The sequence below is a fragment of the Ochotona curzoniae genome, unplaced genomic scaffold (assembly GCF_017591425.1).
Source record: "Ochotona curzoniae isolate NIBS_2020 unplaced genomic scaffold, NIBS_Ocur_1.0 scaffold_1852, whole genome shotgun sequence".
Classification (NCBI taxonomy): domain Eukaryota; kingdom Metazoa; phylum Chordata; class Mammalia; order Lagomorpha; family Ochotonidae; genus Ochotona; species Ochotona curzoniae.
Window position 1 is genome coordinate 55,634,884 of NW_024467087.1, and position 71,013 is coordinate 55,705,896.

General features: G+C 46.8%; 1 protein-coding gene, 3 long non-coding RNA genes and 1 pseudogene across 5 annotated transcripts; 1 reads left to right on the forward strand and 4 right to left on the reverse strand.

Moving 5' to 3' along the window:
* Positions 1-4,140: 4,140 nt before the first annotated feature.
* PBDC1 (polysaccharide biosynthesis domain containing 1) lies at positions 4,141-9,994 on the reverse strand. The gene is made up of 6 exons (XM_040999617.1): positions 9,778-9,994; positions 9,603-9,668; positions 7,215-7,274; positions 6,590-6,730; positions 5,073-5,184; positions 4,141-4,788 (listed from the first exon to the last, which is right to left on the reverse strand). Exons 1-6 carry the CDS (start codon positions 9,805-9,807, stop codon positions 4,397-4,399), a joined length of 801 nt encoding a protein of 266 aa, XP_040855551.1. The 5' UTR covers positions 9,808-9,994; the 3' UTR covers positions 4,141-4,396.
* A 545-nt stretch (positions 9,995-10,539) lies between these two features.
* On the reverse strand, positions 10,540-16,240 carry LOC121169149 (annotated as a pseudogene).
* Positions 16,241-18,842: 2,602 nt separating this feature from the next.
* On the reverse strand, positions 18,843-28,512 carry LOC121169186. Its single transcript, XR_005885824.1, has 3 exons — positions 28,145-28,512; positions 26,731-27,100; positions 18,843-19,326 (listed from the first exon to the last, which is right to left on the reverse strand). It is a non-coding gene; the product is annotated as an uncharacterized LOC121169186 (long non-coding RNA).
* A 2,307-nt stretch (positions 28,513-30,819) lies between these two features.
* Positions 30,820-32,599, reverse strand: LOC121169358. Its single transcript, XR_005885843.1, has 3 exons — positions 32,233-32,599; positions 31,314-31,476; positions 30,820-31,145 (listed from the first exon to the last, which is right to left on the reverse strand). It is a non-coding gene; the product is annotated as an uncharacterized LOC121169358 (long non-coding RNA).
* A 5,166-nt stretch (positions 32,600-37,765) lies between these two features.
* On the forward strand, positions 37,766-43,463 carry LOC121169256. 2 transcript variants are annotated; one of them, XR_005885834.1, is made up of 4 exons: positions 37,766-38,132; positions 38,853-39,015; positions 39,184-39,328; positions 42,488-43,463. It is a non-coding gene; the product is annotated as an uncharacterized LOC121169256 (long non-coding RNA). The 2 variants fall into 2 exon arrangements; XR_005885833.1 differs by lacking the exon at positions 42,488-43,463 and having other exon boundaries at positions 39,184-39,509.
* Positions 43,464-71,013: the final 27,550 nt, after the last annotated feature.

Here is a 71,013-nt window from a genome sequence, read left to right on the forward strand (position 1 = left end):
GATAAAGAACTTGGGAACTCCTCTGTCAGGGCACAGTCCCTGCAGGTGAGTGCAAGAACCAAGCCTAGGAGTAGCCAGATCAGGTTAGCTTACAGTACCCACCGGCATACAGTACCTACCGGGAAAACATGTGGGTCAGGTCTGGGGTGTGGGCTGAGCTGGGTCAATCCATAGTACCCACTGGTAGACGCGAGAACCAGGCCAGGGTGCAGAACAGGCCAGGTTGGGCAGCAACACCAGCCAGCTCACATTAGGTTCGGACTATGGGCTGGCTAACTGGGCTACGATGCAGCACCCGCCAGAATGAGTTGGAATTGTGGGTAGGCTGGGTGGAGCAGGTTGCAGCACCCGCCAACAAATGCCAAGGTGAGGTGGGCCATGCCAGACTGTGCTACAGTACCCACCAGCACATGTGAGACTCTGGTGGTGTGGGGAAGCCCGATAGGAGGCTGCAGGGCCTACTCTGCTGGGCTACTGCTCTTGCTGGTGAGCATGAGAGCTGGCACGGGGGGCAGACCAGGCTGGGCAGAGCTATAAAACACTTTGATCTGCTGCATGTGAGCTGGTTTAGGGGGAAGAGCCCAGGCTGGGTTAACTGACCATATCTGCTGATGCATGAATGAGCCAGAGTAAGTAGTAAAAAGATGTGATGGATGGAAGATCCCTGGCAGAATACGCTGCAGGTGAGGAATGACTTCTGTGGGACTTCCATTGACAATGACTGTACTTGCAGGTAAGTGGGGGTGCTTAGACCAAGCATTTTGGAGGGGGGGGTCGCTGGAGGACATTTATGGATCAGATCGATGCACCAACCCATGTGGGAGACCTGAGCTGGGCTAGTTAGCATGGATCACCATCAACCACCGCCTACCAGCACACACTAAAGCTAGGGCTAGGGACCTACCTGGCAGAACTAGACCACAGTACCCTAAGAGAAAGTCAGAACAGGGGATAGGGTAGTGTTAGGCTGGTTGGTCTTTGCTATAGCACCAGCTGGCAAGCGCCAGGATGTGGGGGGTAAGGGGGCAAGTCCTGACAGGCTAGACCACAAAGCCACCTGGAAAGTGTAAGATCTGGGGCTGGAAGTAGGTTTAGTAGGGAAACTGGGGTCACCCCTCTGAAGGACAGCAGCTCCCATCATTGAACGTGAGAACCGAGGCGGGCCTGACTGTACAAGTGTGAATGCAGAGTATGTGGTAGGCAAGGTTAGGCTAGGCCACAGCATCCACTGGTTTGCGTATGAGATGGGGCTAGGCACAAAACTGACCAGGCAACTACAACCACCAGTGTGTATGTAGGCTGATATAGGTGATGGACTGAGCTGGACCCCACACTGGCTGGCACACACAGGAGTGTTTTGTGGTCACCTCTGGCAAGGTTTCTTTGGGGACACACACACACCCAACTGGACTGCTGGATTCAAAATTCCAACCACAGGGAAAATTACAGAATCTGTGGTCTGATCGTAGAGTACATGTACCAGAGCTGGGTCTCCTCTGTTGCTGAAGCCTGTGCAGTAGATGGCATGCTCAGATGCACATGGGGACATGACAACCAGTTCATTGAGGCCTGTAGAGGATGTCCAGGACCATGGCAGGGGATGGCAGGCAGAACAAATTGGCCAACTACCCCAGCCAATTTTTTTTTTTTTTAAAGATTTATTTTTATTATTTTTTCATTGGAAAGGCGGATATACAGAGAGAGGAGAGACAGAGAGGAAGATCTTCCGTCCGATGATTCACTCCCCAAGTGAGCGCAACGGGCCGATACTATGCCGATCCGAAGCCAGGAGCCTCTTCCGGGTCTCCCACGCGGGTGCAGGGTCCCAAAGCTTTGGGCCGTCCTCGACCGCTTTCCCAGGCCACAGGCAGGGAGCTGGAAGGGAAGCGGGGCTGCCGGGATTAGAACCGGCGCCCATATGGGATCCCGGGCGTGCAAGGCGAGGACCTTTAACCACTTGCGCCACCGCGCCGGGCCCACCCCAGCCAATTTTTGACAACAATTATCCAAGCGAGCGGAGACTAAGGTGGACTATGTTAGCCAACGGACCTTGGAAGGATTTCCTCAACCTTAGAACAAGTATCAAAACCAGTTGAGCAGAACCCTCAGAACCTGATCCACATTGGGGACCCTGAAATGACATTAAGTGGGCATCTCACATACCTGGGTACTGATGTGGTTGAGCTACTGGGAGTAACCCTCTCCTATTGCCCCCTGATCAGGGACCCTTCCCATCCTGATTGGTGGTCTATGTGGCTATGCATCCTTCTCAACTGTATAAACACCTATAGGGCCCAGCACAGTGGCGCAGTGGTTAAGGTCCTCACCTTGCATGCCCGGGATCCCATATGGCCACCGGTTCTAATCCCGGAGGCCCCGCTTCCCATCCAGCTCCCTGCCTGTGGCCCGGGAAAGCAGTTGAGGACGGCCCAAAGCTTTGGGACCCTGCACCCGTGTGGGAGACCCGGAAGAGGCTCCTGGCTTCGGATCGGCATAGCACCGGCTGTTGCACTCACTTAGGGAGTGAATCATCAGACGGAAGATCTTCCTCTCTGTCTCTCCTCTCTGTATATCCGCCTTTTCAATAAAACAAAATAAATCTTCAAAAAAAAACTATAAAAAAATCTTAAAAATTTATTTTGCTCCTAAGTCCACTAGGCAGGGGAGTCTCATTTTTTCCCCATTATTACTCTGATAAATCCCTTCTTACAGAAGCATGTTGTGACTAGACTTCTAAGAATATCTACAGTGTGGCGCATTGTAGCACAGCATGTGAAAACATCACCTCTGACGCTTTCACATGTACCCATATGGGATGCCAATAGGAAAGCAGTGGACGAGATGGCTCATGTGTTTGGGCACCCACCACTCACAAGTTCCCTACTCTTGGATAAGGTCTGGTCCAGTCCTGGTTGCTGTGGGTTTGGGGGCTGGGGGGGGGGGGGACAGTAAACAAGCAGACAGAAGATCTCTATCACCCTGTCTTTCAAATAAATCTTGGGAAAAAAAAAAAACCCTGAGCTTAAAAAAATTACGTTATATACTATAAACATTGTGGTTTCCTCTAGTTTTCAGCAAAGCTCATTATATCTATGGGAAATACATCAATCTTTATACAAGGATACTCCCAAAAAGCTCATGCAAAATGGATTTTGTTGGAAAAATTAGAAAAAAAAATTTACATTTTCCATAAACTTTTTGTATACTACTCACATGCATGGATTTCAATCTTTTTTTTTTTTCTTGCACCAAAATAAACTTGCCTTCTAACCTCAATTTTCATAAACTTTTAAGGTTGTCTTGTATATATGTGAAGATAACTGAAGTGTGTGCTTTTAAAAATTCATTATCTACCCTTCCAACATAAACCAACTTAGATGCTTTGACAGGCTAACAAAATATCTAAAAATGTCTGGGGACTGAAATTGTGGTGCAGTGAGTGAAGCCAGCACTTGGGATTCTCACATCCTATCTCAGAATACTGCTTTAAGTCCCAGGTCCTCTGCTTCCAATCCGGCTTCCTATCAGTGCGTTTGGAAGGTAGTGAATAACATCAAACACTTGGATTCCTGACACCCACTGGGAAACTAAGAAGCAGATCCAGGCTCCTAGATCCAGTCTGGCCCGACTTCGGCTCTTGTAGCTATTTCGGGAGTGAAGCAGTTGATACAAGCTCTTATTGTCTCTCAAATAAACAAACCCTTTAAAATATTCATTTTGTTTTAAAATGTAAACATATGCTATTGAGCATAGTAGTTTGAAGGAAGGCATTCTAACATGTTTTGTATTTAAGAGTGTGGGGTTTTTTGTTTGTTTGCTTATTTTTGCTTAACCTGGCTACCAAGGGAGAAGCATGTATAATATAGTATGTTGCTCTCCTAACATGGGCTAGGCCATATTCGCTAATCTGACAAGTTCAGGCCATTGCTGTTACACTCCAGAATATTCATGAAACCTTCTGTCAGGTACAGAGAGTAAAATCAGATTTATAGTCACTCAAAGACGAACAGTCAATTCTTGGTTAAGGACATTCCAGCCCCAGGTTCAGCTTAACAGGCGAGAGAACTTCACTTCAGGAAACAGAATAATTAGGAAGTGCCAGACAATTTTAAACACCTTTTAGAAGTCACAGATAATCACTGTAAGAACGAAATTTATTTACAAAACTTTTTACTTGAGCAGCAGTAACAGCCAAGAAACAATAAACAGTCAACTAAATCCTAACAGAAGCCAGTTCATAAACAACAAGAGCAGCTCCTGACTCTTGGGCTAGAGAGACGTCAGCGTATCTTTCAGTTGCACAAGGACATACATTTATAACCAAAGAGGTTTGCGCAAACAGCAAGTAGCATTTGGCTCAGCTGCTGTACCCTCTAGAGCACTACTCCCAAAATAACTATTCATCCTCTTTGATTTCTTTGTTGACTTCTTTCTCTTTTTCTCTTTCCTTGGCAGTTTCCCTTTCTCCTCCTTCTTCGGCAGCTCCTTCCTCTTTTTCTCCATCTCTGGCAGGTTCACCCTTTTTTCCTCCTTCTCCAGAAGTTTCTCCTCCCTCCTTTCCTCCATCTCCAGCAGCTCCTCCCTTCTCTTTTTCTCCATCTCCAGCAACTGCTCCTTGCTCTTTTTCCCCTCCATCGTTGGCTTCCTCTTCCTTTTTCTCAGCTTTCTTTTGTTCTCCTCCACCGACACCTTGCTCTCCTTCTTTGGGCTGAACACCGACATAAACCGCTTTGTTACAGCCTTCCCGGTTCCGAGCAATCTCAATGGCCAAAAACTGTATTCTGGGGGCTAGAAGGTGAACAGAGTCAATTATTGTCCTATTCTCAGTTAATCGCCTAAGTCTACTAGAGATCTATTGGCAAAGCTGCATAAACCATTTATGCATAAGCTTCAGAGGTTTTATTCTAATCTCATTAATGACATGGAAAATATTGAATTACCTTACAATAACTGAAGAAACAGCAATATGGCCTTTTCTATTATAGATGTTACATAGAATGATCCCCAACCCAACTACATGTCATTGGTTCATCAAAATGCACTTGCCACAATTCCAGAAACAACAAACTCACCAAAGATGGTATTTTCCTCAGTGTAACCCTGAGAACAATCTAGTCGCAGCAAAGTACCATAGTTGAAATCTTCCACAACCCCTTCAAACTTCAAGCAGAATGGTCTCCACTTCTATAAAGGGAAAAGCAAAGCAACGGCAGATAAACAGAAGAGGGTCAATGCAGTCAAGTCAGGAAAAGGGCTTCTTCTTCCCAATTAAAGGAAATTAGCCATAGTGGAAGAGACTGGAGTGCAGGCAGTTGCAGGTTTCACAATAAAACTAGCATTAAGTTCCTATGCTACATAGCACTATATCTTTATAAACTGGCATAGTCTGAAAAAAGCTAAATCGGGTTCAGTTCACATCCCAGCTACCACACTTCCCATCCAGCTCCCTGCTTGTGGCCTGGGAAAGCAGCAGACGACGGCCCAAAGCCTTGGGACCCTGCACCCACGTGGGAGTGCTTCGATCGACTAGGTGCGTCGTTCTTGGCTTCGATCAACTAGGCCCTGTTTCTCCCTCTATTTCCTTCTCTATAAATCTGCCTTTCCAATAAAATAAACAAGTATTTTTTTAAAAGATGCTGCTGGTTGGGATGTTTTCCCCCACCCCCAATATCAGAGTGCTGGTTTGAGTCCCAGCTACTCGGTTTCCTGTCCAGACCCATGCTGATGTGCTTGGGAAGCAGCAGATCAAGGATCAGGTACTTGAGGTCCAGATACCCAATGTGGGAGATCCAGATGGAGTGCCTGTTTCATGGCTTTCGTTTCGCCCAACCACAGCTGTTGGCGGCCATATGGGGAATGACTCAGCAAATGAAGGATTTCCCCGCCTCTCATTCAAAACAAAAATCTAAATCATTTATTAGAGTTAAAATAGAATTTCCCAAATAAATTATCTGTTGTGTTTTAAGGCCATTAGCCAATTCAGTCCAACAAGATTATTCATCTTCACCAAAGCACAAATGGGACAAAGGCTAAAGTTTGGCCCAAACACATAAAATTAGATTTGAAGAAAGAAGTCCATTTGGCACTGGCAGTTTTCCAAAAGATCAGTAGCAGCCTGCTAGGAGTTGTAAGTACAGATTCTTCAATAGCCAAGAATATACTTTCAAGGAAAAATTTTTCTTAAGTTTAAAAGCTTTGTTAAATTTAAATTTCAAGATAATCATGTAGGTAATGGAAACATAAGTTTAGCAGTAATCCATGGCCTGTGCTCTCCTGAGTTTAAAACTAGAAAACGAAACACCTCCCTGTACTCTATTTGGCAGCCCCCTTCCAGCTGTACTAGTTAAGTAAGTTTATTTAACTTTCTTTGAAAGGAGGAAGCAGGTGGGAATTTGAAATGCACAAGTCAAACAGCAGAAAAAGTAAACTCCGTAAGCATGAAAAAGTCACAAGCCAGAAAAACATTCATATCATAACTTTGTTGATTGTAACAAAAAAGCCCCAATTTTTTATTAAACCTATAAAAACATACTTCCATAAAAAATTGTTGGTCAAATGCTAGGTCATATTTCAGAGACAGAATTCTTACCTCTTTTGCCAATTCTGATTTAAGTTCTTCTGGGTCCAAAACATCTATCTTGAGTTTGTCAAAAATTTCTCGGAACTCAGAGTAGATTTGGTCATCCACTTTGGTAAGTTTCAGGAATTGTGGGTCAACCGATGAAATCAACTGCCAGACAGGAATACATATGGATAAGTTAGTATCTAACTTACTATACTTCAATTCCTGGCTACTTCTATCAGAAAACCCATAGAGCACCGAGGACAAAGGATTTCATTAGGAAATACTGACAGCTTAAACCTTGGAGAAAATCATGACATTTTAAACAGACATATCATAGTTCCTTCCATCAGTTTTGCAATTGGTCTATTTAACCCCCGTACTGCCTGGCTATTGCCCTCTGTGGATTGTTCACTCATTCAACAAACATTTACTAAATGCCTATTATGTAGGGCCCAGGCATCCTTTTAAAGGCAACAGAATGTGGGATAAAGAATCAGAAATTGCCATTATTAAAATGAATATGCATTCACACTACTTCTGAATGTAAGACCTTTAGTGATAAAAACAAAACTGTTTACCTTGTGGAAGATACTGACCAGCAGAGCACCAAATGTTCAATTCTGTTTAATGATGAACACAGACAACTCACCTTGTAATAAACTTCAGCATGCTGCATTGCTCTCATGGCCCAAGCCATCTCAATATCTGGCTGCAAAGGAGTGAAGAGTGTCAGGTCAGCAACCTCCCAGTGCTGAAGCTGGAGAGCAAATGGGTAGCCTGTGCATGTCTATTTAATGCTCAGAAGGGCTGTCACATGTGCTGTCACCGTCCAATGACAAAGCTGAACTAAAAGGTTTCAATAATATCGCAACTTTTATCCTTGTGATAGGCAAAGGAAGCTACCTACACAGTAGAAAGAATACAATAATCCACTCCCCATCCTTTCCCAGCAGCTAGTGAAAAAAGCGTGGGAAACTGCATAGGACAACAGATTAAACATTTTCTAAAGACTCAAGCTAAATCAGTGCAAAACTGAAATAATACAAAGTAGTTTTCAAAAAGTTTATGGAAAACTGAATTAAAAGGTAAATTTACTTTGGTGCAAGAAACTTTGAGAACTACGCAGAGAGGCTTCAGAAAGTTCATGGAAATGTATACTATGAAAAAAAAATCATGTGAGGCTGCCATGGTGACATAGCAGGCTAACCATCAGCATCCCACACGGTTACTGGTGTGTGTCTTGGCTTCTGCACTTCCAATCCCATTCTCTGCTGTGGCCTGGCAAAGCCGCAGATGACAGTCCAAAGACTGGGTACTCTGCACCTGCATGGGAGATCTGGAAGAATTTCCTGGCTCCATCATTGCAATCCTATGGGGAGTGAACCAGCAGATGGAAGACCTTCCTTCTCTATCTCTTCTTCTCCCTGTAAAATTTGCTTTTCTTTTTTTTTTTTTAAGATTTACTTTTATTGGAAAGTCAGATATACAGAGAGGAGGAGAGAGAGAGAGATCTTCCGTCTGATGATTCACTCCCCAAGTGACCACGATGGCCAGTACTGCGGCAATCCCAAGCCAGGAGCAAGAAGTTCTTCCAGGTCTCCCATGCATGTACAGGGTCCCAAAGCTTTGGGCCATCTTTGACTACTTTCCCAGGCCACAAGCAGGGAGCTGAATGGGAAGCAGGGCTGTTGGGATTAGAACCAGCTAACAACCAGTGCCCATATGGGATCCTCGTGCATTCAAGGCCAGGACTTTAACTGCTAGGTCACCATACCAGGCCAAAAAAGTTGTTAAATATTTTTTAAACCCATGTATGAATTTTAAAAATTTTTGCAGCATAATAAACATTTTCATCTTTTTTTTTTTCATTGGAAAGGCGGATATACAGAGAGGAGAGACAGAGAGGAAGATCTTCCGTCCAATGATTCACTCCCCAAGTGAGCACAACGGCCGGTGCTATGCCTATCTGAAGCCAGGAGCCTCTTCCGGGTCTCCCACGCGGGTGCAGGTTCCCAAAGCTTTGGGCTGTCCTCCACTGCTTTACCGGGCCACAGGCAGGGAGCTGGAAGGGAAGTGGGGCTGCCGGGATTAGAACCGGTGCCCATATGGGATCCCGGGCGTGCAAGGCGAGGACCTTTAACCACTTGCGCCACCGCGCCGGGCCCAGCATAATAAACATTTTAATTTCATTTTACCCCATCTTCTTTAAGTACAGATAATGGCAATTAAATTACTTTTCACTTTCCAGAGTATGGCACATGACAATCCTCATCTGTGTTTTAACAGATAATCAATTCCCCCCTGTGTAACTCCTAGAACGCAATCAGTGTCATGAAACAGACCATGTTATAAATAAGACATAGTAAATGCCCACCTCCTGTTCCACTCTATTCTCACATACTAAGTAACCAAAGCATTCCATGAACTCCTGAAAAAAAAATGTATTTTACCTTTGCACATCCATGCCTTAGACAATTCACTTTCCCTACCTACTAACGCATGTGCTTTGTCCACCTATACTCTAAGAATGCAGTTCTAAGTATTTTACTGCTTTGGTCCTTAGGGGTCTCTCCTGGACAGAACTCTACATCTTCAGACCTGACCCACTTACACAGTATGCATCACATTCTTATTTGTTCTGACGTCCCTCGGTTTAGTCTCTCAAAATACATCATGTACTTTCTCGTTAAGGGTCTAAACCAGACACACCAAAAGCAAACGTAACTTTACTGCACAAGAAAAGTCACCCAGGGACGTTTAGAAAACACTGATATTTGATCCCCATCCCCCAATCATTGTGGTTGTTAGCACACGCTGCTAAGAATCTGGACACTGGGAGGTTTAAAAACCTCCCACGTGATTATAAAGTGCTGCAAACTTAGGGAACGACTCGCAGAAATATCAGCGTTTCTGAATTAAAATTAGAATGAAGTGAAGAAAACGTGGTTTCAGGGCAGGAGGTAATAACTTCTGGTGACAGACACTACAAAGACTGCAGGTACTGAGAGGATGGGAGCTGTGGGTGAGTCATACTCACATCGTTGCCATAGGACTCTGCTGGGAGAGAAAGAGCGTGTGCCACGGACACCAGCTCCCCGGAAATCTGGGAAGAGGGAAAAATGGGAGGGCGGATGGAAAAAAAGAGTTCAAGGTTCGATTCAGTTTGACTTCCCCAAATTTCCCCAGTCACCCGACCCCAAACACCGGCTCACCGGCACATCGGCTCCACTAGTACCCTCCATGTTGGAGCCGAGAAAACGTGGCTTCACTTCCCCGGAAGTAATTTTTTTTTTCGCGCTCCTGGCGCCGTTGGTTGGAAACAGAAGCCAAATCTGCCAGCACCTCCGGCTGCGCCTGCGCACAACCTGTTTTGCCCGGAGGTAGTCGCTGACTCCGCCTCCACGAGCTCTTCGCGGAGGCGGGGGCGTGTTGTGGCGCCGCTAGAGTTGCGGAGGGCTCCTGAGCTGGTTGACTGTCGGTTTTGTGATGATCTTGGGAAAAGCTTGAGCTCGAACCATATGTCCCTGGCAGAATTTCGAATGCATTCTACATTCGTGTGCCTACAAGACAGGCTCCAGAACCCAAATCCGAGAGTAAATCACAAGAAAGTGGTGGAGTGCAGGAATGAAGAATTTAGTCGCTGCCCTGACGTAATTAGATACAGTGAAAGAACAGATAAAGTCGCAGTCATAACATAGCACCTGCTATGGGCGCATGTATGAATGGGGCATGTCAAATCTGAATCAGGAAAGGCACTTCAACCGTGCAGAAAGGGAAAGACACTACAGCAGAGGGAACCACAAATGCAAAGGTATTGATGAATTCAACACTATGACATCTACTGAAAATTGCAATATATATATATATAGATCCAAAGTCAGAATGCCATCAGCTATAATCCTTTGAGGGAGCAGGTAGCCTTTGTATGCCGAATCCCCCCACTTTTTTTTTTTTTTTAATCATCCAGAGGTATATCATGTATTTTTACTCCTATACCATGCCATAAATTCTTAGAGAATGGGTTCCAGCAGCTCAAGCTCCTTTCCAAATTGCTTCTGACAGGGTGGGCTTCTCTAAACGCAACAGGCTGGCGGTTCATTTGAACCCAGGGAGCTTGTTTCATGTTCTGATCATTTTCCTTCACACGTTTCCAGAAGCTCTCTCAGCTGTGAGGAGGTTTAATATGCTCAACACACATAGGCATTTTCTTGGCAAGAATTTTGCCTTTAACTTGTTTGTTTATGACAATGCCAACAGCATACTGGGTAACACTGCAGACTCTTCCAGCGTTGCCATGGTAACATCCATGGGGCATTCCTTTTTGAACAGCACGCATTACCTTGATGTCTGCAGTGTCACCATTCTTGTAGCTGCCCATGTATGTGACCAAAGGAACAACTCCATGCTTCCTAAAAGGCCAGGAGAGCGTGTATTAGGTGTTTTTCTTCTTTCCCCTTGTTTGTGTTCATCCTCTTAGCAAATTACTGCAAATAGTGGTTCTGGCCAAAAGGCTGTACACTGAATGTTAAAGAATCTGAAGTTTTCCCTAAAAGAAGTGCAGACTACTGAAGGCCTTTAAGGAGACCAGCCATACGATCAGATTTAAATTTTAAGATCACTCTAAACAGTGTTTAAGATTAATTTGAGGAAGAAATAACTGGAGGTAGACCAGATTGACAGCAGTGTGTGATGAGACAGTGACAGTTGGGAAAATTCTTGAAAATCAGTGAGACTTTGAGTTGACAAAACTTTTTGACTAATTGCATGCGGTAGGCAAATGAGAATCCTGATTCTAATAGTGCTCTTGGGTTTCAGAGTGGGGTTTCTGGATGAATCACTGAGCTAGGAAACATAGCAGGAAGGATGATGAGTTCAATCTGAGGAGCTGAGTTGGAAGAGCATATATTCAGAGAACCGATCATGCAGAGGGAGATCTGATCAGAGATGAACTTGATACTTCAGGTTTCCTTGAGTTCTCCTAAAGGAACTATCCAGAATGGTGGAGACAAAGAGCAGCAGACCCAGGACAGTACCATCTAGGAAGAAGAAACAACAAGGGGGAAAAAAAATCACAAACACAAAGCTTGACAAAAACTGAAAAAATAAAAAAAAGGAGGGAAAAGTTTTATGCAATCCTTAGGACAATGCATTCCACAGCAGAGTGCCTGCATTTGAGTTCCAGCTCCACTCCAGATTCAAACTTCCGGCTATGGTATACCTGGGAGGCATCAGATGATGAATCTAGTACTTGGGACCCTGTCATTCATGTGAGAGATTTGAATGGAATTCTGGCCTCCTGGTTTATGCCTGGCCCAATCTCTGCTATTGCAGTCATTTGAGGAGTGACCTAGAAGATGAAAGATCTCTGTCTTCGCATTTCAGGGTAGATGAAAATAAATAAACCTTAAAAGGAATTGTCAGTGGACATCAGCAAGAAATAAAGCAGAATTTCATAGAAGCCAAATAATAAAAGAAGTTCCAATGGAGAACTCTATAGTGAAAATAAGAAAACATTTATAAAAGAAATTGAAAAACAGAAAAAAATAGAAAGACCTTCCATTTTCGTGGATTGAAAGAATATTAAGACATTCATACAGATCAAATACAATCCCCACCAACTACATTCTTCGTACAACTAGAAAAAAATCCTAAAATTCTTGCAAAACACCAAAACTCCTGGATAGCTAAAGCTATCATGAACAAGAACAAAGTTGTAGCTGTCACAATCCCAAATTTGGAAATATACTATATAGCACTTTACAACTAAAATGACATGATTCTGGCATTAAAATCAGACCTATAGACTAATGGGACAGAATAGAAACTCCAGAAATAAATCCACACATTTGTAGCCAACTTATTTTTGATAAAGGAACTAGAGTCATATCTTAGAGAAGGGATAGTCTTGGAAAACTTAATATGCATATGCAAAATATTTTGAAGCAAGACACACATATTACTTACCTTGTACAAAAATCAGTTCAAAATAGATCAAATATAAAAATTAAGACAGGACCCAGCGCAGTGGCCTAGTGGCTAAAGTCCTTGCCTTGAATGCACCAGGATCCCATATGGGCGCTGGTTCTAATCCCGGAAGCCCCACTTTCCATCCAGCTCCCTGCTTGTGGCCTAGGAAAGCAGTTGAGGACGGCACCCAGGTGGAAGACCTGGAAAAGGCTCCTGGCTCCTGGCTTCAGATCAGTACAACTCCGGCCATTGTGGCAGCTTGGGGAGTGAACCATCAGATGGAAGATGTTCCTCTTTGTCTCCTCCTCTCTCTCTCTCTCTCTCTCATATATATATATATATACACATATATAATCTGACTTTATATCTGACTTTGCAATTAAAAAAATAAATCTTTAAAAAAATTAAGACAGGACATCATAATATTAAATTAGAAAAAATATAGGGAGAACACTTAAAGATATTGATATGGATGATATAGATTGATACTTTTTTTGGATTATAATCCAAAGCATAGGCCACAAAACCAAAAACAGACAAACTTTTTTACAGGAGTGGGCCTTGGACACAGCTTATGACAACCACATCCCATGTTAGAATTTCAATTTTAATCAAGGCTCCCCTTTTCTGACCCAATTTCTTGCTAAGGCATCCTGGGAAAGCAGCAGTAGATGGCGCTGTCACCCATGTAGGAAACCAATGGGGAGCTACTAGGCTCCTAGCTTTGAGCTGACCCAGTCTTAGCTGTTGGGGCATTTAGAGAGTGAATGCCTGGGACTGGACCAAGCTGAATCCAGGATCCTGATAGTCCATCCAGGTCTTCCACATGGATGGCAGGAGCCCAAATATTTGGGCCGTCTTCTGCTGCTTTCTCAGGTGCGTTAGCAGCGAGCTTGATCGGAAGTGAAGCATTTGTTACTTGACTCAGCATCCGTACAGGATGCCAGCATGACAAGTTGCCTTAACTTGCTACACAACAATGTCAGTCCCAGCTCCCATTCTTTATTAAAAAAAAAAAAAAAGGAAATTTCTATACCTCAAAGGAAACTACAGAGTGAAGAGACAACCAATGGACTTGGCTTAATATCCAGAAAAATGTATAAAGAATCCAAAAGGCTAAATAACAAGATATAAAACAATCTACTGAGCCCGGCGGCATGCCCTAGCGGCTTAAGTCCTCGCCTTGAACCCGCCGGGATCCCATATGGGCGCCGGTTCTAATCCCGGCAGCTCCACTTCCCATCCAGCTCCCTGCTTGTGGCCTGGGAAAGCAGTCGAGGACAGCCCAAAGCCTTGGGACCCTGCACCCGTGTGGGAGACCTGGAAGAGGTTCCTGGTTCCTGGCTTTAGATCAGCTGGTTCAACTTGGGCCATTGTGGTCACTTGGAGAATGAACCAGTGGACAGAAGATCTTTTACTGTGTTTCTCCTTCTCTCTGTAAATCTTTCCAACAAAAATAAGTAAATCTTTTTTTTAAAAAAAAAGAAGACCAAAAAAATACTGAGGATGTTGAGAAAGGGAGGGGATGCTTATACACTGTTAATGAGAATGCAAATAAATATAGCCATTATTGAGAATAGTATAGAGGCTCCTCGAAAAAAAAATGAAAAATAGAACACAATACGACCCAGCTACATTCCATTTGACCATATATCTAGAAAAACTGAAATCAGCCAATGGGACTTGTAGTTTCATGTCCATTGCAGCATTATTCACAGTAGCCAAGACAGGAAATCAGTCCAGGTGTCCATCAATGGACAAACGGATTTTTACATAGCATATTTTTTTCATTTTATTTTTTTTAAGATTTATTGATTTTTATTACAAAGTCAGATATACAGAGAGGAGGAGAGACAGAGAGAAGATCTTGTATCTGATGACTCACTCCCCAAGTGACTGCAATGGCCGGTACTGCGCCAATCCGAATCCAGGAGCCAGGAAATTCCTCTAGGTCTCCCACACAGGTGCAGAGTCCCAAGGCTTTGGGCCATCCTTGACTGCTCTCCCAGGCCCCAAGCAGGGAGCTGGATAGGAAGTGGAGCTGCCAGGATTAGAACCAGCGCCCATATGGGATTCTGGCGTGTTCAAGGCGAGGACTATTTAGCTGCTAGGCCACTGCGTCAGGCCCTACATGGCATATTTTTGCAATGGTATATTATTTACTCACAAAAGAAAATGAAATGGGGCCTAGCACAATGGCTTAATGGCTAAATCCTCACCTTGCAAGTGCTGGGATCCTATGTGAGCAGTAGTTCGTGTCCTGGCAGCTCCACTTCCCTTCCAGCTCCCCTTCTGTGGCCCGGGAAAGCAGTCAAGGACAGCCCAAAGCCTTGGGATCCTGCACCCATGTGGGAGACCTGGAAGACATTCCTGGCTCCTGGCTTTGGATAAACTCAGCTCCAGCCATTGCGAAGTATGCCAGAGGACCAAAAATATTTCTCTCTCTCCTTGTCTATCTCAAAAACAAACAAACAAACAAAAAACACCGTGCCTTTCCAATAAAAATAGATAAATCGGATATTTTCAAACATGTGGACGGAGCTGGAGATAATTATAGTAAGTAAAACTCCACAGGACAACAAATAACATATTGTTTCTTGCATGTGGACGTTAAATACACATACATATATACACATATTCTACGTGAATTACAAATGGTGACTACTACCGCTCAGGGAGGCTCCACCACAAGGGCGCGTGCAGCGGAGCTTGGGGTTGCGCCGCCTCAGCTCCCATGCTCCGAGCCCCTGGCGCCCCCTAGCGCTGCTGAGGAGCCACTGCCGTCCTTGGCTCGGAGAAGGCAGAGGAGCCTAGGAGGGAGGACGGGAGGACAGAATCACCAGGGGAATCATTTTGACATGTACAGACCTTGAGAAGGGACTATTTATTGTTGATTTTGAGAGTGAGATGATTTTATATCTGTTTCTCGTTGCCTGCGGTAGGCTAAATTTGTCTTGCGCATATGACTGGTTTTATTTCGCTCTCCTTTTTAACTGCTTTGTATGACTGAGCTGTGGATTGTTTGAGGAAAACTTCTGGCACCTTCTAGAACTGGAAGTCATATTTTATAGATTAAATTGTGATGACAAAATATCTCTGATTTTTTTATATGAGATTTCATATAGTTGGTGATGATTTTATTACAAGATCCGTGTATGATGTCATTTTTCATGAAAAATATTTTTGTGGAAACGAAAAACAATATTAATAGAAGCAATATATAAATATAACATGGAAGCAGCATTTTTATTGGACTCTGGAAAATTGACCAGGATTCAGTTGCTGTATGTGCTTGTTGAAGTATTTTAAGTATAAACCTGTTTATGAAGGCCATTCAGAACTCAGTAATTTGGGCATAATATTAAAAGATGCCCAGCCTACAGAATCTGAGAAGGACATTTATAATCAGCTAGATATGTGTTTTACACTCTGTTTTGATGAGCTCAACATGACAAATCCTGCCATACAGAATAATTTCAGCTACTATAGAAGAATACTGACTCACATGAGGATCAATGATGTTCCAGCAGGAGAAAATGAAGTGAATAACAAATTGGCAAACTGAACGTTTTTATTTTATGTGGCGGCAACCCCAATGCTGAAAGCCTTAAGTGATGCAGCAACAAAATTTGTCTCAGAGAACAACGACTTACCAACAGAAAATACCACAGATTGTCTAAGCGGCATAGCTAATGTGTGCAGAGTCATGCTGCAAACGCCAGAATACAGAAGCAAGCTTACACAGGAAGAGACAGTGCCGTCCTGCTTGAGAGTAATGGTGGGCGTCACCAGACTCTACAACCGCATGCATCCGCTAGGAGCATTTGCCAAAGCTTCCAAAATCAGCATGAAAGGTTGTATCGAAGTTCTTTTTGTTTTTTTTAAGATTTTTTTTTGTTTTAGGGGCCCAGCGCAATGGCGCAGTGGTTAAGGTCCTCACCTTGCACGCCTGGGATCCCATATGGGCACTGGTTCTAATCCCGGCAGCCCCGCTTCCCTTCCAGCTCCCTGCCTGTGGCCTGGGAAAGCAGTCGAGGACGGCCCAAAGCTTTGGGACCCTGCACCCGCGTGGGAGACCCGGAAGAGGCTCCTGGCTTCGGATCGGCATAGTATCGGCCCATTGTGCTCACTTGGGGAGTGAATCATCGGACGGAAGATCTTCCTCTCTGTCTCTCCTCTCTGTATATCCGCCTTTCCAATAAAAAAAATAATAAAAATCTTTAAAAAAAAATACTACATGTTAATCCAAAATCTGAAAATAGAATTTTAAAAGGAACCTGAATGTTTGCCTTCACACTCACACAGACTAACTTATTTTATTTTTATTGCAAAGTTAGATAGAGAGACAGAAGATATTCCATCCAATGCAACAAGTGACTGCAACAGCCAGTGCTGAGCCGATCCAAAGCCAGGAGCCAGGAACTTCTTCCAGGTCTCCCACGCGGGTGCAGGGTCCCAAGGCTTTGGGCCGTCCTCGACTGCTTTCCCAGGCCACAAGCAGGGAGCTGGATGGGAAGTGGAGCCGCTGGGATTAGAACTGGAGCTCTTATGGGATCCTGGGGCATTCAAGCTGAGGACTTTTTAGCTGCTAGGCCACCGCGCTGGGCTCAACACCAACTATTCTTGATGGGTTCAAAGCATCTGGCTACTCAAATAGAGAGGAATGGGTCAAAAACAAACATTAGCACATAAAATGGAGAACTGGTGGACTTAAAGAAGTGTACCAAGGAAAGATGTTTTGGTGTACGATAAGATAACTAGGAATGAAACCTACTAGGCTGATTTCTTTTGTTTTTTGGAGGTGCATTTGTTAGTTGTCTTTTAGCTTCCTTCCTGGAGAGGCGATATGTAATATCCTTGGGTAGTAACGTGGTCTATCACCGGTCCTGAGGTATCTATTATGCTAAGATTCCCAGAAGTGTGGAGAAGGTGAAAAGTATAATTGCCGGAAGACAAAGTCATGGAAGGTAGGAAGTTACCACACGTGAGGAATTGATCCAACAAGGGCTCTGCACCTGGGACCCAATGCCTCCCACAGGCCCTTGTAAATGATAAGACTTTGTCAATGGCAAGACAGTTGTAGGAATGCTGCTCTGTGCAAGTAGTGAAACCATATAGCGACTGATGTTGTGACACCTATGACACCAGGAAGCTACATGAGCAAGGACTGGCTGCACTTATGATCCAGTACCCTGTCAATGCACCTGAGAAAGCAGCAGATGATCCAGTTACTTGGGTCCCTGCCTCCACATGGCAGACCCAGATGGAGTTCCAGGTTTCTGGTTTCAGACTGGCCCAACTATAGTCATTGCAGTGCAGCCATTTGTGGAGTCAACCGGTAGATGCAAGCTCTCTCTCTCTCTCCATCCCTCTTTCTCTCTCACACACACACACGCACACATCTCCTTTCAAATAAATAAAATAAATCCTTTTTGTAAGTAGACAATCTTTTTAAAAAAGATGTATTTATTTTTATTGCAAAGTCAGATATATAGAGAGAGGAAGATCTTCAGTCCGATGATTCACTCCCTAAGTGACTGCAATGGCCGGTGCTGTGCCGATCCGAATCAGGAGCCAGGAGCTCTTCCAGGTCTCCCACACAGGTGCAGGGTCCCAAGGCTTTGGGCCGTCCTCAATTGCTTTCCTGGGCCACAGGCAGGGAGCTGGATGGGAAGCGGAGCTGCCGGGATTAGAACCAGCACCCATATGGGATTCCAGTGCATTCAGGACGAGGAGTTTAGCCGCTAGGCCACAGTGCCAAGCCCTAAAAAATAAAGTTTTTAAATAGCTGTGAAGAAAATAAGTAGGGCTATAATCAGAAATCATATAAGTCTACAATCAAAAATACAAAATCTGTATATAAAAGTGTTGGGTCTGACAGGTATGGTTCATGCCATGTATAAGGAATGACTCATTGCCATCATTTAAGGCTGTTTAACGTAAAACAAGGATGTTAAACAAGACATCTCACATGGTATGTTCTATGATTAGAAAGGAATAAAACTGGCATTGGGATGCTCTCTCAGATGGGGTATTGTCCCTGATTCCTTGTAGTAACAGAACCTCAAAATACATAAAACAAAAACTGGAAAAAATAACATAGCTAATCAAATCGATTAAAATATGGGATTTAAAGTATTTATTCACTTAACAGGCAAAGAAAGAAAAAGAATTTCCCTGTGCAGGTTCACTCTCCAAATGCTTACATTGGCTGGAGGCTAAAACTAGTAGCCAGGAATTTAATCCAGGTCTTTCATGTACGTGTGGCAGGGACCCAATTACTTGAACTATCCCCAATGCCTCTCACAGACTTGCATTAGTGGGAGGCTGAGGCAAGGAGCCACAGTGACGAACCTGCAGGAAACAGGCATCCTAACTAGCACCTTAATCACCAGGCCAATCACCGACCTCCAAAGGGAGATGCTTTAATACACGTTTTGCAATCTATAGAACAGATAACAACTTAATGATCATTTATACATTTTTAAGATTTAATCATTTGAAAGGCAGAGCGACATAAAGAGGCAGAGTGGAAGAGTTCTTCTAACTTCAATTCATTTTCCCAATGTCTTCAAACAGCCATGGCCGGGCCAGGCTGAAGCCAGGAGCCAGGAATTCCATTCAGGTCTCCCACATGGGTAGCAGAGGTTAAGTATTTGAGTCATTTTCCAGTGCCTTCTGAGGCACACTGGCAGGAAACTGGGTCAGAAGCAGAGCAACTGGGATTCAAACTGGCGCTCTGATACTAGGATGCTGACCCTACAAGCAGTTGTGTTTTGCCACAGCACCACTCCCTAGAAGTTTTAAACAATATGATGAACAAACTTTATTTAACATACATTGAAACTTGAACTCAATAATTACGTAATACACATTATTTCCAAGTGCCCATAGAGCAGTTATAACATTTACAGTGTAATATATAATAAAGTACATCACAAAAATATACTAGGCTAGAAGTCATCATGACAGGTATTAGGGTTTATTGGGGTCAGCCTGGTGATTCAACAGGCCAATCCACCTTGCAGCCCTGGCATCCCCATATGGGCACCAGTTCTAGTCACAACTGCTCCAGTTCCAAGCCTGCTTGCTGCTTGTATCCTGGGAAAGCAGCAGAGGATGGCTCAAAGCTTCGGGACCCTGCAACCCACGTGGGAGACTGGTCTTCTGGCTCAGCTCCAGCTGTTGAGGCCATTTGGGGAGAGAATCAGTGGATGGAAGATCTCTCTTTCTGTTAATTCTGCCTTTCAAATAAAAATAAATTTTTATTTTTGTGGTTTTTAAAATTATTATTGGAAAGGCAGATATACAGAGAAAAGGAGGCACAAAGAGAAATACCTTCTGTCCACTGGTTCACGCCCCAAGTGGCCCCAATGGCCAGAGCTGAGCTGATCCGAAGCTAGGAGCCAGGAGCCTCTTCTGGGTTTCCCATGCAGGTGAAGGTTCCCAAGGCTTTGGGCCATCCTCTACTACAAAGGCCACAAGTAGGGAGCTGTCTTGGAAGTGAAGCAGATGGACCATAAACCAGCACCCCTATGGGATTCCGGTGCTTGTAAGGGGAGGACTAGCCAATTGAGTCATTAGGCTGGGCTTCCCTCCACCCACCCACTTTTCATCCATAGAAGTTTTAGTGCTTCTAGGGCATACTGTAGTAATATAGTGCTGACCATGAACTCAGGTCTGCTGCTCATTTTTATCTGGTGAGCAAATTTTTTTCTCAGGAAGGAAAACTCAAGACATACCACTTAATATTCATAACTAGTGATAAGAGTTTGAATTCAAGATTTCCCCATTTATTCTTTTTGAACAAGGTCTCACTCAAAATACCTAAGGTGGGGATGACACGGTGATGTATAAGGTTAAGCCACTGTCTGCAACACTGGTATCCCACATGGGCACTGGTTGGCATCCTGGCTGCTCCACTTTTGCTCCATTCATCTGCTAATGCACCTGGGAAAGCAGCAGAGGATGGCCCAACTTCTTGGAGTGCTGTACTCAAGTGGAAAACTCAGAAAAAAATCCTGACTCCTGTCTTAATCCTGGCCCAGCCCTGGCTATTATGACCATCTGGGGGTGAACCAGCAGATGGCAGATCTCTCTTTGTAACTCTGCCTTTTGAATAAACAAAATAAATTTTTAAAAAATATATAACTTGGGGGCCCAGCGCGATGGCGCAAGTGGTTAAGGTCCTCGCCTTGCATGCCCGGGATCCCATATGGGCGCCGGTTCTAATCCCGGCAGCCCCACTTCCCATCTGGCCCCTAGCGTGGGAGACCTGGAAGAGGCTCCTGGCTTCGGACCGGCTGTTGTGCTCACTTGGGGAGTGAATCATCGGACGGAAGATCTTCCTCTGTCTCTCCTCTCTGTATATCCGCCTTTCCAATAAAAATAAAAAATAAATCTTAAAAATATATAACTTCTGGGTTTATTCTGAAATCAATGATGTGGTGTGAAGCATAACCTAACTTAGGATAGCTGCTCAACCTGGGAAGCTATATGCCATGATTTGAATGCTTTTTTCCTCTTTCAAATTCATGTTGAAATTTAATCCACAATGCAACAGTAATGGGAAGTGTGGGCTTTGGGAGGTGACTGAGGTGGAGGAGGCACCGTGAAACGGATTAGACACCCTTAAAAACAACAACAAAAAAAACCCCAGCACGCCATGCAGTGTTTCCCACTTCGGGTAATGCAGGGACAAGACACCATCTTGAAAGCAGTGATCAAGCCGGGAGCTTGATCTTGGACTTTCCAGTCTCCACAAATCAGACAAACCAATTTCTACTGTTTACAAATCACCTGGTCTGGCACTGCACACATGTACTCAGACACCATCCTTTTTATTTACCATTAGTAAATTTAGGGAAACAATGGGCTATTCTCCATTGGAGCTGAAGGCAAGAGCCCTCCATTGTCCTCAAAACCTGCTCATGACCCTAAAGTCTTTCAGGCTCCTTTCCCAGCAAAAAAAAAAAAAAAGAGGAGGAGGAGGAATTGGACGGGGAGGAGAAGAAGAAAAGGAAGGAAGGAAAATGCTGTCATTGTTATAGCAAAATGTGTTAGGCTGCAACATGTCAAGCAAACATCCCAACTCAGAAGTCCAACTTGAGTCCCAGCTACTTCATTTGTGATCCAACTTCCAACTAATGTGGTTGGGAAAGCAGCAAAAGATGGCCCAAGTGCTTGGGCCCCTGCCACCCACATGGGAGATAGAGTTCTTGGATCCTGGCTTTGGCCTGGCCCAACCCTGGCCATTGCTGCCACTTGGGAAATGAACCAGTAGATGGAAGATTCTCTCTGTGTCTCTCGTTCTGCTTTTCAAATGGCTACATAAATAAATCTTTTAAAAATGGTGGCACACTGAAGGCAACAACATTGGTGGTAAGCATTTTGTATAGTAGATAAAACACTACTTGATACCCACATCCCGTATCAGAGTGCATGGCTTGGAGTCCTGGCTCTGCTCCTCATTCCAACTTCCTGCTAATGTGTCGCATGTGAGGCATCAGGTGATGGCTCAAGTAGTTGAGTCCTTATCAGCCATATGGAAGACCTGGACTGAGTTTCCAGCTCCTGGCTTATTCTGGTACAGGCCTAATGAGGGCTTCTGGGAAGTGAATCAGTGGATCAGAGATTCCTCAGTATGTCTGTCTTTCAAGTAAATAAAACATTAACAAATAAAAAGTGAAAGCAACAATTTCTTATAAGTGAAGGGACCTGGAATGTGAGATGGGCCCCCTTAATAGAATTAACAGATAACATCCAGTATTTCTGGGGAAAAGGGGAACCAAGTAGGCTCCTCAAGCACATGCATAGTTAGGGAACAACTAGGAAGGTGCTTACTGTGGCAACACTTCTGAGTAGGGTTTGGGGAGTTTGCTTAGAAGATTTTACACTTAAACAGGCAAGATAAGCCAGTGAGTCTGGGGAAAAGGTATTTGTGGCTATCACAAAGGGATTTCATGTTCATACCCTTTCACATTTCGTTTCTGTTGTCTTTAGCATGCTAGAGCACTGTCACAATCAGTAACGGTCTGATGAGTAGACCGGGCCATACGCAGAGACGTCAGATTGATAACAGAGGATTCATGATCAGGCTGCATGTTATGTCATCCTAACTAAAATACATTCTGATTTTGAGTGAAGGGAGCAAGGTTTCCTTTTCCTTTATAAAAAACATCTTGGAGTATTATAAGCACTTCTCTTTTGTATCCCACCTTCAAGACAGTACCATCTCTTTACTGTTGGGGTTTTAAATTCCATATGATTTATATTGTATCTCCTACATTTCTCTTTTTTCGACCATAAGCCTTTTCTTTAGAGAGGAAAATTTTTTGCAGCAAGTAACAAGTGTTGTCATTTAAGGCGAGGAAAACAAACTAAGAGGAACTAATCACCATCCTACACACAGATGCTAAGATGACAATTCAAAGTTGGCTAACTAATCCTAAGAAAATATCTGTTTACAATTTAAGCAGTATTTTTATGTAAAGGGTACTAAATAAATCCACTATTACAAATATCAACTTCCTATATGGTCTTCTATATGTATACAACATGAAATGGTAAGTACATGGAGAATATTTTTTTAAAGATTTTTTATTGGAAAGGCAGATACATAGAGGAGACAGAATAGAAGATCTTCCATCCACTGATTCACTCCCCAAGTAGCCACAACAGCTGGAGCTGAGCCAATTTGAAGGCAGGAGCCAGAGTCTCTTTCCAGGACTCCCATGCAGCTACAGGGTCCCAAGGCTTTGGGCCGTCCTCAACTGCTTTCCCAGGGCACAAGCAGGGAACTGGATGGGAAGCAGTGCTGCTGGGATTAGAACCAGTGCCCATATGGGATCATAGCGCGTGCAAGGTGAGGACTTTAACTGCCAGGCTACCACGCCGGGCCCTGTGTGAAAAATATTAAAAAACAAAACAAGTTTCTTAGGCCTGGCGCAAAAGCCTAGTGGCTAAAGTCCTCACCTTGCATGTGCTGGCATCCTATGTGGATGCCAGTTCGTGTCCTGGCTGCTCCACTTCCCATCCAGCTCCCTGCTTGTGCCCTGGGAAAGCAGTAGAGAATGGCCCAAAATCTTGGGACGCCCCTCTCCTACATGGAAGACCTGGAAGAAGCTCCTAGCTCCTGGCTTCAGATCAGCTGCAGCCATTGTGACCACTTGGGGAGTGAACCAGCAGATGAAAGTTTTTTCTGAATCTCCTTCTCTCTGTATATCTGCCTTTTTCTTTTTTATAAAGATTTACTTTTATTGGAAAATCAGATATACAGAGAGGAAGATCTGATGATTCACTCCCCAAATGACCACAATGGCAGAAGCTGTGCTGATCCAAAGCCTTGAGCCAGGAACTTCTTCTAAGTCTCCTACGCAGGTGCAGGATCCCAAGGCTTTGGGCCATCCTGGACTGCTTTCCCAGGCTACAAGCAGGGAGCTGGATGGGAAGTGGAGTTGCCGGCATTAGAACTGGCGCCCATATGGGATCTCGGTGTGTTCAAGGTAAGGACTTTGGCTGCTAGGCCACCGTGTGGGCCCCCCCCCTTTTTTAAAGATTTGTGCACTTGAAAGGCAGTTACAAAGAAAGCAAGATCTTTCATCAGCTGATTCACTGTCCAAGTGGCAGCAGCAGCCAAGGTTGGGCTAAGCCGTGTCCAGGAGCCTGGAGCTCTATCCTCGTCTCACAGGTGGGTGGCAGGGGCGCAAGGAGCTGTAACTTAGCTGATTCAAAGCCAGAAGTCTCTTCTGGGTCCCCCCATGAGTACAGAGTCCCAAGGACTTGGCCCATCCTCTGCTGCTTTCCTAAGCCATAAGCAGAGAACCAGATCAGAAATGAAGCAGCTAGGGTTGGTGCCCACATGGGATGCCAGCACTGCAGGCAAAGGATTAGTATGTAAGCCTCTGTGCCAACCGTAGCATGCTTGACTCCTGCTGCAGGAATATCTTAGGTAAAGGCTGGAGGTTGGAAGCTTCTGTCAAATTCACATGACAATCATGGCAGCTGTCACCTTTGACTTGGTATCACCCATGGGTTAAGGGGTGGCGATAACCATTGTGGTAACTGCTGAGTATGGATCCAAGGACTTCAGGTTTCCCTACACCAGTTTCTGTTACATTGTTATACACAGATACAGACCTGTGAATCAGACAGGTTTTAAAAATTTTATTTTTGATGTTTACATAGTTGAGAAGGATGTATGCCCATGGGGATCACTAATTACAGTGAGGAGGGCTGGGGTATGGTAGAAATTGGATGAGACAGTTGCTTCAATTTTTTTCTTTTTGTATATGGGGGAAGAGAAGGGGAGAGGACTGTTTCCAGCAGCCTAACCACATCAGTACCCAGGGATTGGGGACGGAAACTTGATGTCATTCTGGGGTCCCCGATGTGGAGCTTGTTCCAAACCACTCAAGCGGTTTGGATAGTCCTGACATTTTGTTGATTTCATTGCTCCAAGGATGACAAAATCCTTCCAAAATCCATTGGCTGATTTAGTCCACCTTACCATTTTCACTCGCCCAGATACATGCTGTTAAAGCTTGGCTGCGGAAGTTGTTCAATTTGTTCTGCCCTCCATTCTCTGCCATGGTCCTAGACATGCTCTGCAGTCCTCAATAAGGGGATCTGTCATGCCCCCATGTGTATCTGGGCATGTTGTCCAAAGCACACACTTCAACAACTGAGAAAGTTCTGACACACACACTCCACAGTCTGACCCCAGATCCTGTGATTTTCTGATTTTCCCTATGATGGGAATTTTGAATCCACTAGTCTAGTTGCAGGAAAGGGGGATGTTGTCTTCAAAGAAACTTCACCAGAGATTGGTCCAGTCCATCATGCATCCCATTCGGCTCTTACACGTACCAGTGGGTGCTGCAGCTTAGCCCCATATCCAGCCCATACTAATGTCAGCAGATGCTACTGCCTGTCAAGGCAGGGTCACACCTAGCCCTGGTTCTCATGCTCACAGGTGGGAGCTATAACCCATCACAGGGGTGCCCACATTTCTCCCTCCAGGCCCACTTTGAGCCCCAGATCTTGCACTTTCCAGGTGGTGCCACAGTCCAGCTTGGCAAAACCTGACCCTAGTCCCAGAACTTGCCAGCTGATACTGCGGCAAAGTCTGACCACCCTGTACTTATGCTGGCTCATGTGTGCACTAGTAGTTCCTAAGCCCAGCCTGGCTCTCCCCCTAATCCAGCTCACATCCAGCCCAACAGGTTTTTTAGCCCTGCCCAGCTTTGACCCAGCACAGCAAAGCCCAGCTACTAGCTTGGCCTTCGCCATAAGGTGCTGCAGTCTGGCCGGCCTGGTCTACTCCCAGTCCCAACTTTCACTGTTAGATGCTGCAGCCTAGTCCTACCCAGCCTGCCCACATTCCTGGCTTTCATGCAAACTTGGTGGGTGTGATGGCCCAGCCCAGCATGGCCTATACTCCATCCTGGCTCCTGCACATGCCAGGATTTGACTTGGTCCTGCCCAGTCATCACCCCAGAGGCAACACACACACCTGCCAGCAAGTGGAGCAGCCTTGCTCAAACTGACCAACACCCAGCCCTGACTCACATGCTCACCAGTAGGAGCTGCAGCCCGCTGGGGGAGTACCCCAAATTCCCCTACCAGGCCCATTCCCAGACCCAAATTTCACACATGCCACAAGGTGCTAGGCTCTTACCCAGCATAGTCTGCCTCCCAATCTTGGTCCTTATGTGAACTGGTGGATGCTGTGCTTCAGTCAGCCCAACACCAATTCTTGGGTGCACCCACAGATGCTACAGCCTGAATAAGCCAGGCTTGTCCCTAACCCCAGAATCCATGAATGTTAAGTTCTATGGTTATGCCTAGCTCAGCCTGTTACTACCCCAGCCTTTGGGAAAACCAGTAGATACTGCAATCCTACAGGGGTGAGCTGACATATCCCCTACAGAATCTGCTCCCAGACATGATCCTCTTACATGCTAGTTAGTGTCATATCCCAGGCTAATGTGTCCCATCCCGTTCCAACACTCACTGGTGGGTACTGTGGCCTAGCCCTGACAGAAAGGCCTCCCAGCTATGGCTTTCACGTGCTCTGGTGGGTGGGGCTCCATGCTAACTAATCCAGCTCAGGTCTCCGGTGTGGGTGGGTGGGTCAGACCCAAAAAGGACTTCCAGCTTCTTCCTTGAAACTGCTAAGTCTCAGCCCCCTTGCTTACCTGCAAGTACAGTGGTCTTGTTGATGGAAGACCCCCAGAAGTCATTCCTCACATGCAATGTTTCTCTAGGAGCAGCTCCATGGTGTCAGCAGCATTGTGCTCATCTGACCCCAGGCCAGTCAGCCGCACTGATTAACTGCTAGGAGTCATTTAAGCTGTGCCAAGTAACACGTGCTGCACCATCACTTTGTGCTTATTTGATAGTTATGAGGGAGGGGCGCACAAACAAATCGAGAAACATCTTCCATCGGCTGGTTCACTTTCTAAATGATCACAGCTGGTGTGAAGCCAGCAGCCAGTAGCTTCTTCTGGGTCTCTCCCGAGGGGGCGGAATCCCAAGGACGGACTTGGGTCTTCTGCTTTCTCAGACCTGTGAACAGGGAGTTGGATTAGATATGGAGCAATCTGGACTTGAACTGGCGCCTATATGGGATGCTGAGTTGTAGACAGAATCTTTCCCAGCTCCACAACAGCACTGGCTCCAGCTTCATCACTCTACTTATTTTTTTTTTAAATTTTATTGGAAAGTCATTTACAGAGTGAAGGAGAGACAGAAAGATCTTCCATCCGATGATTCACTGCACTAGTGGCCGCAACAGCCAGAGCTGAGCTGATCCGAGGCCAGGAGCTTCTTCCAGATCTCTCAAACAGGTGCAGGGTCCCAAGGCTTTGGGCAATCCTCAACTGCCTTCCCAGGTCACAATCAGGGAGCTGGAAGGGAAATGGAGCAGCTGGGATAAAAACCAGAGCCTATATGGGATCCTGGGAGTGAAGGGGAGGACTTTAGCCACCAGGCTGGGCTCAGTTCCATCGCTTTTTTGCAAACTATTTTTCCTCTCCGCTCTCACTGGATTCATATTTAATCACAAGGGAGTTGGGCCAGTAGAGAGAAACCTCAATAAGAAATAGTATTATCTTGGGATTAGTGCAACGGCTCAAGTAACTATTCCTCTTCCTACATCAGCTGACATGTGTGTGCTGACCTTGGGAAGCAGTTGAGGCTGGTTCAAAGCCTTGAAGCCCTGCACTTGCATGGGAGACCTGGAGGAGGTTCCTGGCTCCTGGCTTCCAATTGGTTCATTTCCAGCCATTTAGGGCATAAACCTATAGATGGCAAGTCTTTCTCTCTGTCTTGCCTTCTCTCTGTAAATCTTTCCTATAGAAATAAATTTAGGAAACGAAAAGAATGTCCTCATCCAGTATAGTTTAGTCCCTAAATCATCCAGTTCAGATGGAAAATAGTATTTTACTGTAATTAATTATACTGATTAACTTTTATATTAGGCATTTTCCCCCAAGAAATATGAGGTATGTACAAGGAGAAAGGAAAGCATTTTGGTTGGCCACCACAAATTACAAGGCTAAAAATACAGGCAAGGGACACCATTTAACTATATCCTAATAGGAAACATACATGATGGTTCCTACAGTAAAAGTAATTTTGGGAAAGCAAGTACTTCAAGCGATTCCACTTGCTTGTTGGTTGTGATTATATTGTAGGTAACTTCTCATTTACTGTAAAAACTGTCCCGCCTTCTTTCCAAGTTTCCTCACATCACGATGTTGTCCAAGAGCAAGATCTGGAAGGGCTGGAAATAGTGGTGAGAAAAAATGTAGTACACTGGTGTCATACTATTCCCTGAGATAAAAGCAAGTTTGAGAAACTTCCTGAGCCTTGATCCTCAACTGGCAGGAAATAACTCACGGATCTGCCTGCAGGTGTTTACCCACAGCTCCAAAATGATATAAACCTTGGGCACAGCGGCGTGGCCGAGCGGCTAAAGTCCTCACCTTGAATGCACCAGGATCCCATATGGACGCCAGTTCTAATCCCGGCAGCTCCACTTCCCATCCAGCTCCCTGCTTGTGGCCCGGGAAAGCAGTCGAGGATGGCCTAAAGCCTTGAGACCCTGCACCTGCGTGGGAGACGTGGAAGAGACTCCTGGCATCCTGGAGTGAATCAACAGACGCAAGATCTTCCTGCGATTCCTCTTTGTATATCCGACTTTTCAATAAAAATAAAATCTTAAAAAAAACAAAAAAAGAGGGATCCTGATCAGATGACTGATTCAAACAAAAAACAATATACCATAGGATCTACCATATGTGGATCTGTCTAACTGCCAGAACTCGCAGAGATGGACACCTAACTGCTCACAGGGAGCTATTATACTACTTTACGCAGATAATGAGAATTTCGGGAAAAAAACACAAAGCTAGTAAAATTGTTTCTCATTCTTCAATGGGACAGAAAATACATAAATCAAGCCAGATGCCATCAATTATATGTTCGAACTCATTCTGTAGATTTAGGGAGCACAAAAAAAAAAAAAAAAAAAAAAGACAAGCACCATGAAGAAAAATTGGGGAAGAGACAAACACTAAAAACAATGACAATCAAACTAGCTTTTGGAGAGGTAACATTCTGGTTGCAACAGACAGGCAAAGAAGTGAAGAAGCAAGTGTATTCAAGGACTGCACCCAAAAGCAAGAAAAATGGCTACTGTGCATTGAGGTAGGAGGGAGAGGTATGGGGCGGGCAACCAAGAGGAGTAGCGGGGACTCAGCAGCATGCACACCCAAGGGTCAATGAACACGACAAAACACTGGGTATAGGAATAGAACAAAGGCTGTACATCAACAGTCTGAGGCTACAGAGCTGATCATGGAGAATGGCCAAAAGACAGTGAGGCACGGACACAGCCTGGGACCAATCCGCACACTCGGGGAACGGGCCAGGCCTGGAACAGAGCGCTAGGGGCAGGCAAGCAGCCAGCTGTCAGATTCTACATCAGCTCCCACAGGAGCTCACACAGACCGTCCTGACACAGAAAGCAGCACTGGCACAGCGGCACAGTGGGTAAAGACGCCAGCCACACGGCCAGCATCCCACGTGGGTGCCAGTCTGAACTCCGGCTGCTCCAGTTCCTATGTGGTCGCTGCTGCTGAACCTGGAAAAACAGTGGACAATGGCCCAAATGCGTGGGCCCTGGGACCCGTGTGGGAGACCCAGAAGCTTCTGGCGCCCACTGTCAGCCGGCCTATGGCAGCCATCTGGGGAGTGAAGGAACACATGGAAGACCTCTCCCTCAGCCTTTCCTTGCCTCTCTCTCTCTCTCTGAAACTCTGCCTTTCAAATCCGTCCATCAATCCTTTTTAAAACGACACAGGGCCCAGTGACAGATGACCCTCAGGCCCACAGCATCAACCACTGGGAGAGCAGCTCCACGCTGCTCCCTGCCACCCGGATTGCAGCAGGTGCAGGTTTCGGGGCAGACACCACAGCCCCCCGCGGGACTTCCGCACTTGGGGAGGTGCCTGGGCAAGGAATGTCCAAGGCAGGACACCAGCCAAGAGGCAGGAGGGGAGGAGGCCTGCGTGGAAGCCTGAGAGGACAGCCAGGAGGGTCTGGCTGCCCACAACAGCAGACCCGGGTACTTCACTCTGGCAGAGGTGCCGTTCTGGCCGCACCACCCACGCACAAGGCTGAGGCTCTGCCAGCCTCATGGCCTCAGAGCGGGCACAGGGGTGCTACCCCTGCAGACGGCGGCACCCACAGGTCCCAGGCAGGAAATGCATTACCTGAGTGCCTGCGGACGCCCAGGGTTGCTGAAGACACACGGCCAAGTGGAAGGCACGCCTCCACGCAGCAGACCATCCACCTGGCCTTGTGGCTCCTGCCAAACTCCACCTTGACCGCTGCAGACAGAGCCAGGGTGCCCACTGAGCAATCTTCACTCAGTGCCAGAGCCACAGAGACCGCCCAGAAGAGTCACTCCCAGAACGGGAAATCAGAGAACAACCCTCCCCCTGCCTGCCCCTTCCGGAGGGGCAGAGCCAGTGGGGACCGGCTTCAGGACAAGCACCAAAACCCCGCAGGCCTGGATGGCTCGGCACGCACCACTGTAGGGCACAAACTACTGCAAGGGACGGTACTGCTGCCACACAGCCTCTGCTCCGCACCCCGCGTGCTGCTCCCCACGGCCCCGCACAGCCAGCAGAGGAAGTGGCGGCCGCTGCAGCCAGCCCGGACACTCAGGCCTTCCTCACCCTGCAGGGTCTCCTTCCACGCTGCGGCACACAGGGCATCTCGCTGAGCACCGGGAGCGTGTCTACACCCCACGCGCGCACACGGGGCGCCTCTGCCTTCCACTGGGGGCCTGCCTCCCCGCTGCTGACCCACGCCTTCTCTCCCCGCACATCACTCTCGCACGCGGGAAGAACTACCAGGGCTGAAGCACACGCACAGGGTCCTTTAAGACAAACTCACACAGCGAAGCACAAGGCCGCAGGTGAGCCCATCTGATCCGCTCCGCGCTCCTTCCAGCCTCCAGCACAAGTGGCCGTCTCCCCGCAACCCCTGCCGGGCGTCCCCATGTCACTGCAGACCACGGGCACAGGCCTTCACAGCCTCCCTGGAAAACAAAGCCAGGAAAATCACACACACACCTGCAACTTGTCACCCCAAAACCAACTCGACCTCCACGTCGATGTTGCCATGAGCTTCCAGAAGGCGCTTCCTGGGCCCCCCAAGCCCCGCGAGCCCCCCAAGCCAGTCCCAAGCCTCTCCCTCCCCACCTCACTCTGGCTGCGTCCACTCCGTCGGCCTCAGATCCGGGGTGCGCAGAGCAGCTGCTCCAGCACCTTCCGAGCCGCGTGGAGGCTCAAGGCCTGGATCTCGGCGCCATGGCCCTCCCCGCTGCAGGCCTAGCTGCCGCATCTCCCTTCACCGCGCACACCCCACTCCTACAAAACAACCACAGCTCCTGACAGCTCCACAGCTTCTCCCCTCCCACCCAGACCCGGGCCGACCCGCGATCCCAACGCTACCACAACATGCACCCACCATGCAACACGCACCCACCACGCTACACGCACCCACCAAGCACCACACGCACCCACCACACCACACGCACCCACCACACAATACGCACCCACATCACACGCACCCACCACACTACACTCACCCACCACACAACACGCACCCAGCACACTACACGCACCCAGCACACTACACGCACCCACCACACAACACGCACCCGCCACACAACACGCACCCGCCACACTACACGCACCCACATCACACGCACCCACCACACTACACGCACCCACCACTACACCCACCACACTACACCACACGCACCCACCACACTACACGCACCCACCACACTACACACACCCACCACACTACACGCACCCACCACACCACACGCACCCACCACGCAACACGCACCCACCAAGCACCACACGCACCCACATCACACGCACCCACCAAGCACCACACGCACCCACCACGCTACACGCACCCACCACAACACACACCCACCACACTACACGTACCCACCACACTACACGTACCCACCAAGCAACACGCACCCACCACACAACACACACCCACCACACTACACACACACCACACAACACACACCCACCACACCACACGCACCCACTCGCTCCCTCTCCGATGCCGCTCATTCATCACAGGCTCATCCTCACTCCCACCTTCACTGCAAGCCAAGGGACTCCTCAGGACACCGCAGTCCTGCTCACTGGGCCCGGGACACACAGCACGATGGGGGCTCATGCCCAGCTCCCGGGAAGGAAGATGGCACCGGCTTTCCGCACACACACACACCACGGGAACAGGCGCTTCGGCCACACCCTCCTTCACCACGGGGTCCTCGGGAAGGGAGGCCACAGGGAAGGCACCCCATTCAGAGGAGGACGAGCGGCCTCCCTCCACACCCTGGCCACGCACTCCTTGGGGTGGCCGCCCGACAGCTCGCCCCTTTTCCCAAAGGCTCCCGGCCCCGCATCTTCCAACCACGCCGAGCAGCAGCAACTTGGCGCCAAAGCCTTTGAAGGCGGACGTGACGCGCCCGCTCGGCGACCGGACGCCGCTCCTGGGCATGCGCGCCGCGACCCCGCCGGCCCGCCTCTGCTGCCCACCAGGGCCTCGCCCACCAGGGCCCGCCCACCAGGGCCCGCCCACCAGGGCCCCGCCCATCGGGCCCCGCCCGCCAGAGCCCCGCCCGCCGGGCCCCGCCCACCAGGGCCGGCTCCCGCCTCTGCGCCGTCACTGCGCCTGCGGGCCCGCCACCCAGTCCAGCGCAACAAAGCGCCCCCAAATCCGCCTGCGGGCCCTGCGCCCACAGTAGCGGCCGCCATTGCCGACGCAGCCCACAAACGCGGCCACACTCCCCATCAGCCACCGCACGCACGCCCCCGGAAGCGACGCACCGCGACTGGCAGGAACGGCCCGCCGCTGTTGCTATGGCTCCGGGGGCGGGGCCTCGGCCGCCCGCTGAGCTCACAATCGCCGTTCCCCTTCCGGGTAGCCCCGCGGGCTTCCGGGTGGGCTCCCTGGTGGGCTTCCGGGTGGGCTCCCTGCGCGGCCCCCGCGGCTCTCGGCTGGCCCTTGGTCCTGCCCGAGCCCCGCGGAGGGTGGACCTGGGCGGCCTCAGCCGAAACGGGCGCCCTGCGGCCGGCCGCTCACCACCCTTGTCCTCGCCCGGTGAAACTTTGGCCACGCGGGGGCAGTGTGGGACCGCAGATGCCCGCCGCTCCGCTCGGCCTCCGCCCCTCGCGTTTGAAAAAAACCTCCCGAGACTCAAAAACACACGCAGAGTCAGAAGGCTTAAACAGGCGCTGCTTTTAAACTGCTGCTGCAGGCTGCGAGCGAGAGCACACCGGACACGTCTAAGGTTTATTAAGGAGTCTTTATTAACCAAGCTTGGTGATAACACAGCATGATAGCAAATCACAAGTCCGTGCGGCAATCCAACGAATCGTAATCCAATGAATCGTAATTCCCGAAGGAACAAATGCTCATTACGCTCAAGTCCATCCGTTAAGCTGAAGACCTATGTCCCAGCTCCCCCAACAACGTGAGTTATCCTAAGAGACATGCAGAGAACAACACGAACACACTTACAAAGAGGTGAGCATTGAGGTGAGCTTCACTTTTTGTGAGCTTCCAGTAAGGAATACAGCACTTACAGATTTAATGAAAAAATAAAAACAATAAACAGTTGCATATACTAAGCCCACCTGGCAGCAGAGCTAGAGAAACCGGACAAGTGAGAAAGTTCACAGGTTCTTGTCTTAAATTCACTTTCACTATACACTTGTAGCTCATCAGACGAGCTGAACTCACAAGCACAGGTACTAACTGCAGAAGGAGGCAGAGAAGATTGCATGACCCTTGCTCTGGCAGGACAAATTCCTGAAGCCTTCCATTGTGCAGTAGGCAGTTTAAGGTCAGGAGCTTGGAAGCCACTGGCCCACCACTTAGGTGTGGTGGCATTGCACTGTGGTGTAACCACTCCCCTCTCCAGCCCCAGAAAGGCTCCTGAGAGGGGGCGGCTTGCTCTCCTGGTCCTTCTTCTGTCGTTGTGGCACTGTGACTCTTGGGCTCCCAAGTGCCCGCTTGCTCTCTGGCTTCCTGTGGACAGACTCCGAGGACAGGTAGCCCTTTGCATGGCCCCTTTGTGTCTGTGTTCCTCATCTCATGTTCCATGCTTGGGCAGGACAGTGAAGCTGTTCATGCTAAGATGCTTTGTATTTTCAATGTGTGTACCTTTGAGAGTTCCAGGAGAGGTGAGGCCTAGCAGTGATGGAATGTGGGCAGAGCAGCCAGGGAAAGGTGAATGTCTGCAGCTTTGTAAGTGTGCCCAGGTCGTTTGCTGTGTGTCCCTTAGGACAACTTGTACAGCTGGGACATGGGTCTTCAGCTTAAGGGATGGGATTCAGGGTAATGACCAGGTTAATGACCTTTTTTTATTTTCCCCATTCAGCCTGGATTGCCATATGGACTTGTGCTTGGCTATTTCTAGTGTGCTCTGTTATCACAAAGCTTGGTTAATAAAGACTCCTTAATACAAAAACACTTTGGACTTTTGTGTGATCAAACAGGATCATCCAAACTTTCTATATTTTTCATTATATAAAGGTTTTGCATTCTGTGTGTGTTTTTAAGGAAATACTGTGGATCCCACAAATCAACACTATCAACCTGCAGTGGACTAAGATCTTCTGCTGAGTCATCTCTGCAATTTCTTTCAGTTCTCTCCTGGTCACAGGAGGAAAAGCACCTGCTATTGTGTAAAAGACAGCCTCTACTGACATACTGTGGCGCTCCTGGACGGGGCAGGGCTACAGGAACACGCTGTCCTGAGCAGTAATAATGCAGGAGAGTCTTTTGTAAACTCAACTACATATTTGACACGTACTAATGTCAACTGTCTCTTCAATGTCAGACTATAAATATTGTTGCTAATTTTTCTTGGGTCAGAAAAATGTGTAGCAACTAGTACCGCGTGGGTCAAGAAATGCATCAGTCCCACCTAGCACACCAAGCGCCTGGACTATACAATCACCAAGAAACTCTGGGTACCACAGAACTGTTCATGGCTTCCACGGTCAAATCTCCCAGGAGACGCTACTTTTCTCAAACCAAGGCCAGCAAAGCACATTCAAGGCCCTAAGCATATTCATTTTTGTTAGGAGAAAAAGTCAAATTTTGAGGATGAAAGTTAAATCTTAAATGAATGGGTGGTGTCTTCTTTCGCAGCCCTGTGGAGCTGGCAATGCTGGGACACTCCTCTGGGCCTAGTTGGGCGGTAGGTGAGCCAAATGGCCTGGCTAAAACTTTGGGTTCCATACACCTCTCAAATACAACGGAGAAGCATATTTGCAAAGTGAGTTACACTTAGAATATAAGTTGTGCTGGGGCCCGGCGCAGTGGCCTAGCAGCTGAAGTCCTCACCTTGAACGCGTCGGGATCCCATATGGGCACCGGTTCCAATCCCAGCAGCTCCACTTCCCATCCAGCTCCCTGTTTGTGGCCTGGGAAAGCAGTTGAGGACAGCCCAAAGCCTTGGGACCCTGCACCCATGTGGGAGACCTGGAAGAAATTCCTGGATCCTGGCTTCAGATTGGCATAGCACTGGCTGTTATGCTCACTTGGAGAGTGAATCATCAGATGGAGGATCTGCCTCTCTGTTTCTCCTCCTCTCTGTATATCTGACTTTCAAATAAATAAATAAATCTTAAAAAAAAAAATATAAGCTGTGCTGCAAGTTGTTCGTAAGCATGACATTCCTCAACCAAGTACAGTCTACTCAATTGTGTGTCATGTAGCAAACCTGAAGGGGAGAAGCAATCGGTGTACATGCAGACTCGCTCTGCATGGTCTTATTTCAGATGAATAGTGTAAAAATATGGGCTTTTCATATTTGGAGATATGAGTTCAAAACAAATTTTAAAAGCGACAGTTGTTGTTGCCAGGCTGGTTTGGTTATGGGGTGCAGCCAGTGATAGCCAGCACCCACTGATAGTGGGCAAATGAAATGTGGCTGCGTCCCCTACCCTCTGTCCTGAAGGTGGGTCCTGACAACAAAGGAATAATAATTCCATCCTCAACCACTTCCCCCACGTCGTAATTTAGTCAGGATATTGGATGCAGAGGAGCCCAATTAGTCTAGGTGTTTTTAGCTACAAGCCCAGTTCCTGTTCCTGCCCATCCCAACAGCACTAATCAACTCCTTAGCCCACAAACTTGGGTATTCGCTTCTGCCCACCTGTGACTCACCTATCACCTGAGAGGGGATGGTATTGCGCTGTCGTGTAACCACTTCCCTACTGCCTACTGCACAATGGAAGGCTTCAGGAATTTGTCCTGCCAGAGCAAGGGTCATGCAATCTTCTCTGCCTCCTTCTGCAGTTAGTACCTGTGCTTGTGAGTTCAGCTCGTCTGATGAGCTACAAGTGTATAGTGAAAGTGAATTTAAGACAAGAACCTGTGAACTTTCTCACTTGTCCGGTTTCTCTAGCTCTGCTGCCAGGTGGGCTTAGTATGTGCAACTGTTTATTGTTTTTATTTTTTCATTAAATCTGTAAGTGCTGTATTCCTTACTGGAAGCTCACAAAAAATGAAGCTCACCTCAATGCTCACCTCTTTGTAAGTGTGTTCGTGTTGTTCTCTGCATGTCTCTTAGGATAACTCACATTGTTGGGGGAGCTGGGACATAGGTCTTCAGCTTAACGGATGGACTTGAGCGTAATGAGCATTTGTTCCTTCGGGAATTACGATTCATTGGATTACGATTCGTTGGATTGCCGCACGGACTTGTGATTTGCTATCATGCTGTGTTATCACCAAGCTTGGTTAATAAAGACTCCTTAATAAACCTTAGACGTGTCCGGTGTGCTCTCGCTCGCAGCCTGCAGCAGCAGTTTAAAAGCAGCGCCTGTTTAAGCCTTCTGACTCTGCGTGTGTTTTTGAGTCTCGGGAGGTTTTTTTCAAACGCGAGGGGCGGAGGCCGAGCGGAGCGGCGGGCATCTGCGGTCCCACACTGCCCCCGCGTGGCCAAAGTTTCACCGGGCGAGGACAAGGGTGGTGAGCGGCCGGCCGCAGGGCGCCCGTTTCGGCTGAGGCCGCCCAGGTCCACCCTCCGCGGGGCTCGGGCAGGACCAAGGGCCAGCCGAGAGCCGCGGGGGCCGCGCAGGGAGCCCACCCGGAAGCCCACCAGGGAGCCCACCCGGAAGCCCACCAGGGAGCCCACCCGGAAGCCCGCGGGGCTACCCGGAAGGGGAACGGCGATTGTGAGCTCAGCGGGCGGCCGAGGCCCCGCCCCCGGAGCCATAGCAACAGCGGCGGGCCGTTCCTGCCAGTCGCGGTGCGTCGCTTCCGGGGGCGTGCGTGCGGTGGCTGATGGGGAGTGTGGCCGCGTTTGTGGGCTGCGTCGGCAATGGCGGCCGCTACTGTGGGCGCAGGGCCCGCAGGCGGACGTGGGGGCGCTTTGTTGCGCTGGACTGGGTGGCGGGCCTGGCGGCGCAGTGACGGCGCAGAGGCGGGAGCCGGCCCTGGTGGGCGGGGCCCGGCGGGCGGGGCCTGATGGGCGGGGCTCTGGTGGGCGGGCCCTGGTGGGCGGGCCCTGGTGGGCGAGGCCCTGGTGGGCAGCAGAGGCGGGCCGGCGGGGTCGCGGCGCGCATGCCCAGGAGCGGCGTCCGGTCGCCGAGCGGGCGCGTCACGTCCGCCTTCAAAGGCTTTGGCGCCAAGTTGCTGCTGCTCGGCGTGGTTGGAAGATGCGGGGCCGGGAGCCTTTGGGAAAAGGGGCGAGCTGTCGGGCGGCCACCCCAAGGAGTGCGTGGCCAGGGTGTGGAGGGAGGCCGCTCGTCCTCCTCTGAATGGGGTGCCTTCCCTGTGGCCTCCCTTCCCGAGGACCCCGTGGTGAAGGAGGGTGTGGCCGAAGCGCCTGTTCCCGTGGTGTGTGTGTGTGCGGAAAGCCGGTGCCATCTTCCTTCCCGGGAGCTGGGCATGAGCCCCCATCGTGCTGTGTGTCCCGGGCCCAGTGAGCAGGACTGCGGTGTCCTGAGGAGTCCCTTGGCTTGCAGTGAAGGTGGGAGTGAGGATGAGCCTGTGATGAATGAGCGGCATCGGAGAGGGAGCGAGTGGGTGCGTGTGGTGTGGTGGGTGTGTGTTGTGTGGTGTGTGTGTAGTGTGGTGGGTGTGTGTTGTGTGGTGGGTGCGTGTTGCTTGGTGGGTACGTGTAGTGTGGTGGGTACGTGTAGTGTGGTGGGTGCGTGTGGTGTGGTGGGTGCGTGTGATGTGGGTGCGTGTGGTGCTTGGTGGGTGCGTGTTGCGTGGTGGGTGCGTGTGGTGTGGTGGGTGCGTGTAGTGTGGTGGGTGTGTGTAGTGTGGTGGGTGCGTGTAGTGTGGTGGGTGCGTGTGGTGTAGTGTGGTGGGTGTAGTGGTGGGTGCGTGTAGTGTGGTGGGTGCGTGTGATGTGGGTGCGTGTAGTGTGGCGGGTGCGTGTTGTGTGGCGGGTGCGTGTTGTGTGGTGGGTGCGTGTAGTGTGCTGGGTGCGTGTAGTGTGCTGGGTGCGTGTTGTGTGGTGGGTGAGTGTAGTGTGGTGGGTGCGTGTGATGTGGGTGCGTATTGTGTGGTGGGTGCGTGTGGTGTGGTGGGTGCGTGTGGTGCTTGGTGGGTGCGTGTAGCGTGGTGGGTGCGTGTTGCATGGTGGGTGCATGTTGTGGTAGCGTTGGGATCGCGGGTCGGCCCGGGTCTGGGTGGGAGGGGAGAAGCTGTGGAGCTGTCAGGAGCTGTGGTTGTTTTGTAGGAGTGGGGTGTGCGCGGTGAAGGGAGATGCGGCAGCTAGGCCTGCAGCGGGGAGGGCCATGGCGCCGAGATCCAGGCCTTGAGCCTCCACGCGGCTCGGAAGGTGCTGGAGCAGCTGCTCTGCGCACCCCGGATCTGAGGCCGACGGAGTGGACGCAGCCAGAGTGAGGTGGGGAGGGAGAGGCTTGGGACTGGCTTGGGGGGCTCGCGGGGCTTGGGGGGCCCAGGAAGCGCCTTCTGGAAGCTCATGGCAACATCGACGTGGAGGTCGAGTTGGTTTTGGGGTGACAAGTTGCAGGTGTGTGTGTGATTTTCCTGGCTTTGTTTTCCAGGGAGGCTGTGAAGGCCTGTGCCCGTGGTCTGCAGTGACATGGGGACGCCCGGCAGGGGTTGCGGGGAGACGGCCACTTGTGCTGGAGGCTGGAAGGAGCGCGGAGCGGATCAGATGGGCTCACCTGCGGCCTTGTGCTTCGCTGTGTGAGTTTGTCTTAAAGGACCCTGTGCGTGTGCTTCAGCCCTGGTAGTTCTTCCCGCGTGCGAGAGTGATGTGCGGGGAGAGAAGGCGTGGGTCAGCAGCGGGGAGGCAGGCCCCCAGTGGAAGGCAGAGGCGCCCCGTGTGCGCGCGTGGGGTGTAGACACGCTCCCGGTGCTCAGCGAGATGCCCTGTGTGCCGCAGCGTGGAAGGAGACCCTGCAGGGTGAGGAAGGCCTGAGTGTCCGGGCTGGCTGCAGCGGCCGCCACTTCCTCTGCTGGCTGTGCGGGGCCGTGGGGAGCAGCACGCGGGGTGCGGAGCAGAGGCTGTGTGGCAGCAGTACCGTCCCTTGCAGTAGTTTGTGCCCTACAGTGGTGCGTGCCGAGCCATCCAGGCCTGCGGGGTTTTGGTGCTTGTCCTGAAGCCGGTCCCCACTGGCTCTGCCCCTCCGGAAGGGGCAGGCAGGGGGAGGGTTGTTCTCTGATTTCCCGTTCTGGGAGTGACTCTTCTGGGCGGTCTCTGTGGCTCTGGCACTGAGTGAAGATTGCTCAGTGGGCACCCTGGCTCTGTCTGCAGCGGTCAAGGTGGAGTTTGGCAGGAGCCACAAGGCCAGGTGGATGGTCTGCTGCGTGGAGGCGTGCCTTCCACTTGGCCGTGTGTCTTCAGCAACCCTGGGCGTCCGCAGGCACTCAGGTAATGCATTTCCTGCCTGGGACCTGTGGGTGCCGCCGTCTGCAGGGGTAGCACCCCTGTGCCCGCTCTGAGGCCATGAGGCTGGCAGAGCCTCAGCCTTGTGCGTGGGTGGTGCGGCCAGAACGGCACCTCTGCCAGAGTGAAGTACCCGGGTCTGCTGTTGTGGGCAGCCAGACCCTCCTGGCTGTCCTCTCAGGCTTCCACGCAGGCCTCCTCCCCTCCTGCCTCTTGGCTGGTGTCCTGCCTTGGACATTCCTTGCCCAGGCACCTCCCCAAGTGCGGAAGTCCCGCGGGGGGCTGTGGTGTCTGCCCCGAAACCTGCACCTGCTGCAATCCGGGTGGCAGGGAGCAGCGTGGAGCTGCTCTCCCAGTGGTTGATGCTGTGGGCCTGAGGGTCATCTGTCACTGGGCCCTGTGTCGTTTTATAAAGGATTGATGGACGGATTTGAAAGGCAGAGTTTCAGAGAGAGAGAGAGGCAAGGAAAGGCTGAGGGAGAGGTCTTCCATGTGTGCCTTCACTCCCCAGATGGCTGCCATAGGCCGGCTGACAGTGGGCGCCAGAAGCTTCTGGGTCTCCCACACGGGTCCCAGGGCCCACGCATTTGGGCCATTGTCCACTGTTTTTCCAGGTTCAGCAGCAGCGACCACATAGGAACTGGAGCAGCCGGAGTTCAGACTGGCACCCACGTGGGATGCTGGCCGTGTGGCTGGCGTCTTTACCCACTGTGCCGCTGTGCCAGCGCTGCTTTCTGTGTCAGGACGGTCTGTGGGAGCTCCTGTGGGAGCTGATGTAGAATCTGACAGCTGGCTGCTTGCCTGCCCCTAGCGCTCTGTTCCAGGCCTGGCCCATTCCCGAGTGTGGGGATTGGCCCCAGGCTGTGTCCGTGCCTCACTGTCTCTTGGCCATTCCCCATGATCAGCTCTGTAGCCTCAGACTGTTGACGTACAGTATCAACATAGGGTTGACTTCATAGGGTTGTAGTCATAGAAAGTGAACATAAATTTTGTGTCCTTGGTTTTGAATTGAATAGGGTTGCTTGCCTCTTTTGCAGCTTGTCTGTGTGTGGTTTTTTTTTTTTTTTTTTTTTTTTTTTTTTTATTCTAAAGTCTGATATGCAGAGGAAATACAGAGGGGAAGATCTTCCATCCGATGGTTCACTTCCCAAGTAGCTGCAATGGCTGGAGCTGAGCTGGTCCGAAGCCAGGAGCTCTTCCAGGTCTCCCACGCGGGTGCAGGATCCCAAGGGCTTGGGCCGTCCTTGACTGTCTTCCCAGGCCACAAGCTTGGATCTAGTTGGGAAGCAGGGGTGCTGGGATTGGAAGCGGCATCCATATGGGATCCCAGCACTTCAACGTGAGGATTTTAGTCACTACATTATTGCTCCAGGCTCCATCCTTGACTTGCTGTGCAGCTGTCGGCTCATTTAGGAAGCAGCAGGCTCGCTTCAGTGTGTCAGTGTCTTCCTCATGAGCAGTCTAGTGCTGCCTGTGAGTTAATTATGCGGCAGCTGACTCATAGATGTGTGGAATTCATTTTCGCTTTACTTACAGTGAATCTCGTGTTGGATAATGTTTCCTCTGAAATATGTGTTAATTTATGTGGCAAGCCTGAGCTTCTGCCTTGCAGTGTAAATTTGACTTTTCAAAAATATTTAATTTTTTATTGGAAGGTCAGATGTATAGAGAGAGACGGAGAGACAGAGAGGCAGCTATTTCATCTGCTGATTCACTCCCCACGTGGGCTCAGTGGCTCGAGCTGAGCCAGTCAGAAGCCAGGAGCCAGGAACTACATCCTGGTGTCCCATGTGCGTGTGCAGGGTCCCAAGGCTTTGGGCCGTCCTCGCCTGTTTCTGCCGCCCACAAGCGGGGAGCTGGATGGGAAGCTTTGATGCCAGTTGGAACCAGTGCCGGTATGGGATCCTGGCACGTTCAAGGCGAGGGATTCAGCTGCTCGGCCATTTCGTTGTGCCCTAAATATTGCTTTGATATTGTCCACACCTCGGCAGTGGGAAAGAGCTAACAGTGCTGGTACATCTCTGAAGAGCACATCAGATAATCACACATTTCCCCCACATCTCCCGCCCCCCACAAGACAACACAGAAAGTGTGAAATCAGATCAACGTCCCTGAGGTAATGTGCTGCGGTGCTTCATCAAGGCGTTGTTGTTGGCCGGCCGTGGTGTCTTAAAATTCTTACTTTGAGATGCAGTCCGCATTGCGATGACGTTTGCAGTGTTGATATTTGGGAAGTAACTATGTTGTGAGGGTAACATATTTATGAATCTGATTATTGCCCTTTTAACAAGAGGCCACATAGCTACTTTGCTCACTCTCTCACATTATATTTTACAGGGATATTTCAACAGGTTAATGGAAAATGCATATTGTGGTTTTTCACCATTTTTCCCTTGTGATTGAATTAGAGATTTTTGTATAAAAAATAAACTTACCTCTTGATATCATTTTTTCAGAGAGTTCTTGATGGCTCCTCCTAGAACCAGGGAAGACAGCTGTCTGCAGTCCGGAGCGCGTGTCTTCAGCGAGACCTGCCTCTGCTGCTGTCCCGATGACAGCGTGCCAGTCTCCAGAACTGTGAGAAACAAATTCCTGTTGTTTATCAAGCACTCAGTTTATGATAATTTGCCATACAAGCCTAAGCCAAGAGGCCTCAAATGCAGTGACAGGTTATTCGCCATTGCTGCCTAAAGCAGGTTCTGCAAAGAGGAACAGATCTCTAACCTTTGCAGGCTGCCCAGTCCCCCGCCTGGCCAGTTTGCTGTACCCCGTGTTCTGGGCATAGAAGTGAAGAGGCTATCTCAGAATTCCAAGTCCCGTGGTTTTTGAGATCCGAACCCTCACTAGAATATTCTCCATGGAAATCCAGGATTACTCTGTGCTGGTTAGCACCCAGCTGTGGTCAGCCTGGGCAGAGGCCTGGCGCGCATGTGGGATTACTGAAATGAAAGCTCCAGGGCCTCCCTGGCAGGCCTTGCATACTGCGGCAGGTAGCGCCCCTGGCTGTGTGCGTTCACAGCAAGCACGTAGCCCACTGTGCTACACAGAATCTGCTTCTGGTCCGAGGACTCCCTAAGCGGCTAGAAGGAGGGTCATCCTGTGTTCCAGTGCTAAATCCCATGCCGCCACAAAGATTCAGGCTGTCCTCCTGTGTGTGATTTGACAAGAATTTTATTCAGCACTAATAACAAAGTGTTGCATTTTGCTCATTACATGTTACTTGGTGGAATTATCGGTATTTGAGATGTGGAAATTCAGCCCACCAGGTAAACATGAGAATTTACAACAGTAGAATTTGAGAGAGATTACTGCAAATGTAATTTCTCTCTATATGCTATCTAATAGCTTAGGACTTTCAAGTCAGTCATCTCAAGTCTGGCGTATGGAATCTTCAAAGACGGTCTTTTTTTAAATTTATTTTTATTGGAAAGTCAGATATACAGAGAGGAGGAGAGAGAGAGAGGAAGATCTTCCGTCCGATGAGTCACTCCCCAAGTGAGCGCAATGGCCGGTGCTGCGCCTATCCGAAGCCGGGATCCAGGAAATTCTTACCGGTCTCCCACGCAGGTGCAGGGTCCCGAGGCTTTGGGCCGTCCTCGACTGCTTTCCCAGGCCACAGGCAGGGAGCTGGATGGGAAGCAGGGCTGCTGGGGCACGAACCAGTGCCCATATGGGATCCCGGCGTGTTTAAGGTGAAGATTTTAGCTGCTAGGCTACTGCTCTGGGCCCAGAGAGGCAGTCTTATGAGCACTCCGACAACACTCCAGGTTCCAGATGTTCAGTTGTAATCTGTAACTCCTGGATGGTGGGGCCATGCTTACGTAGGAAAACAGGAGCGTGAGGAAAAGCTTTACAACTGCAGACCTCACTTGTGCTGAGCATCGTCAAAGACTTCCGGAACCTGTGTTACAGACCCTTTCTGCCATCTGTTCTGGCCTTGTGGTTGTTGAACTCAAATTACAGCCATGTCTTCTGTTATTCAGTACACATCATCAAGCCGATGAAACAGTCCTCAAAGTAGGAAATATAAAGGAAAGGGTATCATTTAAGTGCACAGTCTGACCAAGGGGAGTAGTGAGACAGGCTTTAGCCTTGGGGTCCAGGAGCTCCCCAGAGTCTGTTGCTGCCGTTTCCCCTTCATGATGCTCTTCCCGTGTCAAGGGGATCAGTGACTGAAGAAAACAGAGGCTGGATAGAAGGAGTGTGACAGTGCAGCTGGATATCATGACAAATGAATGTTTATTTAGCGCCTTTTTTTTTAAATTTTTGTTTATTCTTATTGCAAAGTCAGATATACAGAGAGAAGGAGGGACAGAGAAGATCTTCCGTCCATTGATTTACCCCACCCCCCATGTGCTGCACCAGTCAGGAGCGAGGAGCTCTTCCGGGTCTCCCACATGAGTTCAGGATCCCAAGGCTTTGGGCCATCCTTGACTGCTTTCCCAGGCCACAAGCAGGGAGCTGGATGGGAAGTGGGGCAGCCAGGATTAGAACCAGCGCCCATATGGGATCCCGACGCGTTCAAGGTGAGGACTTTAGCTGCTAGGCCACGGCGCTGGGCCCTATTTAGCACTTTGTACTAGGCACGAATCTAAGTACTTTCATATATCAATGGATTGTATCCTCAGAACAATTCTACGAGAAAGTTACATCTGCGTATTGTCCCCAGGTTACACAGGAGGGAGAGATTAAATATCTGGCCCCAGGTTGCTCAGCCATTGAGTAGACTTCCAAAGTCTTAATTGTCTATTAAATATCTTCTCTCAGGATGAGGATCATTTTCTAGGGCAGTCGGAATATGAAAATATGTTGCAAAAATAACTGGTGCAATCTGAGCAATACGTACACTCAAAGCTGCCTCTGGCTTGTATGCCAAGATTACCTTTTCTTTTCTTTTTTTTTTTTTTTATAGTGACACCTGTATCATGATAAACTGTGAAGGCTTTTTTTTTTTTTAAGATTTATTTTTATTATTTTTTCATTGGAAAGGCGGATATACAGAGAGGAGAGACAGAGAGGAAGATCTTCCGTCCGATGATTCACTCCCCAAGTGAGCGCAATGGCCGATGCTATGCCGGTCCGAAGCCAGGAGCCTCTTCCGGGTCTCCCACGCGGGTGCAGGGTCCCAAAGCTTTGGGCCGTCCTCAACTGCTTTCCCAGGCCACAGGCAGGGAGCTGGAAGGGAAGCGGGGCTGCCGGGATTAGAACCGGCGCCCATATGGGCTCCCGGGCGTGCAAGGCGAGGACCTTTAACCACTTGCGCCACCGCGCCGGGCCCAAGATTGCTTTTTCAAATGTTTTGCCACTGTTGTCCCTGTCTGTGGGTTCCAACCGGTGTCTGCAGCTTGCTCTGCACTCTGGACAGTTCCTCCAAGACGAATGTTAGCTTGCTGACGTTTTGTTGCCTTTATTCTGTTCAGTAGCTGAAGAATATCCACTGTATGGCTGTGCATCAATTTAACACAGTTATTCGTTTTTTGCCTTTTATTCGTTGCTGCTTTTTTTTTTTTTTTAATGTGCATTAACAATATTTCAATGAGGATGCTTTGGATGAATCCCCAGTAATGGAGGTGCAGGGTGGGAAAGTATCCGTAGACAGTGTATGATGGTAGCAGATTCTCTTTCAACTCACACAGAGATGTAAGACTCCCTCTCACATCCCTTTCACAGCTGAATATCACGTGGGAAACTCTCGGTTGATGATAAGGATAAAAGAGGAAGTCTGAGCTCAGCTTTAATTTGTTTTCTGAAAAATCAGCACTTGTTCATGTTTCTTGAGGGTTTTGAATTTATGAATAGACTGTTTATATCCTGTACCTTTTTTTTTCGACGATTAATTTTCTTTTTTTTTTTTTTTTTTTTTTTAAGATTTATTTTTATTATTTTTTTTATTGGAAAGGCGGATATACAGAGAGAAGCAGAAACAGAGAGGAAGATCTTCCGGCCGATGATTCACTCCCCAAGTGAGCGCAACGGGCCGATACTATGCCGATCCGAAGCCAGGAGCCTCTTTCGGGTCTCCCACGCGGGTGCAGGTTCCCAAAGCTTTGGGCCGTCCTCGACTGCTTTCCCAGGCCACAGGCAGGGAGCTGGAAGGGAAGCAGGGCTGCCGGGATTAGAACCGGCGCCCATATGGGATCCCGGGCGTGCAAGGTGAGGACCTTTAACCACTTGCGCCACCGCGCCGGGCCCGACGATTAATTTTCTAAGAATTTTTTATCTTGCACATTACCTCCATATCTGTTAAAAACTTTGTAAATATTTTTTTAACTAGTTATTTGCTTGCTGCCTTTTTTTTTTTTTAAGATTTATCCACTTTCATTACAAAGTCAGATATACAGAGAGGAGGAGAGACAGAGAGGAAGATCTTCCGTCCGATGATTCACTCCCCAAGTGAGCACAAGAGCCGGTGCTGTGCCAATCCAAAGCCAGGAGCCTGGAACTTCCTCCGGGTCTCCCACGCGGGTGCAGGGTCCCAAAGCTTTGGGCCGTCCTCAACTGCTTTCCCAGGCCACAAGCAGGGAGCTGGAAGGGAAGTGGAGCTGCCGGGATTAGAACCGGCACCCATATGGGATCCCGGGGCATTCAAGGCAAGGACACCAGCCGCTAGGCCACGCCACCGGGCCCTGCTTGCTGACTTTTAAAAACATTTGCTTGAGGGAAGAATAGACCGATATTTGATCTACTGGTTCACTTGCCCTGTGGTCACAATGGCTGGGACTGGGGCCAGGCCATAACCAGGAGCCGGGAGCTTCATCTGGGTCTCTCATGGGCTTAGGGACCCATACACCTGATCCGTCATCTGTTGCTTTTCCCAGGCTGTTAGCAAGGAGCTGGAGTGAAAGTGGAGCAGCTAGGACTCAAATCATCCCTCATGTGGGACGCCAGCGTTGCAGGTGGCAGCGTTACCCATGACGCCACAGTGCTCGTCTGCCTTTTGGATTTATTAGATACCTTGACTTGTGCCATCATTTTTAGCCCATAGGTTAGGTATAATTTTCCCCATTTTTTTTTTTTTAATCTAAAGGCAAATTTCCAATTTGGAGATATTTATAGATGGATAAAATTGAATAAGCACATATGTATCCTTTTCTTTGTCCCTTTTTCTTTTTTTGTTTTACTTTCACACAGGCAACTACTTTATTGAAGAATTTTAGTTTTTTAATATCCTTTTTTTTTTATCACTTATAAATGATCACCCAAACATTTCAAAGTAAATACATACCAGAAAATACCCTTGAAAACACAGTTGTTTTGAATCATGAGAATTTAAGTAAGACAATATACAGAACGCCAGGGATTACCTAACTGAAATGCAAAATGTGTATTACCTTAGTCAGTCACCAAAAGGGAAATATAACCTTAAACACAGGAATTAGTGCATAAAATCATCTCATAACTTTTTTAAGAACTTTAACAAATTCAAAAATTGGAATAAGAATAGAGCTTACTGAAGCTGGATAGACAATTGACAAATTTACCAATTAAACAGACTACCTAAAGTTCAATGCTTCAATTTTTTAACAGTTTGCAAAATTGGAAATATTTTTATTTTTAGATGTTTACTAGTATTTTTATGTATGTACACTTCAAAAAAATTATTTGAACACATATCAATTCTAACGTCAGCATGTATTAGGTGTTAATGTTAAAGACTTAAACAATGTTGTAATAGTATCTTTAAAATTATAACCAATTATATGCAAATCTTACAAGATTTATTCCTCAACTTTTCTTAAGACATTTTCTGAATAAAAGCATAACAACTTTTAAATACAATGGCTTTTTTTTTAAATTTATTTTTTTAATAATATTTGTCAATCTTTACATAGTTAATTTGGGCCAAAAGGGTCTAGGGCTACAGGAAAGTGGGTAAGACTATCATTTCCATATTGTTTCCTTCATATATCTGAGGTAGAGGGGGATATTGAGGGAGAAGCCCCACCCAGTTTCCCACCCACCCCAAGTCCCGCATGTGGGGCATGCTCCGAGATACTCGTTCAAGTGGTTTCAATAGGTCACCAGTTTTGAAATTGCTGCCAATCTTGCCTCTCCAAACACGATGAGGTTGTTGAAAAATCCATTAATTGACATTGTCCATCATAGCGTCTCTATTTGCCCGGTATTTTGTTGCCAATCTATAGCTGAGGTGGTTGATTAACTTGTTCCATCTTCTGTCCCTTCTTGGTTTGGGTTCTGAGTCTGGCATTTCAATTGGGGAGGTCACCAAAGAAACTTCGTCTGAGGTGTTCCCAGGCCAGATACTCGTATGCACCAGCAAGCGCAGGGCCCAGCACAGTCCATCACCCGGTCAGCTGGTAGTTGCAATTGCTGGGTTGGTTCTGTTTTCAGCCCCGCCTTCTACTGGAACCAATGGGTGTTGCAGTCCAGCCTGGTTCTGCACAGCACATACTCGGTCTTCACCGAAACCAGTGGGAGCTGCATCCTGATGAGAGCGGCCCACAATAACCCCCATCAGGCGTGCCCCCTACCCTGGTTTGCCAATATGTGTGGCAGACCAGTCCAATCTGTCCCACATCCCCTGTGGCTCTCGTACATGGCAAATGGCATTGAAGCTTGGATCCATCTAACCAGCTCAATAGTCAAGCCTTTACGCGTCTGGTTGAATGCCTCTCTGTCTAGCTACCCCAGCCCCCATCCTAGTTCTCGTGCCCTCCCGTGGGAGTGGTAACCCAAGAGGGGGATTTTTAAATTCTCATTGGAAAGGCAGATACACAGAGAAGATCTTCTGCCCATTGATTCATTCCCCAAGTGACCACAATGGCCAGAACTGAAGCAAGCCAAAACCAGGAGCCTGTAGCCTCTTCCGGGTCTCCCACATGGGTGCATGGTCCAAGGCTTTGGGCCGTCCTGGACTGCTTTCCCAGGCCACAAGCAGGGAGCTGGATGGGAAGTAGAGCCTGGGACATGAACCAGCCCTCATATGGGCTCCTATAGGAGGACTTAAACCCTTAGGCTATTGTGCTGGGCCCTCCTCAGTTATTCCAGATAATAATATTGTCCAAGTAGGAAATCAAGATTAATGTCATTTCTTAACCTGATTCAGGTTTTCCTGATTAATATGTATACTTGTTTGTGTATGCATGTGCCTAAATGGAATGGAGTAAAATGATTAGGGTATTTTGTTGTAAGATTTTTGAAATTCATAGCTTTTTTTTTTCCCTTGAGATTTATTTACTTCTATTGGATAGGCAGGATGACACATGAAAAGGGAGAGACTGAGATCTTGCTTTTGAATGGCTGCTAAAAGCCGTGAGCCAGGATCTCATCTCCCCCTGGGTGGCAGCGGCCCAGGTATTTGACCTATCTGTTGGCTTTCTCAGGCACATTAGAAGGGAGCTGGATTGGGTCTGGCACAATAGCGTAGTGACTAAATTGCATGTCCTGCATGCACCAGGATCCCATATGGGCGCCGGTTCTAATTCCGGCAGCTCCACTTCCCATCCAGCTCCCTGCTTGTGGCCTGGGAAAGCAGTCGAGGACGGCCCAAAGCCTTGGGACCCTGCACCCCCCCGTGTGGGAGACCTGGAAGAGCTCCTGGCTCCTGGCTTGGGATTGGCTCAACTGTGGGTGTTGGCGCCACTTGGCGAATGAGCCAGCGGATAGAAAATTTTTCTCTCTCCTCCTCTCTGTAGATCTGACTTTCCAATAGAAATAAATACAAAAAAAGTTTTAAAAAGAAGGGAGCTGGATTGAAGTGGAGCAGTTTGGCACAAAATTATGCCTGTGTGAGATGCTTGTGTTGCAGGCAGTGACTTTGTCATGTGCCACTATGCTGGCTTCAGAACCAACTTTTTAAATGACTCTTTTTTGTTTTTAAAAAAGATTTATTTATTTTTATTGCAAAGGCAGTTCTACAGAAAAAAGGAGTCGCAGAAAGAAAGATCCTTCATTCACTGGTTCACTCCCCAAGTGACCACAGTGGCTACGGCTGAGCCAATTCGAAGGCAGGAGCAAGAAATTTCTTCCAGGTCTTCCATGTGGGTGCAGTCTCTTGCACAGGTGCAGGGTCCCAAGGCTTTGGGCCGTCCTCGACTGCTTTCCCAGGCCACAGGCAGAGAGAGAGCTGGATGGGAAGTGGAGCAAGTAGGGAAAGAATCAACGTGCCCACGTGGCATCCTAGTGCATGCAAGGCGAGGACTTTAGCCACTAGGCTACTATGCTGGTACCAGAATCTCCTTTGTAAAATGGATTTTTTGTCATTTTCCTGTTTTAAATTTTATTTCTGTACTTTATTTGCTTTTTATTTGTTGCTTTTCTGGTTTCTTGGAATAGATACTTAAACTATAAATTTGAGAACTCATTTAAAAAATTTTCTTAAGATTTTATTTTTATTGGAAATGCAAGATTTATAGAGAAAAGGAGGGATAAAAATCTTCCGTTCCCTGGTTCATTCCGCACGTGGCCGCAATGGCTGGAGCCAAGCTGATGCGAAGCCAGGAGGCAGGAGCTTCTTCCAGCTCCTCCATGCAGATGCAGGCTCTCAAGGTTTTGGGTCAGATCTTCTGCTACCTTCCCTGGTAACAATCACGGAGCTGGGTGGAAAGTGCAACAGCCAGGACATGAACCAACACAGAATGTGACCCTGGACCTCTGCAGGGGGTGGGTTAGCCAATTGAGCCATTGTCTCAGTCCCAACTTCTCTTCAATATATTTGCCAGGTGCCAGAAGCTCTTCCAGGTTTCCCACGTGGGTGCAGGGTCCCAAGGCTTTGGGCCTTTCTGGATTGGTTTCCCAGGTCACAGGCAGCGAGCTGGATGGGAAGCAGTGCTGCCGGGATTAGAACCAGTGTGCATATGGGATTTTGCTGTGTGTACAGGGAAGACTAGTTGCTAGGCTACCACGCTGGGCCCTTATATTTTACATTTATTGTTGTATTCAGTTCTCTGATTTTTTTTTAGATTTGCATTTTAGTGCATTCATTATTGTGATTATATTGTCTCTTTTGCAACTATTTACATATTTTCTGGTTTCCTGCTTGATTGTTAATTATACCCTGTATGATTTCAGTTTCAGTTTGTTTTAAAATTGGTGAAGTTTTTATGAGACAGTCCTTTTTGCATCAGTGTATCTATTCTTATTTCCCTTGCTTTCCCACTACATTAATTTGATAAGTGATCCTTTGCAATGCAGGCCTAAGATCTCCACTTCACTGTATTTTTTGCCTCAGTAGTTTACGTAAAAGCCAAGAGAATATCAAGGTTTTACTTTACTTTATTTATTTTTTTTTTTAATGTATTTATTTTACTGGAGAGGCTGAGAGAAAGAGATACAGAAAGATACTCCATCCGCTGGGTTTACTCCCCAAGTGGCTGCACTGGCGGAGCTCATCTGATTTGAAGGCAGGAGCCAGGAGCTGCTTCCAGGTCTCCATGCAGGAGCAAGGTCCCGAGACTTCTTTCCCAGGCCTAGGTGGGGAGCTGGACTGGAAGTGGTGCACGTGGGACAGGTATGGGATGTTGACACACGCAAGATGAGGATTTAGCCACTGGGGAATCACACTTCGTTGCACTATCAAAGGTTTTCTAACCAAAAGCTTGGATTTCACATTAAGGTAATTTCTTAGTTGCATTTTGCATGCTTTCCTATAGGTGGCAGCAGAGCACCCAAAAGGCGAGCAAGTCCCTCCTCCTCCACCCTTCGTGTTTTAAAAAAAATGGAAACCGCAATAAGTGTATTTATACTGCTTTGAATGCTAGCATACTCCCTTGAAAATATCCTTTTAGATTTTCTTTGCCAATTTGAGAAATGGAAAAGATTACTATTTTTTAAGTGACCTTTTAAAATTGTTTCAGTGAATTTACTTTTGTGTATTTTTATTGGCTCTTTTTTCTCCACTAATTTATCTTTCCATTTCTGTTCTTGATTTTTCCTCTTGCAAGTTTTTAAGTGTAATTTCCTCCTTTTTTCCTTCCTTATAAGCATAGAAATAATATATGGCATCACAGAAAAATTAGAAACTTCAAAAACATTTGTATAAGAAAAAGTAACACAGGCTCTGAGTACTAATATTTTTGTATACTTTGTTTGCCTATTCCTACTCTGTTAATTTGGTGGGATATTTTTGGCTTTAAAAAATATGTATTTTGTGCACATTTGCTCCCTAAGTTTTAGATGGGACTAAGATTGTAGCCCTCTCTGTCCTCTGAAAGCTTTTTCTGAATATCCTTTAAAATAATTTGCATTTAATCTTTTTAAAAGTTAATACTTTTATATTGATTCCTTTGTATTAAATCTGAATAACTTTGTTCAATTCCTTCCCCATTTAGCACTTTTAGAATTTTTATTGCTTGAAATTCATATTAGTTTAGAAAGAAATATCATCTTTTGTCTCTTGTATGTGTTATAAGATGTGTCCGGGCACCCATCTTGGGTCTGGGCTTCCTTAGATGAGAGTCCAGCCCTGAGCAGGGCAAACAGGGGCCGACATGCCGGCGTCCATGGCCTGGAAGGTTCTTTTCCCACAGTCCCTGCCCTAGCTTTCCAGACCTCCATCCCTGGGGTAGGCACTGAGCTCCGTGCAGACTCTCCTATCTGTGGCGCTTCTCCGACTGCCTGCAGCCCGGAGCACACGGCCCAGGCCTGGCTCCACCCAGGACGACCACAGAGGGCTTCCTCAGCTTCTGAATGTGAGCAGGGCACTTGGTTCTAACCTCACCCACGGCTGTTTGTGACAGTATCCCGAAGCCCGGCTGCCACGGCCTCCTGGCCACTCTGCTGGCTGGCCAGCACCACCGGCACTTTGTGTTGGATGTCCGCGGCAGCGCGGCAGCTTCCTTTCCTGCTGTAGGGTTGCTTGTGTGCTTAGGTTGAAATTCAGAATTCCTGGGTGACTTGGTAGGGCATCCTTCTGTCTTGTGCATCCTGTGCATTAACTGACAGTTCCGCAAGGGGAGTCACACTGAAAAGGCTGTGCGATTTGGTTTTCTTGGCTCTGCCCTGGCCGTTGTGGCAGCCACTAGCCATAGATAGCTACTGAAACTATAATTTAATAAGGTCAGTGGGGCCCAAAATAAGGTTCCCCATCCGATTCCTGTATTGCCTTACCTTCTGTATCATTTCAAGTAAAATTGAGTTTTCTTTCTCCATGTAAGTACAGATTATTTCTTACTCCCTACCCCCAGATGTATTTTTTTTTTTTAATTGCAAAGAGTTAGAGAGTGGGAGAAATGGAAAGAGATCTTGCATGTATTGATTCACTCTCCAGATGGCTACAACTGCTGAGGTTGTGCCGGGCCAGAGCCAGGATCTTCCTCCAGGTCTGCCATGCGGGTGCAGGGTCCCAAGGCTTTGGGCCGTCCTCAACTGCTTTCCCATTAGCGGATAGCTGCATGGGAAATGGAGCAGCCAGGACTCAAAGTGGTACCCACTGGAATGTTACCACTGCAGGTGGAGGATTAACGTGCTATGACATAATACCAACCCCAAGAATATATCTTCTTAAATATATACCTACTATTTTCTGTTTCCTTCCTTGTGACTAGACGGTTTGCAGTGAGTGGGGAAATTAAGGCTCACTTCCTCGTACAGTGCAACGATGACTATGTTTTAATCTAATGCTTTCAGTAATTCATCTTTATTGAATCATTGGAAATGCAGACAAAAAGACAAAAATCATCAATCATTGCTTCTTGGCTTTTTGGCTAAGATCAAGAGTAAATTCATCTATGAACTGAAAACTCATGAATACAGACTTGTTATGTTACCTTCTCACCCTGGGATTTTTTTTAGTTTTTATAATTTTTATTGGAAACTGAGATATACAGACAGGAAGATCTTTCTGTCTGTTGATTCACTCCCAAAGCGGGCACAACGACCAGAGCTGTGATGATCTGAAGCCAGGAACCAGGAGTCTCCTCCGGGTCTCCCATGCAGGTGCAGGGTCCCAAAGCTTTGGGCCGTCCTGGACTGCTTTCCCAGGCCACAGGCAGGGAGCTGGATGGGAAGCAGAGCTGCCGGGATTAGAACCAGTGCCCACATGAGATCCTGCCACGTAGAAGGCAAAAACTGTACCTGCTAGGCTACCGTGCCAGGCCCAACTGATATTTTATTTTCTTATTTGTGTTTCACAAGGAAGTATGCTTTTAAAAAATTTAAGACAGTGCAGGAAATGATAAAGATCTTTAATGCAAATTGAATGCTTCACCCTCCCCAAACCTACTTCTCCCTAGCTCCATGCTTGCCGAAGCAGGTGGTATGGAGAACTCAGTCGTTGCATGTGTATTTTTACTTTTTCTTATACAGCATTTTACACGTATTTAAGTTTGTTGAAAACTGGTTATGTATGTATTTATTTGAAAGACAGAAACACATATTCCATTCTCTGATTCAATTACCAAATGGCCCCAAGAGCCAGGGTTGTGCCCCGCTGAACCTAAGAGTCAGGATGTCAGGGTGGCACTCCCATGTTCATGGCAACGATCCAAGTTCTTGGATCCGTCTTGTACTATGGTGCGGGGCTTGTGCTGGCAGGAACTGGGACCCGGAACAGAGAGGGCAAGGAAACGCAGGCTCTCCACCGTGTGCTGTAGGTGTGTCAGGAAGTGTCGTTTTAGGTATCCGTCAGTCTGATATGTGGAGTGATAGAGACAGAGAGAGAGAGAGAGAGAGAGCGAGTCTCCACATGTTAGTTTACTCCCCAAATAATCTACAGAAGAAACAATTATGTAATGTCAGCATTGCAAATGGCAGCTTAACTCATTGGATTATGAGCCAGCACGCTAACTCGTGTTCCTTTTTAGATTTTTTTTTTTTAAGATTTATTTATTTATTACAAAGTCAGATATACAGAGAGGAGGAGAGAGAGGAAGATCTTCCGTCCGATGATTCACTCCCCAAGTGAACACAATGGCTGGTCCTGCGCCTGTCCGAAGCCAGGAGCCAGGAGCCTCTTCCGGGTCTCCCACGCGGGTGCAGGGTCCCAAAGCTTTGGGCCGTCCTCGACTGCTTTCCCAGGCCACAGGCAGGGAGCTGGATGGGAAGTGGGGCTGCCAGGATTAGAACCGGTGCCCATATGGGATCCCGCCATGTTCAAGGTGAGGACTTAAGCCACTAGGCCACGTTGCCGGGCCCTTTAAATTTGTTTTTATGATTGTGTAACTTCCATTACTTTTGTCTTCTAGTCCCCTGAATCTTTTTTTTTTTTTTTTTAAGATTGTTTTTGTTGGAAAAGCAGATCTACTGAGAGGAGAAACAAAGAACTTCTGTCTGCTGGTTCACTCTCCAAGTGGCCACAAAGGCCAGTGCTGCGCCGATTGAAAGCCAGGTGCCTACTCTGTCTCCCACATGCGGCTGGGTCCAAGGCTTTGGGCTGTCCTTGACTGCTTTTCCAGGCCACAGGCAGGGAGATGAAGGGAAGTGGAGCATCTGGGATATGAACAGGTGCCCATATGGGTTCTCGGCAGATGCAAGGCGTAGCGTTAAGCCACTAGGCTATTGCACCGGGCTCTCTTTGGGTTTTCATGTAGTATCAACCATTGGTTTCAACCCCATGTGTGTTTTTTTTAAAAAATTAATTAATTAATTAATTTTTTTTAAAGATTTATTTTTATTATTTTTTATTACAAAGTCAGATATACAGAGAGGAGGAGAGAGAGGAAGATCTTCCATCCGATGATTCACTCCCCAAGTGAGCCGCAACGGGCCGATACTATGCCGATCCGAAGCCAGGAGCCTCTTCTGGGTCTCCCACGCGGGTGCAGGGTCCCAAAGCCTTGGGCCGTCCTCGACTGCTTTCCCAGGCCACAGGCAGGGAGCTGGAAGGGAAGCGGGGCTGCCGGGATTAGAACCGGCGCCCATATGGGATCCGGGGCGTGCAAGGCGAGGACTTAACCACTTGCGCCACCGCGCCGGGCCCAATTAATTTATTTTTAACATTGCATCGTGCGTCACAGTTTTACGGGCACTGGGACTCACCCCTCCCCTCCCCACACCCCGCTCCGTCCCCCCATTGTGGATTCTTCCAGCTTGTTGCATTACCACAGATCAAATTCAGTTGAGAATTTTTCCCTTGCAAGCATCTACAAAGCATAGAGTCCAGCATCTTATTGTGCAGATAAGTTCAACATTTTCATGGGGAGACAGTCTCTGGTCTGAAGGTACAGCCGAAAGAGTATCATCCCAATCAATTGAAAGCCCTGACAATACATCAATAACAATTTATAACGTAATGGAATTAGTTGGCATGGTATTGTGTAACCAGCATGTTCAAAGAGAGAGAGAAAAAACAAAACAAAACAAAAGGAGTGCAAGTTCTGAACCACATCCTATGACTTCTACATTGACATTACAATTATTAGTTTATATACAGCTGGGTTCTATACACCTTAAAATGGCTATAGATTACTATTCAGCTGTCTCATGTCTTTTAATTTTAGTATTTAGCAGTTCATAGCGTTGAAGCATGATTTTGCAGAACCTGGCTGTTTTTCTGGTAGTCTAGCTCTATAACTGTAACAAGACATATGTCAACAGTTTAGGTGAACAGTTTTAGGAGGGGTGTGCAGAGAAATCCTCAATACCCTAGTGAGGAGTAACTAATCTTTGTGTCCCATCCAGTGAGTTACAAGTGCATCCCCACTGCCCATTTCCTGTTTCCAAGCTTTCCTTGCTGTTTTCCATCTATTCTAGGCTTTTTTTGTTTGTTTGTTTGTTTGTTAGTTTGTTTTGAGGGGTTTCTGGAGCAATCCTGATGGTCGTTGTGAGAGAGTGGGGACCCAAAGTCAGAACCAGGCAAGAACCAGAGAAAGCTCCTCTCCCTATCAACCCCATGTGTTTTGTTTAATATTTTAAAGCAGGTCTAGGAAATAATTTGTTTATCTGGAAACCTATTTAGTCTTCCTTTTTTGCTGCTTCCAAAAGGTTTCACATACTGATTAGAGAACGAAACTACTGGTAGAGAGCAAAGAAAGAGAAAAATCCGATTCGCAGTGAAACATGCTCTCAGCTGTTCAAGCAGTGCACGTGTTTTCAGCTTAGCATGGTAAGATCACATTGACCTTAACACAGCACATATAGATGTGCCGTCTCATGACTTCATCCTTATAGATCCACCTGGTTCTTTGTCAGTGTCTTCTCAGAATTGTAGCTTTCATCCAAATACACAGGGAAATCGGATAGTTGGGGTTTCTTGGTAGTTGTTGTTGTGACTAGAAATGATCTGGTCTTAAAGTTATATGAGATTGCGTGGTGAAGAAAGGAGTCAGGCACACGTAACAGGATGGAGCACAAAGGGACAGAGCTGGCCTTCACGCGTCAAAGGTACTTTTGCTGATTCTCAGTGGCCAGGTTTTATTTATTTAAGTGAGAGAGAGAGAGAGAGAGCATGCAGTCTTTCATTTGGTAGTTCACATGCCAGAAACTGCTTCCGTCTCCTGTGTGGATACAGCGGCACAAGTACTTGGGACATCTTTTTTTTTTTTTTTTTTTTTTTTTTTAAAGATTTATTTTTATTATTTTCTTATTGGAAAGGCGGATATACAGAGAGGAGAGACAGAGAGGAAGATCTTCCGTCCGATGATTCACTCCCCAAGTGAGCGCAACGGGCCGATACTATGCCGATCCGAAGCCAGGAGCCTCTTCCGGGTCTCCCACGCGGGTGCAGGTTCCCAAAGCTTTGGGCCGTTCTCGACTGCTTTCCCAGGCCACAGGCAGGGAGCTGGAAGGGAAGCGGGGCTGCCGGGATTAGAACCGGCGCCCATATGGGATCCCGGGCGTGCAAGGCGAGGACTTTAACCACTTGCGCCACCGCGCCGGGCCCGGGACATCTTTTTCTTTCACGATTTTACTATTCTGTCTCTGAGTGTCGTTCTCTTTGTTTTTATCCTAATTGAAATCTCGCCAACATTTTAGATATGTCGATAAATATTTTTCATCAGATTTGGGAATCTTTACAAATTATTTTATCTAATAGTTTTTTACTTCTCTCCTTTTGATGCGTCATTACGTGTCAGTTAATATGTGAGACTACATCAGGAAACTTCACAGTATATATTTTGCATCAATTTTATTTTAAGATTTATTTATTGTTATTGCAGAGTCTGATATATATACAAAGAGGAGTTCAGACAGGAAGATCTTCCGTCCAGTGATTCACTCCCCAAGTAACCACAACGGCTGGCGCTGTACCAATCTGAAGCCAGGATCCAGGAAATTCCTCCAGGTCTCCCATTCAGGTGCAGGGTGCCAAGGCTTTGGGCTGTCCTCGACTGCTTTTCCAGGCCACAAGCAGGGAGCTGGATGGGAAGCGGGGCTGCTAGGATTAGAACCGGTGCCCATATGGCATCCCAGTGTGTTCAAGGCGAGGACTTGGTTCACCACTAGGCCATGGTGCTGGGCCTTTACATGAAGACTCCATATATGTATAGATTTCAAAACTTTTTTGAACTAAAATATAAATTTATTTCTAATTTTGTATTAACTTCTAAAAGTCATGTGATCCATATTTATTTGGGTTTATGCTCACTTTTCTTATATTTTCTTATGTGTTTAATTTCTGTCATTTCTCTTCAAGCTTTCTGATTCTTTTGTTTAATGCATATGTGCTTTTGAGTTCACTGTTTAATTTTTACTTTTTGCTTCATTACTTTTTATCTGCAGAATTTTTTGTTGTGCGTAGTATGTCTTTATTGATATTTTATTTGATGAGACTTTGTCGTAACTTTTAAGACAGAGTTGCAGGGAGAACGAGGGGGAGAGAGAGAGATGTCTTCTGTGTGTTGGTTCATTCCGCAAATGGCAGCTACTGCCAGAGCTGGGATGGTCTGAATGCGGTAGCCAGGAGCTGCTTCTGGGCATCCCACGTGGCTGCAGGGTCCCAAGGCTTTGGGCAGTGTGCTGCCTTTCTAGGCCATAAACAGGGAGCTGGATTGGAAGTTGGGTAGCCGGGATCTGAATAGGTGCATAGGAAATGTTGATGCCATAGGCAGTGGCTTAGCCTGCTGTGCCATCGTGCCCCTTTTATTTCCTTTAATAGATTTGTAATAACTGCTTTGACATCTTTTTTAAATGTAGCATTAGAACCCTCTCACACATAGATTATTTTACCTGCTTTTTTTTTTTCTTGTCACGTGTTTTTCTTATAGTTTTTTTAACTGCAGCTTTTGTCATTTTTGTTAATGTCATGTAGGAACTCTGGATATTGGTCACCCCCATGTATGTTGGATTTGCTTATGTTGCTGCTTGCCTAATTATTTGGCCTGTGGGCGACTTTTTAATTTTAGTTAATTCTGCGTCCCCTGTGCTGTAAGCAAGCTGATACTGGTCTGCAGAGGGCTGCTGTAGCCTTGAAAGTGTGCAGGGCCACCCTGTTGGACTTGTGCTCACCTCACCTGGCTCCTGCTAACCTTGCAGTTTAGTTGCCGTCATTGCAAATGGTTGCAAGCTATTCATAGCCACCCCCCACTGTTGGCCTCCACTAATTGCTAACTCGTTGCTGGACTCTCCCCATTTGACAATGTCCCAGTCCTAAATTGCTCCTTAGGCTGATGTAATTATATTTAGGTTCCTTTGCAGGGGTAGCTTTTCAGACTGTGTGTTAAGGTGTCTCCTGACCTTCATATAAAACCCTGAAGGTGTTCTTAGCTCTTTATTTCCTTGGTTCTCTCTGTCAAAGTAGCTGGCCTGAAAGTTAGCTTTTTGCTCACAGGACAGCAAATTCCTTTTAGTTGCTAACTGCCAACATTGTTTTAAAAACAATCTGCCTGTAAGTTTGCTTTTCTGCCACATACCTGTTTTACAGTTAATTCCTTGGGCCAGATCTTAAGAATTCTCTGTTTTCATGAACAGAGGTCTCCCATCTGCTCATTGACTTCTCAATTGCTCACTTGAAGCCAGCAGTGCGCCGGGTGATACCTGCGAGCCCAGAACTCAGTCCAGGACTCCCATGTGGCAACCTGTGACCCCAAGTGCTTGAAACGTCATCTTGCTGTCTGTCAGTGTGCGTTAGCACAAACCTGCAATCCTAATCAGAAGCAGAGATGGGACTTGAACCAGGCCTTCCAGTGTGGGATATGGGCCTCCCCGTCAGTATTTTAACTGCCGTGCTAAATGCCCAGAGCACAGTATGCCAACATTTTTTTTTAAAAAAGAGTCATTTATTATCTGAAAGGCAGATTCTACAAATAGAGAAGGAGACACAGAGAGAAAGGTTTTACATCTTCTGGTTCACTCCCTAAAAGGAACAGTGGCCAGAGGTGAGCTGACCCAAAACTGGGAGCCAGGAGCTTTTCCCTGTTCTGCCACATGGCTACAGGGTTCCAAGGACAGTATGCCAACTCTTAAAAATCATACTGAAAATTGTTATTGACTATCATAGGATCGAAATCCTATGAAACTGCATGTGTAGATATAAGAAAAAGAAATATTAATAATATAGAGTATGTTGGGAATTAAGTGTGGATTATAATTAGGAATACAGTATGAAATAGGCTTAAGGGTACAATGACTGGCATAATAATAAGCTGGTAGCCTAGTCTTTTTCCAATCCAGTTCTCCACTAATGCACCTGGGAAAGTAGTGATAGTCTCAAATACTGATGGGCCTTCTGGATGGAGTTCCTGGCTCCTGGCTTTGGCCTGGCCCATTGCGGCCCCTGGGAATTTTTGAACATGTCAGTGGAGGTTCTCTGTCTTCTCTTTCTCTGTGTGTCTCTTCTACTCTCTTTCAAATAAATAAATTAATCTTTGAAAGAAAAAATTGTAAAATTTGTGGCTGAAAAAGCAGGATGTGATATCTTCTTTCTGCACTAACTTCTGAGGATACAGTACAACATTTTATTTACGTATTCAGTTTGAAAGACTGAGTTACAGAGAGAAGTAGACAGACTTCTAACATCTGTTGCTTCACTTCCCAAATGGCTGACAGAGCCGGAGCTGAGCTGAGCAGGGAACTCGGTCAGAAGAGGAGCAGCGGGGACAGGAACTGGCATTCCTCGGAAATGCTGGTGCCACAGGTAGAGGCTTAGCTCGCTGTGCCATGGAGCAGGGCCGAGCAGTGCAGTTATGCAGAAGGCCTCCAGAACCTTTTTCTTATATGAATGAAATACTATGGCCACTGAACAGCAAATCTCCATTTACCCCTCCCCCGCCACTGGCTACTGCCATTCTGTTTTCTGCTACTGATACCTAGGCTATTTTAGATATCATCTATAAATGGAATCGTGCTGTATTTATCCTTTTGTGGCTCCTTATTTCACATACATTAATGTCTTCAAAGTTTGTTCATAAGGCTATGACAGGATTTTGTTTTAGGAGTGGATAAGATTCTGTTGTAGCTATATAACATAGTTCTGAATCCATTCATCCATTGATGTATATTTAGATTTTTTTTTCTACTTTTTTGCTATCATTAATAATACAGTAATGAATTTGGAAGTACAGATATCTATACAGATTCTTCAGACCTTTCGGAAAAAATACCAAGAAATGGCATCTCTATCATATGATAGTTGTATTTTATTTTATTTTCCTTTTTTTTGGAAGGCATATTTACAGAGAGAGACAGAGGGGCATACAGATCTGCTGGTTCTTTCCCGAACTAGCTCCAACAGCCGGAATTGGGCCAGTCTGAAACCAGAAGCTTAGAGCCTCTTCTGGGTCTCCCATGCAGGTACAGGGGCCCTAAGGACTTTTAGGGTACCCTTTGCTGCTTTCCCAGACACATTAATGAGAAGTTGTATTGGGAGTAGAGCAGTCAGAACTTGAACCGGTGCCCATGTGGGATGCTGGCTCCACAGTCCAAAGCTTAACTCACCGTGCTATCCTGTGTTTTTTTGTTTTGTTTTGTTTTTAAGATCTATTCATACTTGAAAAGCAGAGTTATACAGAGGGAAGAGAGACAGAGTGTTCCCATGTGCTGATTTGTTTGCCAAATGGCTACAGCAGCCAGAACTGCGCTGATCTGAAGCCAGTAGCCAGTAGCTTCTTTGAGCTCTATCATTTGGTGCAGGAGTCCAAGGCCCTGGGCCATCTTCCATTGCTTTCCCAGCCCAGTAGCTGGGAGCTGGATGGGAAATGGAGCAGCTGGGACATGAGCTGACATCCATATGAAATGCTAGCACCAAAAATGGATGCTTAGTGTGTTATGCCATGGTGCTGGCCCCTATTCTTAAGTTTGAAAAAAAGATTTCTTTCTTTTTTTTTTTTTTAAAGATTTGTTTATTTTTATTACAAAGTCACATATACAGAGAGGAGGAGAGACAGAGAGGAAGATCTTCCGTCCGATGAGTCACTCCCCAAGTGAGCGCAACAGCCGGTATTGCGCCGATCCAAAGCCAGGAACCAGGAACCTCTTCCAGGTCTCCCACACGGGTGCAGGGTTGATCCCAAAGCTTTGGGCTGTCCTCGACTGCTTTCCCAGGCCACAAGCAGGGAGCTGGATGGGAAGTGGGGCTGCCGGGATTAGAACCGGTGCCCATATGGGATCCCGGGCGTTCAAGGCGAGGACTTTTAGCTGCTAGGCCACCGCTACCGGGCCCGATTTATTTATTTTTTATTGGAAAGGCAGATATACAGAGAAGAGGAGAGATATAAACACTGGTTCATCACTCCTCAGTGGCCACAATGACCATAGCTAAGCCAATTCAAAGCCAGGATCTAGGAGATTCCTCTGGTCCATCCTTGCAGGTGCAGGGTCCAAGGCTTTCGACCATCCTCTGTTGCTTTCCTAGGCCACAAACAGAGAACTGGATGGGAAGTAGAGCCGCTGGGACAAGAATTTGGCCCATATGACATCCTGGAAGATGCAAAGTGAAGACTAGCCACCAAGCTATTGTGCCAGGCCCCATACTTAAATTTTTCAGGAGCATTCATACTGTTTCTATATTGGCTATATTATTGTACATTGCTATCATCAGGTTCGAACTTAGACTTGTTTTATATATATATTCATATCTATCTAGATAGACGATGGTTATTTTGACAGATGTGATATCTCATTATGGTTTTTATTTGCATTTTCCTGATGGTTAGTGATTTTGAGCAACTTGTCTTTTTTTTTTTTAATATTTATTTTATTGGAAAGGCAGATGTACAGAGCGGAGAAGAAACAGAGAGGAAGATCTTCCATCTGATGATTTACTCCCCAGTTGGCCACGATGGCTGGGGCTGAGCCAATCCAAAGCCAGCAGCCAGGAACTTCTTTCCAGGTCTCCACGCAGGTGCAGGGTCCCAAAATTTTGGGTCATCCTCGACTGCTTTCCCAGGCTACGAGCAGGGAGCTGGATGGGAAGTGGAGCTGCCGGGATTAGAACTGGCGCCCGTATGGGATCCTGGCATGTTCAAGGCGAGGACCTTAAGTATTACAATATTGTGCTGGTCCCCTTTTCTATATTTGTTAACCATTTGTATGTCTTTTTTCTTTCTTCTTTTTTTTTTTTTGCATTCATTTATTTTTATTGGAAAGTCAGATTTATATAGAGAAAGAACGATAGACAGATCTTCCGTCTGATGATTCACTCCCCAAATGGCTGCAAAGGCCTTTGTTGAGCCTATCAGGAGCCTCTTCTGGGTCTCCACACACAGGTGCAAAATTCCGAGACTTTGGGCCGTCCTCCACTGTTTTCCCAGGCCACAAGCAGGAAGCTGGATGGGAAGTGGAGCAGCCAGGTTGTGAACCATGGCCGTAATGGGATCCTGGTGCTTGCAAGGCCAACCTTCACATGAGGTCCCTCTTTATGTTTTAAAGAAATGTCTGTGGGGAAAAAAAATGATAAAAACTTAACAAAAAGATGTCTGTTGACGATCTTTACCTATTTTTATATCATAGAATTACTTTTTCTTGCCATTGTAGAAATTCCTCATATATATATTAAGGTTAATCTCTTAATAGGTATATTGCTGGCAGATACTTTCTCTCTCCGATATGGTTCTGTTTTCGTTCCATTGATAGTTTTCATTGCTGTAGAGAAACTTTTTACTTTGATGTAATACCATTTGTCTAATTCTGCTTTTGTTGGCCATCTTGCGATGTTTCATCCAAAATGTCCTTTCTCAGACCGATGTCAAACCATTGTGCCTTGGGTTTCCTTGTGGATGTTTGTTAGTTTCAGGTTTTTAATCAAATTTGAGTTAATTTTTTTGTATATAGTATATGATAAGGGTCCCTGGCATACCTTCGGCATTGCTGTTAAGATATTACTGTGATGCCTGCAAACCGTGTCAGAGTGCCTAGCATCAAGTTATAACTTTGTTCCTGATGCTGCCTTTCTATTAACGCACATTGTGGGAGACAGCAGATGATGGCTCAAGTCACTGAGAGCTGCATTGAGTTCCTGGGTCCTGCTTTCTGCCTTGTCCAGCTCTCAGTGCTGCAGGCTTTATGGGACTGAACCAGCAGATAGGTAATCTCTGTCTTTATTTCTCTTCTTCTCAGATAAATTTAAAATGATAGACTTACATGAGCAGTAGCTCAAACAGGAACTGTGCTTAGGGTTGAGTTAATGCAGATACAAGATGAGGGTCCTGTTTCATTATTTTACATATTGACAGTATTTTTTAAAATTTTTTCTTTTTGTTTCTTATATATGTATTTTTTTTTTATTGGCAGGTGAGAATTCTACCACTGCATGTCCCATGCACTAGATTTTTTTTTTTTGAAGTCAGATTTACAGAAAGAAGGAGAGACAAAGATCTTCCATCTGCTGGTTCACTCCCCAAGTAGCTGCAACAGTCCAAGCTGAGCTGATCTGAAGCCAGGAGCTTCTTCCGGGTCTCCCACATGGTTCAGGGTCCCAAGGCTTTGCGCCATCCTTGACTGTTTTCCCAGGCCACAAGCAGGGAGCTGGATGGGAAACAGGGCTGCCGGGATTAGAACCGTCGCCCATATGGGATCCTGGGCATGCAAAGTGTTGACTTCAGCCACTGGACTATGGTGCTGGTCCCTGTTTCTTATAATTTGAAAAGCAGAGTTAGAAGACTTCCGTCTGGTGGTTCATTTTCCAAATTCCTGCAGTGGCTGGAACTGGGCTGGTTCAAAGCCAGGAGCCAGCATCTTCTTACAGGTTTCCCACATGGCTCCCACATCCCAAAGAGTTGGCCATATTCTGCTACTTTCAGGCCATTAGCCAGGAGTTGGATTGGTCCTAGATAAATTGGAACTTGAATTGGTGCCCATATGGGAATGACTTGACTTGCCATGTCATGGCACTAACCCCCAAGAATACTTGCTAACAGGTTGTATTTTCTCTCGTGTATTTCTGACACTCTTGTCTAAGTTTTGTTGACTATGTAAATGGTTATTTCATTTGAGAATTTTGCATCTACTTCTTGGAATTTTTTTTAAAGTGTTCAATGGAAAATGTAAGGAAGCTGAAATTATGTTTGAAATTTTGCCCCATCCTTTAAGTTAAATATTTATTTTCATTGTTTGAAAATGTTGAAGTGTTCTTTTTCTTAAAAATTTATTTATATTTATTGGAAAGGCAGATATACAGAGAGGAGGAGAAACAGAAAAATCCTCCACTGATCCTCCAGTGATCAACTCCCCAAGTGGCGCAACAGTCAGAACTGAGCCAATCAGAAGCCAGGAGCCTCTTCCACGTCTCCCATGTGGGAGCAGGGGCTCAAGGCTATTTGCCGTGTTGACTTTTCCCAGGCCACAAGTAGGGAGCTGAAAGGGAATTGATTGGAAAATTGGGACACGATCTGGTGTCCACATGGGATTCTGGCTCATGCAAGGGAAGGACTTTAGGCACAGGCTACGGCACTGTGCCCTCTTGTATATTATTAAAGATTTATTTATTTATGTTTTATTGGAATGTCAGATTTACAAAGCAAAGGAGACACAGAAAGATCTTCCATCCGTGATTCACTCCCTAAGTGGCCAGAATATCTGGGGCTGAACCAATCAGAAGCTAGGGTGTTGTTCTGTGTCTCCCGGGCTGTTGCATGGTCCCCAGGCTTTGTGCCATCCTCCATTGCCTTTCCAGGTCACATGAGGGAGCTGTAAGGGAAATGGAACTACTGGGACAGGAATTAGTGCCCAAATGGGATTGTGGTGCATGCAAGGTGAGGACTTCAGCTTACTAGCCTACTGCGCAGGGCCTGACTTTTGACTGTTATGGATAGTGTTGTTATTAACATTTAAATATGAGTGTATGTTTGAATAGTTGTTGTCTCTTTTTAAAATTGGAAATGAAGTTTATATGGAGAGGAGATGCAGAGAAAATGATCTTCCATCCACTGGTTCACTACTCAGTTGGCCGGAACGGCCACCGCTGAGCCGCACCGAAAGCAGGAGTCGGGAGCTTCCTCTGGGTCTCACACGCGGAGTGCAGGGTCCTTGTGCCCTGGGCCAGCCTCCACTGCTTTCCCAGTAGTGTGGGGCATTTCTCTAATAATGATGAGCATGTTTCCATGTGCTTGTTCTCTATTTTTGTATGTTTGGCTCTCCATTTCTGTAGGTTTCATAATGTAGAGTTGCAGCTAAGCAGAAAGTATCTGGGACAAAACTGCATCTGTACTGAGCACGTAACAGACCCATTTCCTCTTGCAATTCCCAAGTAACAATACACCAGTTTTTTGTTGTTGTTGTATTCATTTATTTTATTACAAAGTCAGATATACAGAGAGGAGGAGAGACAGAAAGGAAGATTATCTGTCCAACGATTTACTCCTTAAGCAGCTGCAACTGCCACGGCTGAGATAGTCTGAAGTCAGGAGTCTTGAGCCTCTTCCAGGTCTCCCTCACGGGCGCGGGGTCTCAAGGCTTTAGGCCATCCTTGACTGCTTTGCCAGGCCACAAGCAGGGAGCTGGATGGGAAGCGGGGCCACTGGGATTCCAACAGGTGCCCATATGGAATCCTGGTGCGTATAAGGCAAAGACTTTAGCTGCTAGGCTACTCTGCTGGGCCCAGTACATCAGGTTTTTATGTAGCATTTATGTTGTATTGTTTGTGTTTATCTGGAATTCATATCAAATATACAGGAGGTTGTACAGAGGTCATGTAGAAATACAATACCGTTTTATATAAAAGCGTGGAATATTCATAGATTGTAGTAATTGTTGGGAGTCCTGGAACCAGGCTCACGTGGACATGGAGGAGTGACTATTTTGTGGAGACATGGCTAGTCAGGTCTCTTTATATTTTAATTCGATTGCTGGGATTTTTGTTCAGTTACAAGAGTTCTTTTATAGGTCTTTGTTAGATCAGCTATCTTTACCTGTTTGCTTCCATCCTATAGGTGGTCTTTCTACTTTTGACAGTGTCTTTTCATGTACTTTTTCATTTTGAGGCCCAATTTATCCATTTCTAGTGTCTTTTTAAAAAAGATTTATTTTTATTACAAAGTCAGATATATATATATAGAGGAGGAGAGACAGAGAGGAAGATCCTCCTTCCGCTGATTCACTCCCGAAGTGGCCCCAATGGCCAGAGCTGAGCTGATCTGAAACCAGGACCCCGGTGCAGCGTCCCAAGGCTTTGGGCTGTCCTCGACTGCTTTCCCAGGTCACAAGCAGGGAGCTGGTTGGGAAATGGGGCCCCTGGGTCACAAACTGGCACCCTTATGGCATCTTGGCGCGTTCAAGATCATGACTTATCTGCTAGGCTATGGTGCTGGGCCCTTGCTTCAAGTGTCTTTTCTGGAATCTGTTGACAAACTCAAGTTTGTGAAGACTTGAGTTTATAATTTTTATCTTATATTTAGCTGTTTTATCTGTTTGGGATTAAATTTTGTATGTGATAATGGTCCTACTTCAATTAATTGCATATAGATATTCAGTTGTCCATTTCTTGAAGAGACTATACTTTTCTTACTGAATGCTTGTAAAAAACAGCTCGCTCTGTTGTTTTGGTTTTTGGTTCATTTCTGAATTTTGTTTCCTGCTTTGTTCTCTGTGTTTTTTCTTTCAGGTCGTCAAACTCGTCTGATTACCTTAGCTCTGGAATTGGGAAGTGTGAGTCATATAACTTTGTTCTTTTTCAAGACTGTCGTGGCTATTTGGGATCATTTGGATTTTAAAGAACTTTTTCCATTTCAGCAAGAAAGACCTTTTAGCTTTTCATTGAGATTTTATTCAGTCTTGGCAGATCAACAATATTAAGTCATTTAGAGCTTTAATTTCTCTCAGCTTTTTTTCAGTATACATGTCTAGATTAAGTTTTTGTCTTTAAGATTTATTTATTTATGTATGTATTTATTTATCTATGTATTATTCCAAAGTCAGATTTACAGAGAGAGGAAGAGACAAAGAGAAAGATCTTGTGTTTGCTGATTCACTCCCCAAGTGACTGCAGTTGGTAGAACTGAGCTGATCTGATCTGAAGCCAGGAGGCCTTTCCCGATCTGCCACACCGGCCCAGGGTCCCAAGGCTTTGGACCATCCTGCATTGCTTTTCCAGGCCACAAGCAGGGAGCTGGGTCGGAAATGGAGCAGCTAGGGCAGGAACTGTCACCCACTTGGGATCCTGGTGGATGCCAGGCAATCATTTAGCCACTAGGCTATTGCGCAGGGCTGATTTTATACTTTGGATGAACTTTCTTAGTTGTGTTTTCAGATTGTTGTATCGAAATCCAGCTGGTTTTTGTGTGTTTGTTTTTGTCCTTCTAACTGACTGAATTTATTTCCCAAGTGTAATAGTTGTTTGTAGGCGCTTTGCAGTTTCATACATACATGATATAACATTTGAATACAGATACTTCTTCCTTTCGAATTTGTACATAATTGTTTTCTGGACTAATTGCTCTTGCCACAACTTGTACAAAGTTTAATAAAATTGTTGAAGGTAGACATCCTTTATGTTGTTGACCTTTTTTTCCCCCCTTAAGATGTGTTTGTTTTGGAAGAATATCAGAGAGAGAACTTCCCTCTGCTGACTCACTCCGCAGATGGCGACAGCGATGGTGACTTGGTCAGACTGAAAGCTGGAGCTAGGAGCTTCGTCCGGGTCTCTCTCTTGCAGGGGTCCGAACAAGAATATTGTTGTAGAGTTTTCATAAATTTATTGTATCATCTTTAGAAAGTTTCTTGTTTGGGTGATTATTTTATGAAAGGATATTGGCATTTGCTTTTATAGATCTATACATCAGAATTACAGAGGGCGAGTAAGAGAGAGAGGTCTTGTATCTGCTTCCCAAATGGTCATTACAATATGGGCTGGGTCAGGCCGAAGTCAGGATCCTGGCACACTATCTGGGCTTCCCGCGTGGGTGACGGAAGTCCATAGACATGGACCGTTTTAGACTGCTTTTGCGGGTCATTAACAGGGAGCTGAATTAGAAGTGGAGTGGCAAGGTCTTAAATTGGTGCACATATAAGATTCTGGAATTAGGGGTGGCAGCTTTTGTGTTGGCACGATGTTGGTGTTTTATGAAATTCTGGATATGATGCTCCTCTCTATTTACTATTCCTTTAATTTATTTTGTTTTTGTTATTGTCTGTCTTTTTTTCATGTTGAAACACTTGTGTTACTAGAAGTGATTCTGTTTTGACGTGGCCTTTAATCCTTTCAGTTTGTTAGATTCTGTTTGTGAATATTTTGTTGCATCTCTATATTCATAACAGTTACTGAGAAATTGTTCTTTAGTATCTTTGGCTTTAGCATCAGTGTGAAGTTGGCTTCGTACATTATGCTAGGAAGTGATCTCTCTTCTGCTGTTTTCTGGAGGAGTTTGAGAAACATTTCTGTTAATTATTTTTTAGCTATTTCAAATTAATCAGCCGTGAAACAATCTTGTTTATTTTACTTGTTCATTTTCAGTATTTTTTATTTGAAAGCTAGAGATTTTTTTCCATCTGCTGATTCATTCTCTAAATGCCAGAAACAGGTTGGACCCAAGTGGTAACTCAGTCCAGTTCTCCCACACAGGCGACAGGAGCCCAACTACTTGAGCTGTTACCGGCTGCCTCCCCAGGTGCACATTAGCGTTGGAAGCTGAGCCTGCACTTGAACCGAACCACTCTGATTGATCATGCCGCTTCTTCATCATGGTGCTAAACCCTTGCCCCTTAGTGTTTTTAGATAATGTTTACTTTAGGGGCTTCTGTTACAGCATTGCTTCTGCCTGCAACTCTGACATCCGTATGGGTGCCAGTTTGAGTCCCTGCCGTTCCGCTTCTCATCCAGCTACTTTAATGGCTTCGAAAAGCAGCAGAGGATAGCGCAAGTCCTTGTAGCACTGCACCTGGAACAAACTCCAGTTTGCTGACTTTGCGCTAGCCCAGCTCTGGCTGTTATGGCAGTTTAGTTACTTTAAAAAGCATATGTAAGAAGTAAACTCAGATTATATTAACCATTAGTATAGAAGTGCTTTAAACTAGAGCATATACAAGAGCATCAACATATTCATGAAAAATAGAATAAGAAGATACATTTAATGCACTGCGCTATAGCCTAGTGGCTAAAGTCCTCGCCTTGCATCCCCTGATGCTCTTATGGACATTGGTTCATGTCCCAGCTGCTCTACTTCCCATCTAGCTTCCTGCTTGTGGCCTGGGAAAGCAGTCAAGGATGGACCAAAGCCTTGGGATCTGTACCCATATATGGGAGACCTGGAGGAGAGTCCTGGCTACTGGTTTTGGATGTGCTCAGCTCCATCCGTCGCAGCCACTTAGGGAGTGAATCAACGATTGGAAGATCTTTCTCTCTTCTGCTCTGGAAATCTGACTTTCCAATGAAAATAAATGAATCTTTAAGAAAAGACAAGTTTATAGTCTAAAAGAATTTGAAATCCATGCATTATCATATGCTTTTTGAAGTTGTGGCATACATTCAGATAAAAATTAACCTTCTGGTTCCTAGTGTATTAAAGAAAAAACTAAAAATTTGTAATAGTTTTTCTTTTTTCTTTGTTAACTTAATGAAGTTGTGTTTTTCCAAATAGATACCAGATAGGTGTTTTCCAAATAGGTCTTTGGACCTATTCATGCAGCTTTGCCAGCAGCTGTGGCATCTCTGGTGTCAATTACTTGAATTCTGTCCTTTGAAAGGAATTTGATATATCTTTGCTGTGGAGCTCCTGTA

Excerpts from the sequence above, each read along its gene's own strand:
- PBDC1 (XM_040999617.1), bottom strand. The coding sequence starts at position 9,807 with ATGGAGGGTACTAGTGGAGCCGATGTGCCG. Across the intron at positions 9,669-9,777 it reads CTAGTGGAGCCGATGTGCCG|ATTTCCGGGGAGCTGGTGTC; the intron begins GTGAGCCGGTGT and ends CCCTCTTCCCAG. Across the intron at positions 6,731-7,214 it reads ATGCTGAAGTTTATTACAAG|TTGATTTCATCGGTTGACCC; the intron begins GTGAGTTGTCTG and ends CCTGTCTGGCAG.